Source organism: Miscanthus floridulus, chromosome 16 (assembly GCF_019320115.1).
Source record: "Miscanthus floridulus cultivar M001 chromosome 16, ASM1932011v1, whole genome shotgun sequence".
NCBI lineage: Eukaryota > Viridiplantae > Streptophyta > Magnoliopsida > Poales > Poaceae > Miscanthus > Miscanthus floridulus.
Window position 1 is genome coordinate 98,835,654 of NC_089595.1, and position 72,089 is coordinate 98,907,742.

The following is a 72,089-nucleotide window of genomic DNA, read 5'->3' on the forward strand; positions in this document are numbered from 1 at the left end:
TAGAACCACTCCCCGTGCCACCCCCGGTTGGAACTACAAGGGGTGTATGTGGGGTACGAACCTCCTGCGCTCGGCTTCTTCTAAAGGGCGAAATCCCCCATCGGCGTGACCTCAACCGAGCTTCCTGTCGTTAAGGTCCTCCTAGAGAAGAACCATCGGAAGAGACCCACGTGCAGCTCCATCCTGAGGAAGGCCTCGCAGACGATAACGAAACCAGTGATATGCAGCACCCTAGTCGAATTGTGGTGTTGCAGCTCCAAATCCCACTCATTGAGGAGCCCGCGTAGGAACCAGTGCGTGGGGTATCCTAGCCCATGCTCATGAAAGGTAAGGAAGGACACCACCTCGTCGGGACGAGGTTGCGGGAACTCCTCTCCCTTAGGGACCCTCCAGTGCGTCACCTCTTGCGGTGGCAGAAAACCCTTCTTGATGAAAAACTCCAGCACTGACTTCCTCACGGTGGACGACCTCCAGTCTGACATCTTGCTCCGGCCTGCAAAAAGGACCAGTGAGTTCTCCTCTTCTCCTTTGCTCTCTCCCCCTTCCTTTCCTAGAAACCTCCACGGCTCTTAGGAACACTCTCAATGAGGAGGAAAAAGAAAGGCGACGGCGGCAGACGACGAACAGGCAAAAGAACGAGGCGAACACCCTCTCTCTTCTCCTACTTAAAGGAAGGGGAGCAGCGGTTAGGAAAGGACATGCCGATCAGGAAGGCAAAGCGGCGGGGCAAGAAACCCTCTCTCTCTTTTTCCATTTAATGTAGATGGGACGCCCCCTGATCGACGAGACATGCCTAGCACGATGAAATGGCTCCTAATCAGACGAGACACAACCGGGACATGGCCCACCACTACCGCATGACCAGCCACTACCGCACGTTGGGCATGAAGATCAAAGCGTCACCACACGCATATGGCTCCCCGTCTCCCTAGGCCAGATCTGGAGAGATCCAACAATGAAATCTCCGCCGGGAGAGATCAACTGGCCTCCTGAGTCGATCGATTCACTCCGGATAGGCACCTGAGATACAGGTAGGAAGCGAAGGGGCGCCCCATGCGGGCCATGCCGACTTCGTCTCGAATGACGAGCATGGGTCCCGGTCGGATATTTTCGACTAAAGCTCTCCAAACCCTGTCTCTCAGGATATCAAGGTGAGCATGTGTTCTTTAAAATACAAAATTGTTCACACAAGGGCTAACCCACGATTGACGAGCGCAGGTCCCGGACGGACGTTTTCGCCTAGAGCCCTTCGAACCCCATCTCTCCAGTCTTCAAGGTAAAACACTATCAAAGCCCCTCTATTTCTTTACAAATCATTCATACATCCATACGCGCATTCATCTCATACGCCTGAACCCCCTGGACGGTTAGGGCATGAATCGCCCGGGGGCTCGGGAACTAAGCATCGCACGTGCAGCGAAATGCACCAAAACGCTCCGTGTTGCGCCACGAAGTGGCGGCTTGCCTCATTCGACATGAGCAACCAAACAGAGCTAGGGAGAAAACCATAGATGAGCACCGTGCGGCCTTCGCCCGGTCTGGCAAACTAGGTCATCTCAACCTTCTCGTTCGATCCTAAACCTCTCGCCAAGCCCACAGAATCTCCATCGAGGGGAGGCCATCAGGCCACCCGGGTCAGTCCATGAAACAACCTAGGCATCTATCGGGCTGTAGGTAAAGGAGTAGTGGAATGCCATAAGAGGGCTATGCCGACCCCGTCACAAACGACGGACCCGGATTCCACTCGATCACACCCGTTAGCGAGCTCACCGAGCTAATCTTCGAGCCCGAGCGATCAGGACAGGCGACGAAACTCAGCCCCTCCGGTTGTGAGGAACCGGATGGGGTAGCGCAAAATGACTCACATCGACCCCACGAAGGCCTGAACAAGGCTCGGGGGCTTAAATGCCATGGGACCGCGACTCCGAACTCACGTCGATGGGATAGGTGACATCCGGCTATGGCTCTTGGAACCGTGACTCGGAACTCGCGTCGATGGGATAGGCGACATCCGGCTATGGCTCTTGGGACCATGACTCCGAACTCGCATCGATGGGATAGGCGACATTCAGCTATGACTCTTGGGACCGTGACTCCGACTTCGCATCGACTGGATCGGCGACATCCGGCTATGCCTCTTGGGACCGTGACTCCAAACTCGTGTAATGGCTTCACTAACTAAAACTAACTCTCTCGATCCACGACGAGCACCGATGCCTAGGACTACTTGCGACTCCACCTTACCCGATCCCACGGCGCGCATCGACGCCAAAGATCAAACTCTGTTGCATCCAAAACTAAGCTATTTCTGTTCACGATGCGCACCGACGCTAGGGCTTATTTCAAAACTAAAAACTTCCTCGCCCGATCCTCGGCGCACACCGACGCCAGGATCAATAAGTTCTGTCTCAATCCAATCCCCACGCTTAAAAACACCTCGGCTACACAACGACGCCATGGTTAAACAAAATTACATCTTAAAACTCAAAACACGTGCACCCATAGATACCACACAAAGAACCCCCTAGCAGGTTTTGCCCAAACCACCTAGGGGCTCGGGGGCTACACCCGTAGGTGCGCTCGCGCACACCCGCCAGCAAAATGAAAAAATCCCCTGGATGATTCGGCTCGAATCGCCTGGGGGCTTGGGGGCTCCTGTCGGGTTCGTAAACCCAGGGTCCCACGAGGACCGGCTTCCACACCTGGGCTTAGCCTAGGAAAACAACACATAGTTCATGGGCCGGCCCAAAGATCTAAAACACAGCGAGCTAGAAGGGCAGTTCGGTCACCGACCAGAAGGTCTACCCTTAAGAACAAATGCCCGTTCTTCAACTTCTTTGATCCACCTCTCCGTCCGGAGCACTCGCTTTAGGCACCAGCCGTCTCCAAGCAGTCTCTCCAATCGGAAGGCCTGGCCAAAAACGCTGCTTCCGACTCCGACCCTACGACCGGGACTCGTGGGAACCCTGCTCACCGCTCTTCTCCGACCAGCACACTGAGAACCAATTGGGGCCATCCGACAGAGGACACCCCACTCAGAAGGAACCAGAAGACATGCGGAGAAAGGCAAGGCATGGCTCACAAGTCAAAACCACTGTACTAGGGGCCATACCCTGCATAAAACAGTGCTCCACAGCCACCCTAACACAAAGTATTGTAGGGGCCGCTAGAAACTCCCATATGGTAAGCCCCCCCACGTGTCTCTAGACATCGATCACAGTATGGGCTCTAGGATTTGCCATACCGGATGAACATAGCACGGCTCCTCACATGCCACTAGGCATCAAGAAGTATTTTGCAGGTACCGATGTCATCCTTCCTGAAGAAGATAGCTCGACCTCCCATGCACATCTGACATCCTACAGCGACATCGACAGTATTGGGGGGCGTCAACCATTATCCAGTTTCCATCACCGTGGGTAGCAAGGCTTAGAAACATCCGTACTCTCTTCCTCTCACCTGTAAAGCCATCTCCTTCATCTATAAAAGGGGATGCGTTCCCTCCAACAAAAGGGACCGACTTCTTCAAGCTCAGACTCACTAGATCGACATCAACACTCCCAACCGTAGAACCACCTAGTTCTGAGCGCAACCCTTCCGGTTGGAGCCAACCGAACCTCTTATACACCCCTCCTTTCTCCTTCTCGTTTGTAACCCCACTACAGACTTCGAGCACCTGTGCTCAGGAATAAAGTCACCGACCGACCCCGACTGGACGTAGGGCACGTTGCCTGAACCAGTATAAATCCTGTGTCATTGAGTGTTAGGCCACCTCCGATCACAACGAGTAGCAAAACTACAAATATTTACTAGTTGGTCACTTTCTGCACCGACAGTTTTCCTAAACGGTAAACGGTCTTTACACGGTCGCCCTTCGTTTAGCGTTTAGGCTGTTTACACAGTGTTTAAACAAAGTTAAACGATCTAAACGGTTTTGTACTTAAAAAAATACATATAATTATATATGTGCATGTAAAAAAATCAAATATTCTAGCATTTATACATATTTATCCGAGTAAAAATCATTTTTTTGGTATGTATATATATTTAGGCAAGTGAAAAGAATCAAATATAGATATTTATGTATGTAACATGTCAAGTGTACACATTTATAAATATAATAAACTTAAGTATACAAATTTATCCATACAAAACTGAACTAGATTTACCTCGTGTTCGTCTAAACGGTCGTTTAAACAGTTGTTTAGCCCATTTAATGTTGTTTATCTCCATTCTGTTTAGGCCGTTTTTTCTCGTTTTTTGACCGTTTAAATGGTCAACCGTTTAATTTCCGTTTACCCCCTAAACAAAATAGTTTACCACTGTTTACCGTTTACTAACCGTTTAAGCGGTCGTTTAATCCGTTTAGGCGAACACTGCTTCTACTAGTACTCTGTACTAATATAGTCGTATTTTTCTTCTAATTTAGATGTTAGAATTTTAAAATGTTACCTAATAAACATTTGTCGGGAGCTAAAAAAAGAAAATGAAAAGACTAGAAGAAGCACATAAAACTTATGTTAAGATTTTATACATGGTTTAGAGGGGTGGTCGCGGTAAGTTCGCTAGAGGCCCTCAAAATGGTAGGATCGGCATTATTCATTTGGGCTGGTTTAGCTTATAAGCCATGGCTAAAAGTAGTGTTGGCTGGTTTGGTGTGAGAGAAAAATATTGTTCGTTGGCTGATAAGCGAGCAAGCGAATAGGGTCGCCCTAGTGCATGGGAGCTCACCACGTGATTGGTTGTGGGGTAGGAATGAACACACCAGAGTCCAGTAATGGCGGCGGCGGTGGCAGACGGAGCTCACAGGAACAGCCATCATAGTTCGTTGGGAGCTTAAGAAGGGCCGTGGGGAGGCACATGAGCTACCATGGACACGACGTGCGCATAGCTCGAGCTTGCTACGGGAACATGTAGGCTCGGTCGCCCGTTTTGTGACGGTTGGCTTGGGCACCGCGTGCTCCATGGACGCACGCAGGGGCAGCCACATGGGGCGGGTGTAGGAGCGGTGACCTCCATGGCCGCCGCCTCACACTGCCGCTTGAGCGCCCATTCCTGCCCCACGCGTAGGCGCTTGTACCCTACCCGTCCACCTCTATGCCTGCTGGCACTACTCCGCCGCCACCAGCACGTGAACCATCAATAACAGGCGCTAGCTTTTGCGCCACCTCCAGGGTCAGGAGCAGCGTGCCCGACAAGGATGGCATGTGGTACTACTCGAGGTCGCACGCGGGCACATGAAGGCAGCCATGGTGGCCCGGGTCTGACTGTGGACTAAGGAGATGGGAGCCGGCGGGAGGTAGATGATGACTAGTGGGGTCCACATGGAAGTGAGACAGTGAGAGGGAGAAGATGGGCTGAAAGAGATCAATCAGGGGGTGCAAAGGACATTTCCCACGGTCTGTACACGTTGGCAGAGTGAGTTGGCTTGCCACGTCGCCTAAAGTGACAAATATATAGCGTCGTCTACTATTCCTGTGACAAATTTGTATATTGCCAAAACAAAGTTGGCAACAAAAAGTGTCACTGGGAAGGATGGCAATTTTTTAAATTCCTCGTGCCCCTGTCTCTCTCCCTCCCACCGCGTTTTTACCCTAGGTCAGAACTCCTCCACCGCCTCTTTGTCCTGACCACCATGCCTCCTCTCTCTTTTTGGAGACCACGCTGTCCGACGATTACTCCTTCACGCTGTTGGAGGACAGGCTTCTTCCTTGGTCGGAAGATCATTGGTGAGCCCCACCTGCTGCCGCCGCAGCACATTTCCACGATGCCGACTATCAAAACTGTAGATCGTACTAGGGATAGATCTGAGGGGGTTCTTGCTATTGAATAGCATCATGAAACCTAGAACGTCTACTAGAGCATGTAGAATGAGAGAAAGAGAGGGAAGGAAGAAGGTGTTGAACCTGACACCACAGAGGGAGAGGGTTTAGTGGACGCCATGGAGTCAATGTCTATGCTAGGGCAGCGATGGTCGGTGAAGACAGCTTCGGAGATGCGCGGTGGCGATCGGTGGTGAAGACAGTGTCGATGGAGCGAGCGGTGCGGCTAGTGGCTTCCTGTCACTAGCTGCGCCCCTCTCTGATCGGATTAGGGTTTAGGTGTCGGTGGGGAGCTTGGCTTAGGTCAACCTCATGATTAGAGCCGCCGGCCCTCACCTCTTTTTATAGCATAGTGTGACAGGGGCCCCCCAGCCTTGGTGGGCTGGGCGCCCCCGATCAGGGCATGAATCAAAGGTCCAACTAGGCCGTTGGGTCCAGTTAGGATTAGAGATCAATCTAACAATCTCCTCCTTGATCTCTTTCTATCTTTTACTTTCATATCATTTACTTTTGTTCATTCCATTACAGATTAGCGCATAGAGCATGTCTCATCATCACGGTCCATTGCCGATAGATTTAACAGCTACAACACACCACTCTGTTCTAAAATAGATATTTATCTTTAGGCCTTCTTTTATCCAGGAATTATAGGTTTTTCCTTAAACCCATGCTGACTACATGTTCTCTGAACACGTTGGGTGGTAAGCCTTTTGTAAGCGGATCCACAAGCATCATTTCGGTACTTATATGCTCAAGACTTATGACTTGATCCTAGACTTTATCTTTCACAACATAATACTTTATGTCAATGTGTTTGGCAGCACCACTTGACTTATTATTGTGAGCATACTGTACTGCCAGATTATTATCGTAGTATAGCTTAAGTGGTCTATAGATGTCGTCAACCACCTTCATATCGGGTATGAACTTCTTTAGCTAGTTCACCTACCCCGTTGCCTCATAACACGCTACAAACTCGGCATACATTGTGGACGATGTAGTGACGGTTTGCTTTGAGCTTTTCCATGAAATATCTCCCCCTATGAGAGTGAATACATATCCAGACGTGGATTTTCTATCACCTCCCGCATAATCAAAATCTGAATATCCCACTATATGGAGTGAATCAGATCTTCTATACGTCATCACGAGGCCTTTCATTCCTTGCAAATAACACAAGAGTTTCTTTACCAATTTCTAGTGTTCTATTCCAGGATTGCTCTGGAATCTACCAAGTAACCCGGTAACAAATGCCAAGTCAGGGCGCGTACATACTTGAGCATATTGCAAGCTTTCGACAGCTAAAGCATATAGAACCACTTTCATTTAATCGATCTCATATTAGTTCCTGGGGCATTGAAAATCCCCATATCTATCGCCCTTGACTATAGGAGTAGGTGAGGGACTACATTTGTGCATACTGAAAATTTTAAGATCTTTTCTATGTATGCCTTTTGTGATAGTCCTAATGTCCCTTTACTTCTATCTCGGTGAATCTCGATCCCTAGAATGAATAAAGCTTCACCAAGATCTTTCATATCAAATTTTGAGGACAAAAACTTCTTTGTCTCCAGTAGTAGACTGACATCACTACTAGCAAGTAAGATATCATCCACATACGGAGGAAGATGAACTTCCCATTCTTAAACTTTATATAGACATAATTGTCCTCAACATTCTCTTTAAACCCAAAATTCTTTATTGTCTGATCAAACTTCAAGTACCACTGTCTTGAAGCTTGTTTTAATCCATAAATGGATTTCTTTAGGCGGCATCCCATTCGGTCTTTTCCTTCCATGACAAAACATTTCGGTTGTGCCATGTAAATATTTTCCTCCAAGTTCTCATTGAGAAATGCCGTCTTTACATCCATCTGATGTAATTCTAAATCGTAATGTGCCACTAATGCCATTATAATTCTGAAGGAATCCTTACATGAGACTGGAGAAAAGGTCTTGTTGTAATCAATACCTTCTCTTTGTGTAAAGCCTTTTGCCACAAGTCGTGCTTTATATCTCTCTATATTCCCTTGAGAGTCAAGTTTTGTTTTGTAGACCCATTTACAACCTACTGTTTTGGCTCCTTTAGGAATTAACTCCAAATCCCAAACTTTGTTGGCATTCATAGATTTCATTTCATCTTCTATGGCCTCAAGCCACTTTGATGAATGATTACTTCTCATGTCTTCTTCAAATGAGGTGGGATCATCCTCTATTTGAAATTCCTCAGTGTTGTACACTTCATAATCAGCAGGAATAGCTGATTTTCTAACTCTTTGAGACCTTCTAGGGGCCTCCACATTTGGCACATCTTCTGTTTGAGGCTGTTGTTGCTCCCCCTCATGTGTGGCAATAGGTTCTAAAGGATCCTGAAGAACAGGTTCCTTATCATCATTGATTGTTGCCATAGGCGAATAACAACAGGTGCTGGCACCACAGTATCTGACACTATCGGTGCAGCGACAGCAAGTAGTGAGAAAAATAGCTCATGAATCATTGGAGTGGGCGCATACACCCGTTTCTATTCAAGGTCAATTTCTCGAGCTACCATGCTCCCCTTCATCAATTCATCCTCTGGGAAGACAACGTGTCTCGTTTCGAAAAACTTTGTATGTCTCTTTGGATAGTAGAAACGAAAAACTTTTGACTTTTCTGGGTAGCCAATGAAATAGCAACTTACTGTTTTGGAATCTCGCTTCCCAATGTTTGGGTTAAATACTTTAGCCTCAATAGGGCTCCCCACACACTTAAGTATTTTAGTGAGGGTACTCTTCCTATCCACAACTCATACGGTGTTTTCGGCACCGACTTACTTGGTACTCTATTGAGAATATGAATGGCGGTTTTTAACGCCTCCATCCACAGGCTCATCTGTAAGGTGGAGTAACTTATCATACTGCGCACCATATCTATCAGAGTACGATTGCGTCTTTCAGCTACTCCATTCTGCTGAGGTTCGCCCAGTGTAGAATACTGGGCTACTTTGCCATTCTCCTGTAAGAACCTTGCAAAAGGTCTAGGAATTTGGCCATATGGGGTATGCCAACCATAGTACTCCCCCACGGTCGGACCTGACTATCTTAATCTTTAAATTGCGTTGGATTTCAACTTTTGCCTTAAATATCTACATTTATCCAATACTTCTGTTCTTTCTTTGATTGGATAAATGTAGACATAACAGGAGTAATCATCTGTGAATGTTATGAATGAATCATTACCATCCACACTCTTTACAGGAAACTAACCATAGATGTCTGTGTGAATGATCTATAAAATTCCCGCGCTTCGTTTGGCATCTTTCTTAATTTTCTTTACATACTTTCCTTTTATGCATTCCGAGAGCTCTAATGGAGGAAGAATATTATTCTTAACTAGACTTTCTATTCTCCCCCTCGAAATATGGCCTAAACGATAGTGCCATAATTTCAACGATGCATTGTGAGCTCTCTTATGCCACCATTATCAGAGTAACTCTCTGTCACCAGCTGCTTTATCAGCTGGGTAGCATATTGCTTTGAAGAGCCAGTGAACTGACTCTTTATTCTATCGAGGTACTCATTGACCATGTCATACTCTGGGATTGAGCCCACAATTGCAGACTCAATCATGTTCTTTATCATAGCTAAATACTTCTTGTTGGCAGTGACCCACTTCCTATGCATAAGGGCGTAGGACATCTTTCGGGATTTCAAAATCCCTCTCTTTAGTTGCCCAAACGGCATCATCCTCGTTTGTCTCCCTCACCGATGCCACAGGCTCTGTGGAACATGGCGAGGTGACTACCCAGTCCACCTTAGACAAGATGAAAACTAGGTCAAAACTTTTCTTAACATAAAAATAACACCATTTGCATGCCTTGATTCCAACATTGGTCAAAATCAAAACATGCAACTGTTTGTATACACTAATTCTACATCACCGTTGGGCAGAAATAGAATTAATGTATAAAATCATTAAAATTCACAATTTTTCTTACACATGAATTCTACATCACCATTGGGCAAAAATAGAATTAATGCATAAATCATTAAAATTACGATATTGTTATTGAAAACGTTGGTCAGAAAATAACAACATCATAATCATATCAAAGTCTCTTTTTCTCCAATTAAAATAACATGTTGGTTCAAAATAGCTGGAGAATAAACAATTTCTTTAGCAACAGAAAAACTCTCTTTTTCTCCAATTAAATATCATGTTGGTTCAAAATAGCTGGAGAATAAACAATTTCTTTAGCAGCGGAAAAATAATTCAATTTAATGAATTTTGCCCACAGGGAAAAATCCCTTTTCTAATTTCTTTTGAGCTATTTTTCATTTTCCAGAAATAAGCAATTACTAGAAAATAAAAAAGAAAACTTGATCTTGGGCCGGAACTGGCATAGTTGCCCGGCCCATCACTGGCCTTTTACTCTCGCGCGAGTGCGCTGCGCTAACCCAAGCCGCAACCTAGGCCTAGGTCGGCAAAGCAGCCCGGTGTGCCCTCGTCCGCCTGGGCTGAGAGCGGCCCGTGCTTCCATCGCTGTCAGATCTCATCCGATGGCCATCCGATCGTTTCGGCCGAACAAAAACCTTCTCCGGTCGTGGTCCCCGAACCCTAGAGGCCATTCGGCTCTTTCCTTCCTCTCTCTTCGCCGTCTCTCCTCTTCCTTTCTCTCTCAGCCGCAACCAGCAACAACCGAGAGCGAGCGACGGCGGTGGAGCGAGGCAGCTATGGCACCATCATAGGCCCCCTCGCCGGCACACGTGCTCCTCAACAGGTGAGCACGCCGCTATCGAGCGGCCTGGCCACGGCGCCCCCTTAGCCGAGCCCGATGAGCAGCTACCCCCGGCTCGGCCCTTCTTCTCCCACGCCAGCGAAGGGTCAACCCGACGCACGGCGAGGTAGGTCCGTTCCCCCTTTCCCCTTCTCCAATTTGGTTTTCTTTTCTCTTATCCGAAACGGTGATAGGGATTAGGGTTTGGACTGTTCTTCTTCTTTCTTGGGTTTTCTTCTCTAGTTCTCTTTTGGTGCTCGGATTGAACCGATTTGGGATGGGGATTCATTCTAGGGTTAGGGTTTCGCTTTTCTTTTGATTTCTTTTCTTTTCGGAGTTCATCCGAATCGAGATCTAGGGTTAGGGTTTTGCTTTTCTTTTGATTTCTTTTCTTTTCTATTTATACCGAATCATTCTCTTCCCTTCCTGCTCGCGAGTTAGGGTTAGGGTTCTTTTCTCTGTTCCTTTCTCTTTTCCCCTTCTTTTCTTTTGGATCCTTTTCTGGATTTTCTTCTCAGATCTGAACGGAGGACTGTTCTTTTCATGCCGTACGCCAGCAAAGATGGCGGTGTGGCAACTTTCCCCGTGTGGTGGCAGTGGTGACTAAGAGTTTAGTGACGTCCGCCACCCCCCAGTCTTTCTTCTCTTTTCTTTTACCCAGTTAGGGTTAGGGTTTCAATCCGAAATGGATTTAACCCTTGTTCTTTATTTTCTATGCTCTACCCCATACTGTAAACTGGCTCCGATACCATTGTAGTATACATAGAGTACCTCTAGGAGTAGATTAGAGGTAAAGCCTCTTACTTAGATGGGGAAACAGTTGTTGTACCTTGGGATGGGTCACCCTTTCGGTACATGGCCACCGGTGTCGTGGTAGCTCCGGCGTAAACGCCGGTACCACGGCGTTGTAGTGGCGATGCAGTGGATGTCTAGTGGTGACGGTGGTGACCCTGTAGGGGCGACGACGGAGTCGGTGGGCTTCCCGTTGCTGGCAGCACTCCTTTGATCGGATTAGGTTTACTGTGGTGGTTCACGGCGGCTCAGACCAACTACGTAGTTAGAGCCATGATCTCCACCTCTCTTTTATGTGCTGTGCGACAGGGGCCCATCAACCGTATTAGGGTTGGGCGCCCCCGATCAGGGCGCAGAGACAAGGACCTAATAGGCCGTTGGGCCTATTGGTGGAGATCAACTAACAAGGGCTTCATAGCCATTACGGTTGATGTTCGATGTTGGTCCACGACGTTGTGGACACGGGTCTACGTAGCTCCTCCAACACAGACTCACCTACCAGGCCACCGCGAAGCTCAACTATCTGGAAGATCTCTAGGAGGTGAGTTTTGAGGACACCCCTGACCAACGCTCTAGCTTCTTCGTGGACAGCAGCCATCGCCTCATGATCGGTGTCATCTACCATTCTTCAACGCGCAGTCACCATGCCTGCTCGTCATACTCCTTCATGTGGAAAAACTTCACCCTGCCCAGAGTGAAATTCTTTGGCTGGCTGCTGACTGAGAATAGGATGCAGTGTAGGATAGCATTGGTGTGCAAAAACATCCTGGACGATGCTCAGTGTGAAGTGTCTGGCCAAGAAGACGAGACCGCAGACCACATCATCTCAGGCTGCTGCTTCATTCGTAGCTTCTGGGTGCGTATTGGCTGGGCACCGGAAGGGATAGCCTCAACGTTAGAACTCTGGCTGACTAGAGTGCCACCATGGGTGCTTGAAAGCATCGCCCACCCGCTCATACTCCTCAACTACTAGGAGATTTGGAAGTAGCAAAATGAATTTGTGTTCAGGCACATGGCCCAATGTAGAACGGCTTGTCGCCGCTTGCAAGGAGGTCAGGCGATCATGGAGCTGTCGGCTGCTAAGGAGGAATGTAAGCATAGCTAGTAGGTGGAGTGCTGCCCTTTCTATGTAGAACACTCCTCTCCTCACTTGATTTGTTTCTAGAACATTGTATGGCGGGCCTTGTCCCCCCCTTTCACCCACCAGCATCGCCAGAATCAGTGAAATGAAAATCAAGTGGGGAGCGGTTTGATCCCCCGTCGTTGACCTCAAAAAACATGTTTGTGGGCTTGTGAACCTAGTGTTTGATCTAGAAAATGAGCTATAAGTGTTTAACTCAACATGGTACAAAATAACCCTTGAAATGAGGTGTGAAGAAGCTTGTCCTTAGATCAAACCGAGTTAAATATCTTTGGCAAGTGTTCTAGATTGAACCAAATTTGAGAAAATGATCCTCACCCCATTGATTGACATTGATAATTTTAACCTATCTAAAATTGAACCTTTGTGGTCATTGATGACAAAGGGAGAGAAATTGCACAAAGATAAGGTTAAATGACAAAGGGGGAGAACTTTGACATAGGGGGAGAAATATGAAAGTAAGGTGATCAATTAAAATTTTGAGCACACAAGTAGGGGGAGCAAGCTCATAAACTTGTATGTTGCATTAAAATTTGCATTTCATATGTCGCTTGCTTGACACTTGTTTTAAATTAAAATTTCATGCTTGTGTGGTGTATGCTAGTTGTAGGTTTGATTGATGAAATGGAAAACTAGCATGTATAGGTTTAGTAACTAGACTTGTGTTTATTTTGTGAAAACTAGACCCTTGCTTCTAATGTTGATCTCATGGGGTATTCTAGTTTTTGTGTATGTCTAGTTACTAATGGTGCTAAGGATGTTATAATGGTGCACTCCGATTGGTATCATGCTTCAAAGGATCATCTCTTATACCTTAGCATCATTTGGTAGACATTGCCCTCCCACATTTCCAATCCATGCATATGTGCAAGCTTCAATCCAATCTCTTAGCACATATGTAGGGGGAACTAATGCTACCAATTGGGGTTCATGAAACTTGTCCATATCCTTTTACACATGGTAAAAATGCTTGGGCAAGCAACATGGATCCAAATGAATTTCAATTCATATCTTTATGAAAGGGTTGTCATCAATTACCAAAAAGGGGGAGATTGAATGCTATAGTTTGGTTTTGGTGAATTGATGAAACCCTATGTGCTAACCTATTTACTCTAGTGATCATGAGATAGGTAGCACATTCCAAGTGAAGGAGCAATTAGTGAAGATCATGATGATGGTGTGATGGCCATGGTGATCTAGCGCTCGGCTTAGAAAAGAAGAAAGAGAAAAACAAAATGGGCTCAAGGCAAAGGTGAATTTGATAGGGCCATTTTATTTTGGTGATCAAAACACCTAGTGGGTGTGATCACATTTAGGATCAATAGTCGTACTATTAAAAGGGGTGAAACTTTATTGAAATACAGTTATCAAAGTACCACTAGATGCTCTAACTCATTGCATATGTATTTAGATCTAGTGGAGTGCTAACACCCTTAAAAATGTTTATGAAAATATGCTAACACATGTGCACAAGGTGATACACTTGGTTTCGAAGTGACCAGACTCACTGGTTGAGTGTCCGGTCAATTATAGTGAAGATGGCGTGCTCGGGCTTGGTCTGTTGGATGACCGGACGCTGTACAGTCATTGTGACCAGACGCGCAGGGCCTACGTCCGGTCATAGTTGATGTATGGTGACGTGGCGGTGCGTTGCGAGGCTTGAGAAGAGCGGACACTAGGGCGTATTCGGTCATCATCAATTTGATGCGTCTGATCATGAAAAAATGGCTCTAAAACCTTACTGGAACCGACTTGATGCCGGGAAGCCAAGGGGAACAGCGCGTCCGGTCATGACTTGGCCGTGGCACGCGTGCATGTGCTCTGCTGCTGATCGACTCGTTCGGTCGTGCGATGGACGTGTCCAGTCCTAACTTAACGCGTGAGGGTTTGAATTTGTCTGTTGGAATCATACGCGCAAGGTTGAACGGGAGTGACATGTGTATGGAGTTAGTTGACCAAACGCTGAGGTGTGTGTCTAATCATACCTGATCGGCGTGTCCGGTCAGCACGAGGTAGGCTGTAGTGTGAGCCCAACGGCTCTATTTCATGGGGGCTCCTATTTAAGCCACATGACCGGCTCAAGCTCACTCTCTTGGTCATTTGCATTGATATAGCAACCTTATGAGCTTAGCCAAAGCTCTCCCACTCATCTCCATTATTGATTCATCATCTTTGTGAGATTGGAAGTGAATCCAAGTGCATTGCTTGAGTGATTGCTTCTAGAGGCACACGGTGTTCATGTTTTGCTGCGGGTTTCACTTGTTACTCTTGGTGGTTGCCGCCACCTAGACGGCTTGATGCAGCGAGGATCATCGAGCGGAGAAAGGTGCTTGTCTCCGGCTCTGATCATGGTAATTGTGAGGGGTTCTTGACCTTTTCCTGACGAAGAGCCAAAAAGGTACTCTAGTGGATTGCTTATGGCTTGTGTGATCCTCATCTTGTGTTGGTTATGCGGCACCCGATTGCGGGTTAGGCGTGTGATGCCTATGAGCGTGTGAACCTCCAAGTGAGTGAATCACCACAACAAAGATTAGCTTGCCAGCAAGCAAGTGAACCTCGGTAAAAAATCATTGTGTCATCTTGTTCCGAGGATTTTCTGGTATTCATTGTGATTTATTGATTCCATCTTGTGATTGGCTCATTCCTCGACACGGCGGTATAAATATCACATCCCCTCTCTTGTATTTACATTTCTTAGTGTAGCTAAGCTCTTTAGTATAATTAGTTTTGAGATCTAGCTTGTGTCGGGTCTACTGGTTAATCAAGCTCCTTAGTCTTTGAGAGCTTACTAACTTAGTGGTTGTGAGGAACCGGATGGGGTAGCGCAAAATGACTCACATCGACCCCCACGAAGGCCTGAACAAGGCTCGGGGGCTTAAATGCCATGGGACCGCGACTCCGAACTCGCATCGACGGGATAGGCGACATCCGGCTATGGCGCTTGGAACCGTGACACGGAACTCGCGTCGATGGGATAGGCGACATCCGGCTATGGGTCTTGGGACCGTGACTCCGAACTCGCGTCGACGGGATAGGCGACATTCGGCTATGACTCTGGGGACCGTGACTCCGACTTCACATCGACTGGATCGGCGACATCTAGCTATGCCTCTTGGGACCGTGACTCCAAACTCGCGTAACGGCTTCACTAACTAAAACTAACTCTCTCGATCCACGATGAGCACCGACGCCTAGGACTACTTGCGACTCCACCTTACCCGATCCCACGGCGTGCACCGACGCCAAAGATCAAACTCTATTGCATCCAAAACTAAGCTATTTCCGTTCACGACGCGCACCGACGCCAGGGCTTATTTCAAAACTAAAAACTTCCTCGCCCGATCCTCGGCGCACACCGACGCCAGGATCAATAAGTTCTGTCTTAATCCAATCCCCGCGCTTAAAAACACCTCGGCTACACAACAACGCCATGGTTAAACAAAATTACATCTTAAAACTCAAAACACGCGCACCCATAGACACCACACAAAGAACCCCCCAGCAGGTTTCGCCCAAACCACCCAGGGGCTCGGGGGCTACACCCACAGGTGCGCTCACGCGCACCTGCCAGCAAAATGAAAAAAATCCCCTGGATGATTTGGCTCGAATCGCCCGGGGGCTCGGGGGCTCCTGTTGGGTTCGTAAACCCGGGGTCCCACGAGGACCGGCTTCCATGCCCGGGCTCAGCCTAGGAAAACAACACATAGTTCATGGGCTGGCCCAAAGATCTAAAACATAGCGGGCCGAAAGGGTAGTCCGGTCACCGACCAGAAGGTCTACCCTTAAGAACAAATGCCCGTTCTTCAACTTCTTCGATCCACCTCTCCGTCCGGAGCACTCGCTTTAGGCACCAGCCGTCTCCAAGCAGTCTCTCCAATCGGAAGGCCTGGCCCAAAACACTGCTTCTGACTCCGACCCCACGACCGGGACTCGTGGGAACCCTGCTCACCGCTCTTCTCCGACCAGCACACTGAGAACCGACTAGGGCCATCCGACCAAGGACACCCCACTCAGAAGGAACCAGAAGACATGCGGAGAAAGGCAAGGCATAGCTCACAAGTCAAAACCACTGTACTAGGGGCCATACCCTGCACAAAACAGTGCTCTGCAGCCACCCTAACACAAAGTATTGTAGGGGCCGCTAGAAACTCCCATATGGTAAGCCCCCCATGTGTCTCTGGACATCGATCGCAGTATGGGCTCCAGGATTTGCCATACCGGATGAACATAGCACGGCTCCTCACATGCCACTAGGCATCAAGAAGTATTTTGTAGGTACCGACGTCATCCTTCCTGAAGAAGATAGCTCGACCTCCCATGCGCATCTGACATCCTACAGTGACATCGACAGAATTGGGGGGCGTCAACCATTATCCAGTTTCCATCACCGTGGGTAGCAAGGCTTAGAAACATCCGTACTCTCTCCCTCTCACCTGTAAAGCCATCTCCTTCATCTATAAAAGGGGATGCGCTCCCTCCAACAAAAGGGATCGACTTCTTCAAGCTCAGACTCACTAGATCGACATCAACACTCCCAACCGTAGAACCACCCAGTTCTGACCGCAACCCTTCTGGTCGGAGCCAACCAAACCTCTTGTACACCCCTCCTTTCTCCTTCTCGTTTGTAACCCCACTACACACTTCGAGCACCTGGGCTCAGGAATAAAGTCACCGACCGACCTCGATTGGACGTAGGGCACGTTGCCTGAACCAGTATAAATCCTGTGTCATTGAGTGTTAGGCCACCTCCGATCGCAACGTGTAGCAAAACTACAAATATTTACTAGTTAGTCACTTTCTGCACCGACAGTTTTCCTAAACGGTAAACGGTCTTTACACGGTCGCCCTTCATTTAGCGTTTAGGCTGTTTACATAGTGTTTAAACAAAGTTAAATGATCTAAACGGTTTGTACTTACAAAAATATATATAATTATATATGTGCATGTAAAAAAATCAAATATTCTAGCATTTATACATATTTATCCGAGTAAAAATCATTTTTTTGGTATGTATATATATTTAGGCAAGTGAAAAGAATCAAATATAGATATTTATATATGTAACATGTCAAGTGTACACATTTATAAATATAATAAACTTAAGTATACAAATTTATCCATACAAAACTGAACTAGATTTACCTCGTGTTCGTCTAAACGGTCGTTTAAACAGTTGTTTAGCCCATTTAATGTTGTTTATCTCTATTCTGTTTAGGCCGTTTTTTCTCGTTTTTTGACCGTTTAAACGGTCAACCGTTTAATTTCCATTTACCCCCTAAACAAAATAGTTTACCACCGTTTACCATTTACTGACCGTTTAAGTGGCCGTTTAATCCGTTTAGGCGAACACTGCTTCTACTAGTACTCTGTACTAATATAGTCATGTTTTTCTTCTAATTTAGATGTTAGAATTTTAAAATGTTACCTAATAAACATTTGTCGGGAGCTAAAAAAAGAAAATGAAAAGACTAGAAGAAGCACTTAAAACTTATGTTAAGATTTTATACATGGTTTAGAGGGGTGGTCGCGGTAAGTTCGCTAGAGGCCCTCAAAATGGTAGGACCGGCATTATTCATTTGGGCTGGTTTAGCTTATAAGCCATGGCTAAAAGTAGTGTTGGCTGGTTTGGTGTGAGAGAAAAATATTGTTCGTTGGCTGATAAGCGAGCAAGCAAATAGGGTCGCCCTAGTGCGTGGGAGCTCACCATGTGATTGGTTGTGGGGTAGGAATGAACACACCAGAGTCCAGTAATGGCGGCGGCAGCGGCGAACGGAGCTCACAGGAACGGCCATCATAGTTCGTTGGGAGCTTAAGAAGGGCCGCGGGGAGGCACACGAGCTACCATGGACACGACGTGCACACAGCTCGAGCTTGCTACGAGAACATGTAGGCTCGGTCGCCCGTTTTGTGCCGGTTGGCTTGGGCACCGCGTGCTCCATGGATGCACGCAGGGGCAGCCACAGGGGGTGGGTGCAGGAGCGGTGACCTCCATGGCCGCCGCCTCACACTGTTGCTTGAGCGCCTATTCCTGCCTCACGCGTAGGCGCTTGTACCCTGCCCGTCCACCTCTGTGCCTGCTGGCACTACTCCGCCGCCACCAGCACGTGCACCATCAATAACAGGCGCTAGCTTCTACGCCACCTCCAGGGTCAGGAGCAGCGTGCCCGACAAGGATGGCACGTGGTACTACTCGAGGTCGCACATGGGCACGTGAAGGCAGCCATGGTGGCCCGGGTCCGATTGTGGACTAAGGAGATGGGAGCCAGCGGGAGGTAGATGATGACTAGTGGGGTCCACATGGAAGTGAGACAGTGAGAGAGAGAAGATGGGTTGAAAGAGATCAATCAGGGGGTGCAAAGGACATTTCCCATGGTCTGTACATGTTGGTAGAGTGAGTTGGCTTGCCACGTCGCCTAAAGTGACAAATATATAGCGTCGTCTATTGTTCCTGTGACAAATTTGTATATTGCCAAAACAAAGTTGGCAACAAAAAGTGCCACTGGGAAGGATGGCAATCTTTTAAATTCCTCGTGCCCCTGTCTCTCTCCCTCCCACGGCGTTTTTACCCTAGGTCGGAACTCCTCCACCACCTCTTTGTCCTAACCACCATGCCTCCTCTCTCTTTTTGGAGACCACGTTGTCCGACGATTACTCCTTCACGCCGTTGGAGGACAGGCTTCTTCCTTGGCCGAAAGATCATCGGTGAGCCCCACCTGCTGCCGCCGTAGCACATTTCCACGATGCCTACTATCAAAACTATAGATCGTACTAGGGATAGATCTGAGGGGGTTCTTGCTGTTGAATAGCATCATGAAACCTAGAACGTCTACTAGAGCATGTAGAACGAGAGAAAGAGAGGGAAGGAATAAGGTGTTGAACCTGACACCGCAGAGGGGGAGGGTTCAGTGGATGCCATGGAGTCAATGTCTATGCTAGGGCAGCGACGGTCGGTGAAGACAACTTCGGAGATGCGTGGTGGCGACCGGTGGTGAAGATAGTGTCGATGGAGCGAGCGGTGCGGCTGGTGGCTTCCCGTCACTAGCTGCGCCCCTCTCTGATCAGATTAGGGTTTAGGTGTCGGTGGGGAGCTTGGCTTAGGTCAACCTCGTGATTAGAGCCATCGGCCCCCACCTCTTTTTATAGCATAGTGTGACAGGGGCCCTCCAGCCATGGTGGGCTAAGCGCCCCCGATCAGGGCATGAATCAAAGGTCCAACTGGGCCGTTGGGTCCAGTTAGGATTAGAGATCAATCTAACAATCTCCTCCTTGATCTCTTTCTATCTTTTACTTTCATATCATTTACTTTTGTTCATTCCATTACAGATTAGCGCATAGAGCATGTCTCATCATCATGGTCCATTGCCAATAGATTTAACAGCTACAACACACCACTCTGTTCTGAAATAGATATTTATCTTTGGTCCTTCTTTTGTCCAGGAATTATAGGTTTTTCCTTAAACCCATGCTGACTACATGTTCTCTGAACACGTTGGGTGGTAAGCCTTTTGTAAGCGGATCCACGAGCTTCTTTTCGGTACTTATATGCTCAAGACTTATGACTTGATCCTAGACTTTATCTTTCACAACATAATACTTTATGTCAATGTGTTTGGCAGCACCACTTGACTTATTGTTGTGAGCATACTGTACTGCCGGATTATTATCGCAGTATAGCTTAAGTGGTCTATAGATGTCGTCAACCACCTTCATATCGGGTATGAACTTCTTTAGCCAGTTCACCTACCCTGTTGCCTCATAACACGCTACAAACTCGGCATACATTGTGGACGATGTAGTGACGGTTTGCTTTGAGCTTTTCCATGAAATATCTCCCCCTGTGAGAGTGAATACATATCCAGACGTGGATTTTCTATCACCTCCCGCATAATCAGAATCTGAATATTCCACTATATGGAGTGAATCAGATCTTCTATACGTCATCATGAGGCCTTTCATTCCTTGCAAATAACACAAGATTTTCTTTACCAATTTCCAGTGTTCCATTCCAGGATTGCTCTGGAATCTACCAAGTAACCCGGTAACAAATGCCAAGTCAGGGTGCGTACATACTTGAGCATATTGCAAGCTTTCGACAGCTGAAGCATATAGAACCACTTTCATTTAATCGATCTCATATTAGTTCCTGGGGCATTGAAAATCCCCATATCTGTCGCCCTTGACTATAGGAGCAGGTGAGGGACTACATTTGTGCATACTGAAATTTTTAAGATCTTTTCTATGTATGCCTTTTGTGACAGTCCTAATATCCCTTTACTTCTATCTCGGTGAATCTCGATCCCTAGAATGAATAAAGCTTCACCAAGATCTTTCATATCAAATTTTGAGGACAAAAACTTCTTTGTCTCCAGTAGTAGATTGACATCACTACTAGCAAGTAAGATATCATCCACATACAGAGGAAGATGAACTTCCCATTCTTAAACTTTATATAGACACAATTGTCCTCAACATTCTCTTTAAACCCAAAATTCTTTATTATCTTATCAAACTTCAAGTACCACTGTCTTGAAGCTTGTTTTAATCCATAAATGGATTTCTTTAGGTGGCATCCCATTCATTCTTTTCCTTCCATGACAAAACATTTCGGTTGTGCCATGTAAACATTTTCCTCCAAGTTCTCATTGAGAAATGCCGTCATTACATCCATCTGATGTAATTCTAAATCGTAATGTGCCACTAATGCCATTATGATTCTGAAGGAATCCTTACATGAGACTGGAGAAAAGGTCTTATTGTAATCAATCCCTTCTCTTTGCGTAAAGCCTTTTGCCACAAGTCATGCTTTATATCTCTCTATATTCCCTTAAGAGTCAAGTTTTGTTTTGTAGACCCATTTACAGCCTACTGTTTTGGCTCCTTTAGGAATTAACTCCAAATCCCAAACTTTGTTGGCATTCATAGATTTCATTTCATCTTCTATGGCCTCAAGCCACTTTGATGAAAGATTACTTCTCATGGCTTCTTCAAATGAGGTGGGATCATCCTCTATTTGAAATTCCTCAGTGTTGTACACTTCATAATCAGCAGGAATAGCTGATTTTCTAACTCTTTGAGACCTTCTAGGGGCCTCCACATTTGGCACATCTTCTGTTTGAGGCTATTGTTGCTCCCCCTCATTTGTGGCAATAGGTTCTATAGGGTCCTGAAGAACAGGTTCCTCATCATCATTCATTATTGCCACAGGCGGAATAACAATAGGTGCTGCCACCATAGTATCTTGCACTGTTGGTGCAGCGACAGCAGGTAGTGAGAAAAATGGCTCATGAATCATCGGAGTGGGCGCATACACCCGCTTCTCTTCAAGGTCAATTTCTCGAGCTACCATGCTCCCCTTCATCATTTCATCCTCTAGGAAGACTGCATGTCTCATTTCCACAAACTTTGTATGTCTGTCTGGACAGTAGAAATGAAAACCTTTTGATTTTTTTGGGTAACCAATGAAATGACAACGCACTATTTTGGGATCTAGCTTTCTAATGTTTGGGTTAAATACTTTAGTCTCAGCAGGACTCCCCCCACACATGTAAGTGGTTTACTGAGGGTACTCTTTCTGTCCACAACTCATACGGTGTTTTGGGCACCGACTTACTTGGTACTCTATTGAGAATATGAATGGCAGTTTTTAACGCCTCCATCCACGGGCTCATCGGTAAGGTGGAGTAACTTATCATACTACGCACCATATCCATCAGGGTACGATTGCACCTTTTAGCTACTCCATTCTGCTGAGGTTTGCCCGGTGTAGAATACTAGGCTACTATGCCATTCTCCTATAAGAACCTTGCAAAAGGTCCAGGAACTTGGCCATATGGGGTATGCCGACCATAGTACTCCCCCCATGGTCGGACCTGACTATCTTAATCTTTAAATTATGTTAGTTTTCAACTTCTGCCTTAAATATCTTAAATTTATCCAATGCTTCTGTTCTTTCTTTGATTGGATAAATGTAGCCATAACGGGAGTAATCATCTGTGAATGTTATGAATGAATCATAAACATCCACACTCTTTACAGGAAATGAACCATAGATGTCTGTGTGAATAATCTGTAGAATTCCTGTGCTTCATTTGGCATCTTTCTTAATTTTCTTTACATACTTTCCTTTAATGCATTCTCTGCATTGTTCTAAATCTGAGAGCTCTAATGGAGGAAGAATATCATTCTTAACTAGTCTTTCTATTCTCCCCCTCAAAATATGGCCTAAACGACAGTGCCATAATTTCAACGATGCATCGTGAGCTCTCTTTCATTTTCTGTTTACATCTGTAGACGAGGATACTTTCACATTGTCGCACGCAACGTTCCCATCATCGCATACAACATTCACATCATCACGTAGTGATAATAAATAAAACTCATTTTATAAGATAGCAAGACCAACACATGCATTATTAAATGTTATCTTACATTTGCCATTTCCAAAATGGCAATCATATCCATCATTGTCCAAACATGAAACACTAATCAAGTTCCTCTGTAATGAGGGAACATAAAGAACATCTCTAAGTATAAGTTTGAAACCATCAGCAAGCTCTAGAGAAAGGTCGCCAACGGCTTTAACTTCTGCTCGGACTCCATTTGTAACTTTAACGTGTCTTTCGCTTATTTGCATAGTCCTCGTCGAATGGATTCCCTGTAAAGAATTAGCAATATGAACAGTTGCACCTGAGTCAATCCACCAAGTCGATTTTGAATACTGTACATACAGTATTCATTTATGAATGTAATAATGTTCTCACCTTTCTTTGTCATGATCATCTTTAAGTAATTGGGACAATCTTTCTTATAATGTCCCATCTTCTTGCAATAGAGACATTGATCTTTTTGTACTGTGAACTTGTTTTGCTGAGGCTGATGCAGCATGGGACCCTTTCTCTTTGACTTTGAGGAGTCAGAATTATTATTCTTTTTCTTATTGTCTTTCAAATAATTGATAGAGACACCATTGATAGCTTTCATTCCCTCCTCCTCTTGCACACACATAGCCATGAGCCTCTCCATATCCCATTTTTCGGGTTGTATGTTGTAGTTGACAACAAAAGTGTCAAACTCTTTTAGCAAGGAAGCAAAAATTAGATGAATAAGGAACTCTTCCTTGAGAGCTAGATCCATTGGTTTTAGCTTGGATGCCAAATTGCTCATCCTTAGTATGTGCTCTCTTATGCCACCATTACCTGAGTACCTCTCTATCACCAGCTACTTTATCAGTTGGGTAGCATGTCTTTGAAGAGCCAGTGAACAGACTCTTTATTCTTTTGAGGTACTCAGTGATAGTGTCACACTCTGGATTGAGCCCACAATTGCAGGCTCAATCGTGTTCTTTATCACAAGAAAGTATTTCTTGTTGGCAGTGACCCACTTCCTATGCTCAAGGTCATAGGGCATTCTTTGGGATGCAAAATCCCTCTCTTTTGTTGCCCAAGCGGTATTAGCCTCATTTGTCTCCCTCACCGGTGCCACAGGCTCTATGGGACACGGTGTGGTGACTACCCAGTCCACCTCAGCCAAGATGAAAGCCAGGTCTATCTTTTTCTTCCACTCCGTATAGTTATCACCTTTGAGAGTGGGGATCTCTTTGATACAACCAATTAAGTTGTACCCGCCTAAAAACACAATTCAAATAGAGTGAGAACACAAATAATAACAATAATAATTGCATGCCTTAGTTCCAACGTTGGTCAAAATTAAAACATATAATTGTTCTCTACATTAATTCTAAATCACCGTTGGACAGAAATAGAATTAATGCATGACAAAACATCATAATATTGCCATTAATCAACGTTGGTCAGAATAATAACAATATTATAATCAATTAAAACATATCTATTTTTAAAATTAAATTCTCCCTTTGGTTCGAATTTAATAATAAAAATTACATCTTTAAATACGCAGCGGAAAAAATAATTCAATTTAATGAACTTTGCCCATAGGACAAATCTCTTTTCTATTTTCTTTAAGCCATTTATCCATTTTCCAGGAGATAAAACTTTTACTGGAAAAAGAAAAAACAAAAAACTAATTCAAGTTCGTACCGTTCCTTCGGCCTAGCAACCAAAATTGCTCGGCCCGCTTCCTTTGTGCGACGCCCAGCCGCACCAAGGCCACAACGTGGGCCTGGAACGGCAAAGCCGCACGACCACGCGCGCCCGCCTAGGCCGCAAGTCAGCCCTATCAATCTCGACCGCCGTTCAGATCCAATGGCCGCCCGCGTGAGTCGCTGGATCAAAATGCCGACCGCAGCGGCCCCTTGAGACCCTAGTGATCATTCTGCACTTTGCTCTCTCTCTCTTCGTCGTTCTCTCTTCTCTCCTCAGCACAGCAGCACTGAGCGAGCAACCGAGAGCGACGACGGTGGAGCGGGCAGCCATGGCGCCGTCGCTAGCCCCCTCGCCGGCGTGCGCGCTCCCTAGCGGGTGAGCGCGCCGCCGTCGAGCGGCCTGGCCGTGGCGCCTCTTTGGTCGGAGCCCAACGAGCAATGCCCCTGGCTCGGTCTTCTTCTCCCTGCGCGCTAGCGAGGCAGCAGCTCTACGCAGCGGCGAGGTAGGTCTCCTCTTCCCCAACATCGATCTCTTTGATTTGCTTCTCTATTTCTATTCTCGGATTCAACCGATTGGGGATGGGGATCGAAGTTAGGGTTAGGGTTCCACTATTCATCTTCCCCATGAAATCTTCACGGGCGGTTCAGCTCTTACCTTCTTAAGGCCGAAACCCTCTTTTTTTCTCCTTTCCTTAACCCAGTTAGGGTTAGGATTCAACCGAACCCTCTGTTCTTATTAGACCCGCACTGGATCTAACCTTCTACTTCCTTTTCTAATCGGTTTACCCGTTCTAGTTCTAAAAACCCTAGAAACTGATGGCTCTGGTACCATTGTCAAAACTGTAGATCGTACTAGGGATAGATCCGAGGGGGTTCTTGCTGTTGAATAGTATCACGAAACCTAGAACGTCTACTAGAGCATGAGAACGAGAGAAAGAGAGGGAAGGAAGAAGGTGTTGAACCTGACACTGTAGAGGGGAGGGTTCAGTGGACGTCATGGAGTCGATGTCTGCGCTAGGGCAGCGACGGTCGGTGAAGACGGCTTTAGAGATGCGCGGTGGCGACCGACGGTGAAGACAGTGTCGATGGAGCGGGCAGTGTGGCTGGTGGCTTCCCATCACTGGCTGCGCCCCTCTCTGATCGGATTAGGGTTTAGGTGTTAGTGGGGAGCTCGGCTTAGGTCAACCTCGTGATTAGAGCCGCCGTCCCCCACCTCTTTTTATAGCGCAGGGTGATAGGATTCCTCCAGCCATGGTGGGCTAGGCACCCTCCATCAGAACGTGAATCAAAGACACATTGGGGCTGGTTAGGATTAGAGATCAATGTAGCACCGACATCTATACCGCCGACCCAGTCCTGATCACGATGCTCTTCGAGCCGGCTCCGGCGAAGAAAGGAGAGCATGGCTCATGGTTCTCAGAGCGTGTGAGGCCCAAGAGCAGCACCGATAGTCACAAAGTCATGACAGGTTGCCGATGGAGTGTGGCCATGTGGCACTCGGAGCGTGCTCCCCACCGCGTGTTCAATGACAAGGGCAATTGCGACGGCCACAGCCAGTATTTCTCCTACAAGCTCAAGAGAGAAGAACTGTAGTACATGGAGTTCAGCCATGATCAAGAAGCCAACAATGAGTGCATCCATGGTGGTGAGCCCCAGCTGGTTCTTTGCAAGATCTACAAGGCGCACACCCATTCATGCAGAAGCAATAGATTCGCGTCGAGGCTATCATGCTCTGCCTCAACACGGAAGAGGAAGGCTATCGATGAGACCTCTACTCCCATCACGGCTTTTCGATTCTCCTGCCCCAGCTTCGGCGGTTAGTTTGCAAGAATAGGTCAACTCATAAGATCAAATTGTGTGTGAGACAGCAACGTCGTAGGACAAGATCAGTGACACACCAGATTGGATCGCGTCAATGTCCAAGGCAGACGGCGAGGCAGCCACATCACAGGGGAAGATGAGTGACATATCAGATTTGTTTCCCTTGATGTCCAAGTCATCACATGGTGAGGTAGCAACATCGCAGGGAAAGATAGTTGACACATCAGACTGTTAGGATCGTTGAGTGTACCTTTGTGTAACCGTAGATCAGAGTAGACCTCTTTAGGGTTCATCTATTTCACCCTGGTTGCGCTGCAACCTCACAGACGCCGGTGTCGAGGTGTAGTAGGCGTCCTGCGCGATGAAGATGAAGTCCAGTGGTGCTGTAGTGGCGACGGTGAGGTTGATGGGCTTCCTGTCGCTGGTAGCACTACTTTGATCAGTTTAGGTTTGCTGTGGGTGGGATGACAGTGGCTCCGTTTAACCTCGTAGCCCGAGCCCTGATCCCCACCTTACCTTTTATATGTGCTATGCGATAGGGGCCCACCAACCATATTAGGGTTGGGCTCCCCCGATCAGGGAGCAAAGACAAGGGCCCATTAGGCCGTTGGGCCTATTGGTGGAGATCAACTAACATTCTCCCCCTTGATCTCATTCCATCTTTCAATTTTATATCATTTACTTTTGTTCATTCTATTACAGATTAGCGCATAGAGCATGTCTCATCGTCACGGTCCATTGCCGATAGATTTAACAGCTACAACACACTACTCTGTTCTGAAATAGATACTTATCTTTGGGTCTTCTTTTGTCCAGGAATTTTAGGCTTTCCCTTAAACCCATGCTAGCTACATGTTCTCTGAACACCATGTTCTCTGAACATGTTGGGTGGTAAGCCTTTTGTAAGCGGATCCGCGAGCATCTTTTCTGTACTTATATGCTCAAGACTTATGACTTGATCTCGGACTTTATCTTTCACAACATAATACTCTATGTCAATGTGTTTGGCAGCACCACTTGACTTATGTTGTGAGCATACTGTACTGCCAGATTATAATCGCAGTATAACTTAAGTGGTCTATAGATGTCGTCAACCACCTTCAAACCGGGTATGAACTTCTTTAGCCAGTTCACCTGCCCGTTGCCTCATAACACGTTACAAACTGTCATACATTGTGGACGATGTAATGATGGTTTGCTTTGAGCTTTTCCATAAAATAGCTCCCCTTGCGAGAGTGAATACATATCCAGACGTGGATTTTCTATCATCTCCCGTATAATCAGAATCTGAATATCCCACTATATGGAGTGAATCAGATCTTCTATACGTCATCATGAGGCCTTTCGTTCCTTGCAAATAATGCAAGACTTTCTTTACTAATTTCCATTGTTCTGTTTCAGAATTGCTCTGGAATCTGCCAAGTAACCCGGTAACAAATGCCAAGTCAGGGCGCGTACATACTTGAACATGTTGCAAGCTTCCGACAACTAAAGCATATGGAACCACTTTCATTTGATTGAGCTCATATAGGTTCCTGGGGCATTGAAAATCCCCATATCTATCGCCCTTGACTATAGGAGCAGGTGAGGGACTACATTTGTGCATACTGAATTTCTTTAAGATTCTTTCTATGTATGCCTTTTGTGACAGTTCTAATACCCCTTTTCTTCTATCTCGGTGAATCTCGATCTCTAGAACGAACGAGACTTCACCAAGATCTTTCATATCAAGTTTTGAGGACAAAAACTTCTTTGTCTCCTATAGTAGACTGACATCACTACTAGCAGGTAAGATATAATCCACATACAGGACAAGGAAGATAAACTTCCCATTCTTAAACTTTACATAGACACAATTGTCCTCTACATTCTCTTTAAAATATAAAATTCTTTATTGTCTGATCAAACATCAAGTACCACTGTCTTGAAGCTTGTTTTAATCCATAAATGGATTTTTTAGGTGACATCCCATTCGTTCTTTTCCTTCCATGACAAAATCTTTCGGTTGTGCCACGTAAACATTTTCCTCCAAGTTTCCGTTGAGAAATGCCATCTTTACATCCATCTGATGTAATTCTAAATCGTAACATGCCATTAATGCCATTATGATTCTAAAGGAAACTTTACATGAGACTAGAGAAAAGGTCTCATTGTAATCAATTCCTTCTCTTTGTATAAAGCCTTTTGCCACAAGTCACGCTTTATATATCTCTATATTCCCTTGAGAGTCAAGTTTTGTTTTGTAGACCCATTTACAGTCTACTATTTTGGCTCCTTTAGGAATTATATCCAAATCCCAAACTTTATTGATATTTATTGATTTCATTTCATCTTCCATGGCCTCAAGCCACTTTGATGAATGATCACTACTCATGGCTTCTTCAAACGAGGTGGGATCAACCACCATTTGAAATTCCTTAGTGTTGTATACTTCATAATCAGCATGAATAGCTGATTTTCTAACTCTTTGAGACTTTCTAGGGGCCTTCACATTTGGCACATCTTCTGTTTGAGGCTGCTGTTGCTCCCCCTCATGTGTGGCAATAGGTTCTATATGATCCTGAAGAACAGGTTCCTCATTGTCATTCATTGTTGCCACGAGTGGGATAACAACAGGTGCTGGCACTATAGTATCTAGCACTGTCGGTGCAGCTACAGCAGGTAGTGAGAAAAATGGCTCATGAATCATTGGAGTGGGCGCTTACACCCACTTCACTTCAAGGTCAATTTCTCGAGCTACCATGCTCCCCCTCATCAATTCATCCTCTAGGAAGACAGCATGTCTCATTTCCACAAACTTTGTATGTCTCTCTGGACAATAGAAAATAAAAACCTTTTGACTTTTCTAGGTAGCCAAACAAATGGCAACTTATTGTTTTGGGATCTAACTTCCCAATATTTGGGTTAAATACTTTAGCCTCAGCAGGGCTCCCCCCACACACGCAAGTGGTTTAGTGAGGGTACTCTTTCTGTCCACAACTCATATGGTGTTTTGGGCACCGACTTTCTTGATACTCTATTGAGAATATGAATGACGGTTTTAACGCCTCCATTCATAGGCTCAACTATAAGGTGGAGTAACTTATCATACTACGCACCATATCCATTTATTGTACGATTGCGTCTTTCAGCTACTCCATTCTGCTAAGGTTCACCCGGTATAGAATACTGGGCTACTTTGCCATTCTCCTATAAGTACCCTGCATAAGGTCCAGGAACTTGGCCATATGGGGTATGCCGACCGTAGTACTCCCCCACGGTTAGACCTGACTATCTTTATCTTTAAATTACGCTGGATTTCAACTTTTGCCTTAAATATCTATATTTATCCAATGCTTCTGTTCTTTCTTTGATTGGATAAATGTAGACATAACAGTAGTAATCATCTGTGAATGTTATGAACGAATTATTACCATCCACACTCTTTACAGGAAACTGACCACATATGTCTGTGTGAATAATCTATAAAATTCCTACGCTTCGTTTGTCATCTTTCTTTACATACTTTTCTTTTATGTATTCTGAGAGCTCTAATAGAGAAAGAATATTATTCTTAACTAGTCTTTCTATTCTCCCCCTCGAAATATGGCCTAAACAACAATGCCATAATTTCGACGATGCATCGTGAGCTCTCTTATGCCATCATTATCAGAGTAACACTCTGTCACCAGCTGCTTTATCAGTTGGGTAGCATATGTCTTTGAAGAGCCAGTGAACTGACTCTTTATTCTATCGAGGTACTCGGTGACCGTGTCACACTCTAGGATTAAGCCCACAATTTTAGGCTCAATCGTGTTCTTTATCACAGCCAAACATTTCTTGTTGGCAGTGACCCACTTCCTATGTACAAGGGCATATGATATCTTTTGGGATTCAAAAACCCTCTCTTTAGTTACCCAAGTGGCATCATGTTCATTTGTCTCCCTCACCGGTACCACACACTTAGTGGAATACGGTGAGGTGACTACCCAGTCCACCTCAGCCAAGATGAAAACCAGGTCAAACCTTTTCTTAACATAAAAATAACACCATTTGCATGCCTTGATTCCAACGTTGGTCACAATCAAAACATACAATTATTCTTATACACTAATTCTACATCACCGTTGGGCAGAGATAGAATTAATGTATAAAATCATTAAAATTCACAACTGTTCTTACACACTAATTTTATATCACCGTTGGGCAGAAGTAGAATTAATGCATAAATCATTAAAATTTACAACTGTTCTTATACAATAATTCTACATCACCGTTGGGCAGAAATAGAATTAATGCATAAATCATTAAAATTACGATATTGTTATTACCAACGTTGGTCAGAAAATAACAACATCATAATCATGTCAAAATCTTTTTTCTCCAATTAAATACCACATTGGTTTAAAATAACTGGAGAATCAACAATTTCTTTAGCAGCGGAATAACTTTCTTTTTCTTCAATTAAATATCACGTTGGTATAAATTAACTGAAGAATAAACAATTTCTCTTTAGCAGCGGAAAAATAATTCAATTTCTTGAATTTTACCCACTGGGAAAAAATACTTTTTCTATTTTCTTTAAGCCAATAATCAATTTCCAGGAAATAAACATTTACTGGAAAAAGAAAAAACAGAAACTGCTTCAATTCAGTATTGTACATTCAGTCCAGCCGGCAAAACGGCCCAGCCCATCTCCCTTGACGCGCGCCCGGCCGCACCCAGGCCACAACCTGGGCCTGGGCTGGCAAAGCCGCTCGGCCGCGCGCGCCCACCTGGGCCGCATCGCTGGCCCGTTCAATCTCGGTCATCCGTTCCGATCAGACGGTGGCGCGCGCGGATAGGGAGAACAAAAGCCCCGCTCGCGGCCGGCCTGTCTCCCAAAACCCTAGCGGCCTCATTCGCTTCCTGTTCTTTCTCTCTCTTCGCTCTCTCTCTTCTCTCCTCACACAGTAGCGAGGCGAGCGCAACTGAGCGAGCAACGAGCGAGGACCGGTAGAGCCATGGCGCCGCCGCCGGCCCCCTCGCTGGTGCGCGTGCTCCCCAATGGGTGAGCACGCTGCCGTCGAGCGGCCTGGCCGCGGCGCCCCCTTGGCCGAGCCCGGCGAGGGGCTGCCCCCGGCTCGGCCCTTCTTCTCCCGCGCCGGCGAAGGGTTTTCCCGACGCACGGCGAAGTTGGTCCATTCCCCCTTCCCTTTCTCCTTTCCCATCCCCTTCTTCTTTTCGATTTGGATTGTGTTCTTCTTTTTTCTGAACCGAGGTGGGGATTAGAGTTAGGGTTAGGGTTTCTTTTCTGATTCGATTCGACCGATTCGAATTTTCTCTTCTTTTGATTTCTTTTCTTTTTGGAGTTCATCTGAATCGGGATCTAGGGTTAGGGTTCGAGTTCTGACCCCTGTTCTTCTTCTTTCTTTGGATTTTCTTTCTTTTCTTTGATTTCTTTTTCTTTTCGGAGTTCATCCGAATGGTTTTCCCCTTTTCCCTTTCTCCATGCGAGTTAGGGTTTGGGTTCGGTTGAACCCGATTTGTTTTGATTCGAGATCGAGATGCTAGGGTTCACTGTTCTTCCCCGAGACTGATTCCTTCCCCTTCTCCCCCCTTCCCCTTCTTCTTTTGGGATCAACCCGATTTGGGATGGGGTTAAAATTAGGGTTAGGTCTTAGGGTTCGGTCAAATCCGAACCCACTCCTTCTTTCTACTGTTTCTCTTCCCGTTGAAGGCTTTTACGGGTTTAGGGTTCGTGAACCCCTTCTCTGTTCAGATCCGTAAGAAACTATTTTTTTTTCTTGCCGCACCGGCACTTTTCCCCGCGCGGTGGCGGTGGTGACCGGGGTTACAGTGACGTCCGCCACCCCCGGTCCATTTTTCGTTTCTTTTACCCGATTAGGGTTAGGGTTACACAAGGCAATCTGGCTCTGGTACCATTGTTAGCATCGTATGAGTGTACCTTTGTGTAACCGTAGATCGGAGTAGACTCTTTAGAGTTCATCTATTTCGCACTGGTTGCGCTGCAACCTCGTGGACGCCGGTGTCGAGGTGTAGTAGGCATCCTGCGCGATGAAGATGAAGTCTAGTGGCGCTGCAGTGGCGACGATGAGGTTGATGGGCTTTCCGTCGCTGGCTACTTTGATCGGTTTAGGTTTACTGTGGGTGGAATGACAGCGGCTCCGTTGAACCTCGTAGCCCGAGCTCTGATCCCCACCATACCTTTTATATGTGCTTTGCGACAGGGACCCACCAACCGTATTAGAGTTGGACTTCTCCGATCAGGAAGCAAAGATAAAAATCCAATAGACCGTTGAGCCTATCCGTGAAGATCACAAACGGCATTGCGGTGATGTCCGAGGCAGACGGCGAGGCAGCAACGTCGCAATTGAAGGTCGGCGACACATCATATTTTTCCAGATTTTGGCCTGAACCAGAGGCGGCGTTCGACTGTGGCTACTCGATGACTGGCGGCGCTCTTCCTACACTCGAGAACAGCTCCAGGGAAATTGTCAGGGACGTCGGCGACTTGTTCTGCGGGCGGGATGCTTGGTCCTCTACTTTTCGTACCAACCATGAAACCATGGCGTTCGAGTGCGGCATGCCCTCTGCTCCCGTCCTGCCGCCGAGGGAGGCGTCTTGGTGGTCCGGCACCGGCAGCCACGACCTTTGGAGTTAATCATGTGACTAGTGGTTGCTGCTGTCCACTGAGAAGTGACTGACAAAGATTTTGGGCAAAGTTCTTCGAGTTCCATTTTAGTTGCTGTAAGGACATGTTCTTTAATTACCTATTGTATTGACTATTCAGACCTTGATATATGTGTGTTGACGGGTATTAAATTGATTGATCTATAGATTATTACAATAGTAATGTTACTGTAACAGCCCAGAGCTGACAAGTTTGTTGAATCTGAAACTTTGAGTGCTTATTCAGTTATAATTTCTGTACGATCTTTCTTGTGTAAATGTGCCGAAAGCCTTAGTTTGGTGTACATGCTGAGGGCGGAAGCCGATACCAGCCGTCACTGTCAGCAAGTTAAAACTTTTATGTATTTTGATCACGTTTGCATCAAAGAATTGTCGAGTCTAAACTCAAATTCTGTCTTGACTTCTTTAAGCTATATGGGAGTGCTGAAACAGTAAAAGGACATGTGATTTGCCGCTCGACATGTTCAATCTGGCTATCGCTCGACATGTTCAGAAAAAAGTAAGAGAGAAACGATGTGATCCAGTCATCCAACGCCATTGTGTTCTTCCTTGTCCTGATAAAGCTGGGCAGCAAGGCAAGCATGTGATTTGCCGCGCATAATAAAATGATAAAGGCCATGTTCGCTTCTCTTATAATCCGTACTTTTCAGCTTGTTTTTTTAATCAGAACAATGTTTTTCTCTCGCAACAAATCAGTCGGAAACAGTGTTTCGGCTTTTTTCAGCGAAACGAACGGGGCCAAAAAGCGAGGTCTCAGATAGCTTCTTCAAGCAGTTGAAAGGGCATAAACACCCCGCTGACGCTTGCTAAACGTTGTTCACATGTTCAGTTTGGTTCCATTTCTAGTTTTCTAAGCTCGTTTCCAGCGGCTGCACTACACATCGACCATCTCACTGTAAGCAGCAATCATAGATGGGAATATAGCTAGGGATCAGAAGAGCAAGCACAGGAATTGGGGAGTTCGGAGGAATATAGTTTAGAACAGATGAGTGCTTGAGAAGTGGATTACAATTTTGATTCAATGTTGTTTTCCCCTTTCCTTCAGCTAACGCTCAAATTCTAATCGCCTACGTCTCCTCTGCGTAGCTGGCGTCGACTCACACCCAGTCTAGGCCTTGGACCCGAGAGCTGGGCCGGCGCTCACGTGCACTCCTCCTTGGCCCATCTTCCTTGCTGTTGCCGAGCACGGTGTTGTCGTCGTCAGTACTCGGTACAGCAGTGTGTGAAGCCATGTTGCTGACATCCCCCCCTTGTTGTGAACCAGCTTGCCCCCAAGCTGGCGCTCGAGGGAAGCGTTGCCGGAGAGCTTCCATGTCCTCCCAGGTCGCCAAGGATGCAGGGATGCAGACCATTGGATCAGGCCTTGAAGGCGAACGTCAGTTCCTGATGCTGCCACTCTTTTCTGAAGAATACGCTCAGGTACCTGCAAGCCATCAACAATATGTGGTAATGGTTGAGCGGTATGAGACACTGGGATAGCACCTTTGAGCTGTGAGCCTGTGACACATGGAAAACGGGGTGCACAGATGAAGATTCCGGCAGCTTCAGTTTATAGGCAACTGTCCCAATCTTCTCAGTGATGAGGTAGGGTCCGAAGAAACGGAAGGACAGCTTCTGACTGGCACGATTTGGAACCGAAGTCTGCACATAAGGCTGCAGTTTCACGTACACCCAACTGCCAACTGAGAATGAACGCTCAGTTCGGTTTTTATCGGCCTGCATCTTCATGCGATTCTTTGCCCCAGCAAGATGTTGCTGTATAAGGGTTTGTATCATTGAGGGCTTGTTTAGTTGGGTGAAATTTAGGAATTTGGCTACCGTAGCATTTTCGTTTTTATTTGGCAATTAGTATTTAATCATGGACTAATTAGGCTTAAAACGTTCGTCTCGCGATTTCCAACCAAGCTGTGCAATTAGTTTTTTTTCGTCTATATTTAATGCCCCATGCACGTATCGCAAGATTCGATGTGATAGCTACTGTAACACTTTTTGGAAAAACTTTTTGGAACTAAGGCCCTGTTTAGATTCCAAAAATTTTCAACCCAAAGTGTCACATCGAATCTTGCGGCACATGCATGGAGTACTAAATATAGACGAAAAACAAAACTAATTACACAGTTAGGTGAGAAATTGCGAGACGAAACTTTCGAACCTAATTAGTCCATAATTAGATATTAATTACCAAATACAAACGAAAGTGCTACAGTAGCCCCACAGTAGCCAAACCCAAAAAATTTTGGGAACTAAACACGCCCTAAATAAGGCCTGATTTCTGCTGGAGCCAATCATCCAGAGTAGCCACAGGACAAGCAGCCGAAGGATCCAGCCCCAACTGCCATGGAGTCTGACCATAGAGCACAAAGAATGGTGATTGATTCAGTGCCGAGTGCCATGACGCATTGTACCAAAACTCTGCTAGATGAGTCTGACCAAATGCGACAGAGAGGAGGGGGAGGCGAGGAGTGGAGGTGGCGGCGGCCGCCGGCGAGCTCCCCCTCGGGTCGCTTGATGCTGGATCCGGCGAAATAGCTGGCGGAGGAGGCGAGTCCGGCGAAGTAGCAGCCGGATCAAGCCATGTAAGCCCGAGCCCGTCCAGCATGCTGGGCTAGCCCGGGGCCCACAGAGAGAGGGAAGGCAGAAGGGGAAGCAGGGGCAGCCGTGGGAGGTGGCGGCGGTCGTCGGCGTGCTCGTCCCCGAGGCGGATCCGACTGGAGGTGGCGGCCGCGCACCCACGCGTGGCAGGAGGAGGCAGGGGCAGCCCGCGGGAGGTGACTGTGGACGCCACCAAGGAGGATCCAACCGCGTGCAGCAAGAGGAGGTAGGGCCGTAGGGGCACTCCACAGAGGGGGCGGGCGGCACGCCGGTCGTCGGATCTGGATCCCGACCGGCGAGAGGAGGTGAGGAGCCTCGAGCCCACAGCGGCGCACCCCACCGACGGAGTGGAGAAAGAAGGACGGAGGAGCGAGCCAGGCGAGGGTGAGTTGGGCGGGACACGGGGAGGAGCGAGAGTGCGACGCACGGTGGGGAGCCTACGGTGCCGCACCTGGCCGTCGAACGAAGAGAGGGAGTGAGGGAGAGAAGAGATGCGAGTCGAAGGCGAGAGTAGCGATGCTGCTCGCGACGCAAATGGGAAAGGGATACGAGGAAATGAGATAGGGTTAGGGGGAGCCAGGGAGGTGAGCTGGGGGGGGGGGGGGGGCGGCCACGCGGGGTTGGTAGGCCAGGCTGCCACCGGGCCGTACGCTTTGGAGCGGGCCGTGCCGTGCCGGCCCACGTGCCTAGGGTAAGGCCCAGACATGGCCTGCTTCTCCGGACCATGCTTGGAGCGGACAAAAAAACGGGCCTCATGTCCGGCCGATGGACTCGGCCTATATGGCCATATATAGCCGTGCGCCGAACAAGAGCGCGCGAATTTCCCAGGCAAATCATCGAGCGCTGCTGGCTTGTACGGCTGCTGTTGCCGCTGCAGGGAGGCCTACGCGTGGCCCATGTGCACGAGCGGACGCAGCATCGGCGCGGGATTTATGACTACGACGTCCAGGTAGGTACGTGTATTTTCTTACGTTGTATGTTTTCTTCTCTTTTTTTTTCTTTTTTTTTCCTTTCCTTTTCTTTTCTTTTCTTTTTCTCTGTTTTTCCTTTACGTGCTTCATTTTTATTTACATTTTTCTTTTTTGCTCTAGGTGATTTTTATTATTCTTTTTATTTTTTATGTTTCTTTTATTTCTTTTTTCTTTCCTTTTCTTTCCTCTTTTTATTATTTTTCTATTTCAAACTTTCTTTTTTGTTTTATGTGCTTTTTTATTATTTTATTTTTTCTATTTTATGTTTATAATATTTTTTATTTATTTTTCCGTTTTCTTTTTTCTTTTCTATATTATTTTTTTATGTTCGCGTGTTCTAACCGTCTGTTTGGTTGTGGAATCAGTGGGTTGGAGTGGCTCCAACCCACGTTTTGGGGACGGCTCCAACCCTTGATTTGTTTGGTTGCGAGAATGAGTTCGATCCGTCTTCTGTTTGGTTGGAGAACTGAGATGGGGTCGGATCCATCCCATTTTCTGTTTGGTTGGATGGATTCAAACAGAACCTGCATATGGTCACCTTTGCACTGAAATGGTGAGGTTACCCTCCTCAATTTATGCAACACATAGCAATATTTGTGCTCAACACATAGCAATATTTCATATGCTTGCACCATGCATCAAAGATCAGCACACAAAATAATATAACAGGCACATATAAAAGTCTTGGCCATATTACAAATAAAAGTCTTAGGCCATATCCATAGGCACATTACACACTAATATCAAGTCTGATGCTTGCACGATGCATCAAGTTCAAGCCTTACACAATATATAGCAAGTTCAAGGCTTCCACATAGCAAGACACAAGCTTGCTTAGACCACAAATATAAAGTTCTATGTGGTACTAACAAAAGAACCATCACATGACTACAACTTACCCTTACTGCCCAGGGTAGTTGTCAGCAATGTGCTTTGCAACCCAATTGAATTTATGTTCAAAAGGCAAGGAGTTGAAAGCTCTAGCTATGTGAAGATGTTGGACCAAGTAGGAATGGTAGAAGGATAAGTGAGTCGAATTGAAACTACCACTCATAGCCATCAAGTTGTCATACAAATCATCCGGCACATCATTGTCAGGTTTCTCCGCTTCCTTTATCGCCTTGGCTAACTTGGTACTTTCCCATTTAATTGCAGCAACCAATGGATCTTGGTCAGTCATGGCCCTCTTCTTGCCCTTGTCCCTCTTCTTAGGATTGGTGGCCTTGGTAGCCGATGAAGTTGCCGCATTGTTGTCTTCATTTGCATTCCTATCACTCTGTACCTCCATCCTCTACACCTCATTGTCTCAGTCATCTGTACTGTCTTCCTGTGTACCTAGAGGCACACCCGAGTCCTTTGCAAACTTGCCTGTAGCCATGGTACTTCCAAATATTGTGTGCATCTCCTCAAAGTGTTGAATAGGCTTGTTTAGAAAATCAGCATCAGACTTGTGATCCTGCAATATATGTACAATTTTAGCAACTACTATTATGTGACAACTAATAATTCAGCAACTATTATTAGATTATTATATGTGAGAACTAATAATTCAGCAAATACCTTAATATGATTGTTGTAGTGCTCATCATCAAGAGTTATAGTGAAGGTATCTTCATCCCAACCAGCAGCACTCAAACCACGAAGGTCACATATTTTATGAAACTTCTTTTGCCATGTCTTAAGATGATTCTTAACCTGCTCACCACTGTGCACAATGCCAAATTTCTCTTGAAGAGCCTTTGCACACCCATTGTAGCGAACCATCTTGAAGATGGATGAAGTCTTGGTGCCATTAACCACTAAATTGGCAAGGTATTCGAGCATGTAGGCTGACCAAGTTGAAGTCCAAGTAGCATGTCCACCAGTCCCTGCACTACCCTCTACTTCCATTCCCCTACAAAATAAATAATGCAATATATGTCCTCAAATAATAATGCCAACAAAGTAGCAAACAACGTGGCAATCAAATATCTGTAGAAATATGTCCTCAAATACAATTTCAGCCCTCAAATACAATTATTACATTGTCCAAGAAAAAAATACAACACATATTACATTGACCGATACTAGTTTCCATGGCTTTGACGATCTGCCCACATTTGGGTAGCCAGGCCTTCCCTAAAAGCTAGCATAATGGCATTCTCACTTGCTGTCCCAGCATATGTGGTGTGCTGGGTGTCCTCATCGTTGTCACTTGGTATATTGAATTCATCACTCCCATCTTCAATCACCCAATTATAAATGATGCAGCAAGCAACAACAATATCAACTTGAGTTTCATAAGGAAAAAAAGGAGAGGCATCATCAAGTACTTTGAATCTCCTTTTTAGTGCTCCAAATGCTTGCTCTACTATGATTCTCAATGAGCAGTGCCTACGGTTGAACAATTCCGTCTCATTTTGCACCGGATTCCTCCCCCATTCATTCAAGTGGTATCGTACACCCCAAAAAGGGGGTAAAAATTCTGGTTTTGCTCCATATCCAGCATCAACTAGGTGATATTTACCTAACATATGATGCATAGTTAGGTTACATCTCAATGATCCATTAATTTTGATGAACAAATTTATGGACAAGACATAGGTTCTTGTATTACCTTGTGGCACACGAAGGCCACCCTCACGTGTTAAAGCATCACGTAAAACTAGTGCGTCATGTGCTGTCCCCTCCCATCCGGCCAACACATAGGTGAACTTTTGGTCAAAATCTACGGCTGCCAGTACATTTTGAGTACAATGCTTGTATCTACCACGAAAAGCATGCTGCATTTCCTTTGGAATAGTGGCTCTTATATGTGTACCATCAAGTGCTCCTATACAATCCTACGTGATGTTCAAAGAAGTCAAGATTAGGTCAATTAGGTTTGGCAAAAAATAAACTTAGAATATGACATAAGGTTGAGCTTCACACCTTAAAGTATGGATACCACCTTGGGTCTCCTTCAATTTTAGCTGGAGTGTCCAATGAAGGAGGCCTAATATAATCATCTCATAGCTCACCAATAGCATGAAGTACTTTGTTAAAATAACGACTGACCGTTTCTCTGGATCTACCAAAATTGGTTGCAATTACTCTATTCCTAACATTGTGCCCCCACAGTATGCAAAAACATTGCCACTTGCTCCTCAACACACATATGAACGGTATCTTCAAGTAAACCACGATCTCTAAACAACTTACAAAACCTAAAGAAACGTGCTTTGTTCATTCTCAGCATGTTTACACAAGTTGTGTCATCCTTCTAGATTTTGTCATTGAGGTATTCCATTCTCTTCCTATCCCTTTCATATATTGGTGCATAAGTAATCTCTTCCCTTCTTGCAACTCATTTTCTTTTTCTAGACCGAACAACAATTGCCATGACACACAACAACCAATGTGCAGCAGCAGCAAAAACAAATGCCTTGAGCCTGTTATTCATCTACATACAGCAGCACAATCAAGCACACCAGCACAATCAATATAGATCAGGTAGGTAAAAAGCAAATATTCAGAAGCAGACCCCATCCAATTCCATATAAGAGGTAACATGGTCTTAAAATTCATGTAGTTTGGTTCAAAGTTACTTACAATTTAAGTCTAAGCACAATATACTACTGAAAGACCATCCATAGTTTGTTTCTATTCATAGGAAAAGGGTGCTCCTAACCATCTAGGCGTTGTACAATAGAACAAGACTAAACCAGTACTCACCTGCAGGGATCCGGGGCAGAGGGCCGACCTGGCGCCGGTCCAGGGCATATGGCGGGGCGACGCAGAGGGCGGCGCGACCCTGGCGGAGATGCGGCGCCGGTCCGGGGCAGAGGCCGGTGGGCGGGCGGCTCCTCGGGCGGACCTGGAGGCGGGCGGGGCGGCTCCTCGGGCGCGGTGGGGCGGCTCCTCGGGCGTGGCGGACCAGGCGGGGCCGGCACGATGGCCAGGCCGGCGCTGCGCGCCCCTGGCGTAGATGCGGGGCTCGGCGCTGGGCGGTGGCGGTCTGATGGGGCGGTCGAGTGGAGGGGAGGTGAAGGGATAAGGTTTGGGGTTACTGCAGCGCACGTGAATTTCTTAACCCGAGCGGAGCGGCTCCGTCCGCCAGATTTCGACGGAGCAACCGAACCCGCATATTGGAGGAATATTCTCCTGGGGTCGAACCCAACCCATCCCAAACCTCCATCCAAATAACCAGAAAATGGGTCGAACCCATTCGGGTTGGCTCCTGCACTCCAACCAAACAGACGGTAAATGTGATGTTCTAATTTTATCTTTTCTTTTCCTTTTTCATTTTGATTTATTTTTATTTGTTTCTTTTTCTAATTATGTTTTTATTTGATTCATGTTTTTTTATTTTTTAATCTTTCTTTATTATTTTTTTTCTTTTTATTTTATTTTATTTTATTTTATTTTATTTTATTTTTATTTTTTTCCTTTTTCTTTTTTCTTTTTGTGAATCATTCATTTTTTATTATCTTTTTAAGTTTTATGTGTTTATTATTATTTTTGTTTTATTATATTTTTAACTTTCTTTTTTTTCTTATTATTTTTTATAATGCTCTATGTTGTTTTTGTGATGTTTATGTGTATACATGTGATGTTTTATGTTTTTTTATGTTCACGTGTTATACATGTGATGTTCTATAATGTTTTTATTATGTTCATGTGGTATGCATGTAATGTTCTATGATGTATTTTTACGATGTTGGCGGAACATACATGCGATGTTCTCGTAGTATACATGTGATTCTATCGTGGTTTTTTTATGTTCATACAACATACATGTGATGTTCTATGATGTATTTAGTTATGTTCACATAATATATATGCGATGTTTTATAATGTATTCAGTGATGTTTTATGGTGTATTTAGTGATGTTCACTTAGTAGACATGTGTTCTATAATGTATTTAGTGATGTTCACGTAATATATATGCGATGTTCTATAATGTATTCAATGATGTTCTATGGTGTATTAGTGATGTTCACTTAGTACACATGTGATGTTCTATAATATATTTTAGGATGTTTTAAAAAGTATCTATATGATGTTCTTTTATTTTTTTCTATTACATGTTTTTATTTTTTTCCTTATAATTTGCTCTAGATTTTATTATTATTTATTTATGTTATGTATTTACTTGTATGTATATTATAATACCAATTTTATGAACCTAAAACTAGAATATTGTTCTTCTAAAAAGATAACATTTTTCTTACGAAGACGAAACATCGTTCTCTAAACCAAGAACATCATCTTTGCTCAATAAAAAGTGTTCTATCTTTATAAAATTAATGTTTGTTAATGAATTTTATCTAAATATATCGATGTGGGGTCTTATTCTGAAGCATTTATTATAAGAAACAAAGTGGCGTAATCGAAATTTAATTTGGATACTCGATTTAGTAGTTATGACTTTTTTTGTTTGTATCGCACGCAAATCAATGAAATGGATTTTAGTTTGTATCGCACGCAAATCAATGAAATGGAAAAAATAATCTGTCCTCCCTCACTTCCTGCGTGCCTGCTTCCCGCGCAGCGCGCGTTGCAACCTTGCCGGCGTGAGGTTCGGTAGGAATATTGGGCGGGAAAGCGGCTGGATGGCTATTACCGTCCGATTGATTGGATTTTAACACGCCCCACTCTGTCGGCCTATACAGGATAGCTTCACGCGTAGCTATGGCCTGCCGTGTCAAACTGTTCAAACACAATGGTTCAAATTTCTATATTCTACTGCTAGCTGCAGAGAACCATCAGAAAGGTAAGGCCCTGTTTAGTTGCCAAAAAATTTTGCATAGTAACCGTCACATCGAATCTTGCGGCACATGCATGGAGTACTAAATGTAGATGAAAAAAAAAACTAATTACACAGTTGGTCGAGAAATCGCGAGACGAAACTTTTGAACCTAATTAATCCATAATTAGATACTAATTACCAAATACAAACGAAATGCTACAGTGAGCCAAAATCCAAAAATTTTTGGATCTAAACGCACCCTAAATTGCAAAAGAAAAAGCAAGAAAAAAAAGGAAAAAACTTCGGGCTTTGCACTGCTGACCTGTCGATGAATTTCATATTTCAAAACAAAGGTAGCAACAAATGAACCAACTTTATCAAAGATAAGGCAGATTTTTTACTTTAAATTCAAGAATTCTATGATTTGGAACGTGATCTAAATAAAATTTACCCTTGGAGAGGGTTGCCATCTATTTGTCCATGAACTTCAGGCTCGACAACTGTGTTACAACAGGCTAGCCCTGGAACTAAAGAAGAGAGCAGCGTATTAGAAGCAGCAAGGGAAATTCAAGGCAATCCACGAAGGAGACAGAAACACTAAATTTTTCACGCACACGCGACTGCTCGTCTACGGAGAAACACCCTAAGAAACATCGTGGTGGATGGTGTGCAGGTCACTAACCATGTTGTCAAAGTGCAAGCGCTCAGTACATACTTCAAATCAATCATTGGAGTACTTGGAAACTCTGTATGGCACTTCAGCTGTGAAGCACTGTACCGAGAATTCCCCAAAGCAACGGAAGCACTTACGCTCGAAATCCTTATTTTGGTTTTGGATAATTGATGAAACCTAAGACTGAACTTGGATATAAGTGTATGAATTAGGTGAGGTAGTCCAATCTAAGTGGTGAAGCTAGATGATGGTCATGGTGAAGGTGATGGCCACAAAAGAGATGATCAAGTGCTTCATATTGGAAAAGAAGAAAAAGAAAAACAAAAATAGGCTAAGGCAAAGGTATATTGATATGAGCCATTTTTGGTTTGCACTCAAGATACCATAGAGGGTGTGAGTCATTTAGTATTGATAGCCGTACTATAAAGAGAAGAATTCTTTGGCTAAACGGTTTATCGAGTGCCACTAGGTGACATTGTTCTTGCATATGCATTTAGGAGCCTAGTGTGCTAACTTTGACCCTTGCAAAATGCTTTGAAAATACTAACACACGTGCACACAAGTTCTACACTTTGTGGTTAGCAAGTTGGAAGCAAGGACGAAGTGGTTGAGGACTTAGAAAAAGAAAAGGAGGTGAAAGTCCTCGACCGGACGCTGGCCGCGGGGTGACCAGACTCACCCCGGTGCGTCCGGTCATTTATAGGCGGCGACGCAGTGACTGGCCGAGAGCTGTCACACCCTAAAATTTCTGATTTTGGGTTGTGCATAGAAAACACTAAATAAAATGAATGGTTTTAATATTTGGATACAATTTATCAAGTTTAGTTTAAGCTAGCGCATATTTAGTTATAGGAAACATGTGAATTTTAAACTTTTTCTAATTTTGACGAGCGTTTGGATGATGTGATGTTTGCTTATTGCATGACTTTGTGTTATGAGTGAGTAAAATTTTCAAAACGCGTTTAGTTAGTCATTTGTTTTTCTTAAAGGCATATTTGTCTTACTCTAAAATTAAGTCCCTTCTTTTTATAGCTTAGTCTTTTCGGTTGGAGCTTCCCAAATCCTCTTCCTATGCTCCAGATGATTTTGTTGAGTTTATCAACCATCAATCTATCTATGTCATATTCGGGAATTTTCTGGCTTTTCCTAGAATTTTTTCCATTTTTTACGAGCATAATCTATTTTTTATATCTTTCAATGGACTCAAATACTTTATTTGGGTTCGGTTCATTGTGTTCCAAACTATCATATTCCCTTTGCAGTTTTCTTGCTGGCTGGTTTGGGCCATCTTGCTGCATTGGTACAGCATGGCGGCCACATACCCTGGTCGAAGGAGACGCAAAAATGAAATCACCACCAGAATTCACCACCAGGCTGCTGGGCCCTCGTGTCTTGCCTTGTTGGTACGTCGATCACGATGTGTCAGCCTCTCCTCTCTCATGGATTAGGCTTACAAGTCGAAACCAAATCTTCTATTGTGCGATGGACTCCCGTGCTAGCATATAAGTCCTATAATGACATGTTAGATTGATCTCCTCGGGCCCTTGGATCTACGCTGAAGGTCTTTATGTGGTTTTGGTAATTGAGTGACAACTTAGGTGAAAGGTTCTAATGGCTAGAGGGAGGGTGAATAGCTTATTTCAAAATTTCTACAACAACACTTAACAAACCGGTTAGACAATTATAAGGCGAAGCAAGTGTTACGTTAACCTACTAAAAATGCAAGCCACCTACCACAATTCTAGTTTATATAGATTCTATCTACACAATAGCTATGACACTACACTAAGTTAGCGTGCTCTCAAAAGCTAACTAAAGAGCCACGCTAACCAAACTAACAAGCTCTCACAACTAGCTACACTAAAGAGCTTGACAACTAGTTTGCGGTAATATAGAGAGTAAGCAAGATAGTTATACCGTCATGTCGATGAGTGAACCAATCAATCACAAGGATGAATACCAATGAAAATCAATCACCTCGGAATCAAATGATGAACACAATGATTTTTAATCGAGGTTCACCTGCTTGCCGACTAGCTACTCCTCGTTGTGGCGATTCACTCACTTGGAGGTTCACGAGCTAATTGACATCACACGCCAAACCCTCAATAGGGTGCTGCACAACCAGCACAAGATAAGGATGACACAAGCCACGAGCAATCCACTAGAGTACCTTTTGGCTCTCCGCCAGAGAAAGGTCAAGAACCCCTCACAATCACCACGATCGGAACCGGAGGCAATCATCAACCTCCGCTCGATGTTCCTCGCTGCTCCAAGCCATCTAGGTGGCGGCAACCACCAAGAGTAACAAGCGAATCCCACAGTGAAACATGAATACCAAGTGCCTCTAGATGCAAACACTCAAGCAATGCTCTTGGATTCTCTCCCAATCTCACAAAGATGACGAATCAATGATGGAGATGAGTGGAAGGGCTTTGACTAAGCTCACAAGGTTGCTATGTCAATGAAAATGGCCAAGAGAGCGAGCTTGAGCCGGCCATGTGGCTTAAATAGAAGCCCCTACGAAATGGAGCCGTTGTACCCCTTCACTGGGCACAACATGGGGTGACCGGACGCTGGACCTCAGTGTCCGGTCACGCAATGCGTGCCATGTGTCCCCTCTCTTCAAATGATGTTCGTCGGATTTCAACGGTCATCTGCTGACCGGACGCAGCGCACAAACTGACCGGACGCTCAGCCTTTAGCGTCCGGTCGTTTTCAGTAAGGTTCTAGAAACGAATTTCTTCGACCGGACACGTCCGGTCATGCTTGACCGGACCCTGCCAGCGTCCGGTCTCACAGTGACTTTCTTCCGCGTTGCCCGACAATAGGACTGGACGTTGGACCTCAGTGTCCGGTCAGTCCAAGACCCAGCGTCCGGTCGATGATCGACGCTGGCGTCTACGCTGCCACACTTGATCGGACGCACCGGTCCCTCTGAGACCAGCGTCTAGTCACTCAGTGACCAGCGAGACTAACTCTTTTTCACCTTTAACTTCTTCACCCTTGCTCAAATATGCCAACCACCAAGTGTATCACTTTGTGCATATGTGTTAGCATATTTTCACAAACATTTTCAAGGGTGTTAGCATTCCACTAGATCCTAAATGCATATGCAATGAGTTAGAGCATCTAGTGGCACTTTGATAACCGTATTTCGATATGAGTTTCACCCCTCTTAATAGTATGGCTATCAAACCTAAATGTGATCACACTCTCTAAGTGTCTTGATCATCAAAACAAAAATAGCTCCTACAATTTATACATTTGCCTTGAGCCTTTTGTTTTTCTCTTTCTTCTTTTCAAGTCCAAGCACTTGATCATCACCATGGCATCACCATCATTATGTCATGATCTTCATTTGCTTCACCACTTGGAATGTGCTACCTATCTCATGATCACTTGATAAACTAGGTTAGCACTTAGGGTTTCATCAATTTACCAAAACCAGACTAGAGCTTTCACTAGGAGGACTAATTGTGTTTATGTAAGATACACAAGTGATTAGTCCATAGGTACATGTATGTGAGCAACATATGCCATGAAGGTGAAAATGGCTCGAAGATATTGCAAAGCTCACACATATGATGATGAAGGAGCTCATTGCACATGAGACATGACATTGGGTCATGAGATCAAGGCGGAGAAGATCAAGACAAGACTTGGCTTGATGGATCGGTTCCAAGCATGAAGGGCAAGTCAGAGGCTTTGGAGCAATGGACCGCATGGCGGTGAAGCTTAAAGAAAGACTTGGCGCCGATGGACAAAGGCAACGGTGAAAAGTAAGTAAAGTCAAGATCGATGAACCAATACGGTCACGTGATGATATAAAGTGGATCATATCATTTGATGATTGGTTGGTGCATATGTTGCATCAACATTGAAGGAGAAGGAATGGAATGCGCAAGACAAAGGTATAACCTAGGGCATTTCATTTCACCAGTCATAGGTGTGTAGAGAAGTTTATGACCAGATTTAGGATAGATGGTCGTACTATCAAGAGGAGCAAACTTGTTTGCATATCAGTCATCTAGTGCCACTCGAGTGATCTAACTTTGCATCGTCGCTGAGATCAAGTGGCGTGGCAAGTTGAGTGGCTAATCCTTTATAAAGTGTTTGTGAAAAGCTAACACACATACACATGGTGGTGTACACTTGGTGGTGTTGGCACATTTATAAAGGAGAAGAAGTTGGAGTTGATGTGGATCAACTCGGTAAGAAAAAGGTTTTGAAAATTCACCGGTGGAGTGTCACAGAGTGCACCAAACGCTGGCAATGCAGTGACCGAACGCTAGGGTTCTGCGTCCAATCAGTGGTAGCAGTGAAGGCGTAGGCGTCGGTCTTCGACCGGACACTAAGTCACTTCATGACCGGATGCTGGGTGGGTGCATCCGGTCCCACTAATCTGGTGGCACAGAGAAAAGGAGAAAGGACCGGGCGCTGATGCTGCGTCTAATCGTGACCGATCGGACACGTTCGGTCATGGTTGAGCATCTCTTGGAGCTTACTTGAAGTGACCGAACGCTGGAGTCCTGCGTCCGGTCGTGATCAAACTGACGCATCCGGTCGTGAATGGAACCTCTCTGGAAATGACCGGACTCAATAGAGGTGCGTCCGGTCTTTGCACTGTGCTGCGTCCGGTCATCACTTGACCATTGAGATCAAGCAACTGAGGTTGAACAAAGGTGACATGTGGCGTGCATCTGTTGACTGGAAGCTGGCAGGGTGCGTCTGGTCGATCTGATCGGAGCGTCCGGTCACCCTGAGTTGTGCCTAGTGAAGGGGTACAACGGCTCTATTTTTATGGGGGCTATAAATAAAAGGGAGTCTCAGCCTTGGGCTGTTTACTGAGCATACTAGAGCTTTGGTGGCTTATGTGGTAGTGCTTGGGAGCCCTCTAACTCACTTAAGCTTGATAGTGTTCATCTGATCGAGTGAGTGAGCGATTCTAGTGCGATTGCATCATGAGGTTGCATCGAGTGACACTAGGTGATAAAGTTGCAAGCCAATGGTGCTTGTTACTCTTAGAGGTTGCCACCTCCTAGATGGCTTGGTGGTGGTCTCTGTCGAAGCCCGCAAGAAGCTTGTGCGGTGCTCCGGAGAAGAGCTTTATGAGGGGCACTGTGCTCGCCCCGCGGGAGCCACGAAGAGCAACTCTAGTTGAGTGTGCCATTGAGCTACCATCACTTTCAGGGTAGGTTCTTATGGTGTCCGACGTGTGGGCTTAGCGGGTGATGCTAATTAGTCGCCGAACCACCAAGTGAGCGGTCGACACAATGTGGACGTAGCGTGTTGGCAAGCACGTGAACCTCGGGAGAAAATCACCGTGTCAACATTATTCTTCCCGTTGGTTTGCAATCCCCTTACACAAGCTTGTAGTTACTTTCATATACATTATGCTTGTATAGTTGCTCTTGTAATTAGTTAGCTTGTGTAGCTCACTAGTTACCTTCTTGCTTGTGTAGCATAGAAGTAGCTCCCGTGCTTGGCTAATTTGGTTTGTGTAACCTTGTTAGTCATATTGCTTAGTTTATGTAGCTAAGTAATTTATGCTCTATAATTTGGCTTGTATAGCCTTGTTATTGAGCATTGCTAGTAAGCTTAGGTAGCTTTGTGCTTTTGCTTACTAGCATGTGTAGGAGCTCCCTCGTTGCTTAAAGTACTAGTGGCATAGGTTTATATGATATTGCTTCTAGAATTGGATAGGTGAGCTCTAGTTAGCCCGACACCTTTGTTGCCTAATTAGGATCTTTATAAGGTGCTTGTATACTTTGATAGAGGGGTGAAGTCTTGGCTAGACTGATTGTTTTAAATTCTGCATTTATTTTGGTTAGCCGGCGCGATTAAATTTAGTAACGACTATTCACCCCCCTCTAGTCACCATCTTGACCCTACACGCGCCCTGATCGGGGGTGCCCAACCGCTCCATGGTTGGTGGGGCCCCGTCGCACAGCGTCATAAAAAAGGGAGGTGGGGGCCGAGGCACAAGGCACGAGAATCACCTGAGCCGCCAGACGCCCCACCTACAGTCCCTAAACCCTAAGCCAATCTAGTGAGGGGGCGTTGCTAGCTACAGGAAGACCATCACCAGCCACCACCACCTCTACACCGCCACCACTGCATCTGCAACTTCGCCATCAGACCTCACCGCACCACCGACAAGCACCCATGGTAAGCTCATCTTCTACGAAGGCGGCCGATGGTTTGCACCTCCGCAACCCCCCTCTCTCTCTTTCTCTCTGTTTCTCGCACAAGCATGTTCTAGGGTTTGCTATTCAATTATATATCAGTATATATGCTAGATCTATGGCTAGTGATCCTATTATGCAACACTAATAATGGTATCAGAGCGCCTAACTAGGCGTAGATCTAGCTCTTGGAATAGATCAGAACAAGAAAGAGAAAGGGGATTTGATTTGAAGAAAAGGATCAGACCCCAACCCCTAACCCTAGCCCTAGAGTAAGGATGGAGGGAAGGACCTACCCGGACTGTCCACCGCGTGTCACCGCCGTTGTCGCACGGGTAGAATCCCGCAGTAGCACTAGAAGGAACTCCGCCGCCACCTCACTGATGCGCGGGGAGAAGCTGAGCCATGCTCGCCACCATGCAAGCGAGCCTGACCAAGGGCACCATCATAGGACCGCTCGACGGTGGCACACTCACCCACTAGGAAGCGCACGCTCTAGTGAGGGGACATGCGATGGCGCTAGTAAAATCTAGGGTTTGGGGTGGTGCTCCACCGCAGTGGTGTGGGGGCGCAAAGTGCACCACCGTGGTACCGCTTGATGGCGCCGCACACGGATCAAGCCACACGCGTGCACCGGCAAAGGGCGCCACGGCGGCGCCACCACGCTTCTCTCTCGGGCCGTCATGGTTTGAAGTGAGAGTGGGAGAGAGAGCCGGCGCCACAGCGAAGAGAGAGAAGAGAAAGTGAAGAATGAGCTAGGGTTCGGGCGCGTGGCTGCAGTCGGCGTTTTTATGTGAGAGATAATGACGGGTGACCGTCTGATCTGGTCGAACGGCTCTGAGCGCTCAGGCCAAAAGTGTCCCAGGCGGGTTCAGAGATTCCTGGCCTGGGCCTAGGTTGCGGCCTGGGCGCGGGGGAGCAGGCACGCGCACTATGTTGGGCTGCTGCTGGGCCGTGAGCACAGGCACGTGGGCAGCATTTTGCTGCTGGGCCGAGTGCTGTTTCAACGGGCCGGGCTAAATGAATAGTAGAAACTATGTTATTGTTTTATTCATTTTCAGAAGCAAATTTTGATGATTTTTTATCTAGTTTAAATCTCTGTCAAAATTTGAACCAACAGGATAATTTTTCAGAGTAGATGAGTACAATAAAATACTTCTGAAAAGTAGATAAAGATTTTTTTTTCATTTTTCCGCTGCAAAGGTTATAGTTTATTATCTTCTAATTAAATTAGAACCAATGGGAGAATTTAATTTAAAGAGCAGTTTAATTTTATTCAATAAATTATAATATTGTTGATAATAGCAATATTATAATGTTTATTCATAAGTTTTTTCATGCATTTATTCTATTTCTGCCCAACGGTGATGTAGAATTAGTGTATAAGAATGTTGTATGTTTTAATTTTGACTAACGTTAAATTAAGGCATGCAATTATTATGTCAGCTTTTCTCACTATCTCGATGGTGTTTTTCAGGACTCAACCTAATGACTTTTATCTCGCACATACCGCCTCTTGAAAAGGGCAACTATAGGGTATGACGAGAGAAGTATGAACTAGCACTTGTGCTGTCTGAAAATGACCTAGCGCTTACCTCTCCGTGTCCTACTGAGCCAGTGGACCCAGTGAGGGAAGAAAATGAGTCAGATACTGATTTCACTGCTCAGCAACGAGATCATGCGAAAGTACGGATGAAATATGATCTCGAACACAACAAATAGGACATTTCAATCCGCAAGTGCTTGATGGTGGCTAAGTCCATAATTTCAGATGCTATAAGGGGGTCCATACTAGATTGTGATACCACCATAGAGTATCTTAAGAAAGTGGAGAGTCAGTTCACTGGCTCTTCAAAGATTTATGCCAGTACTTTGATCAAGAAATTGTTTAATGAGAAATACATTGGTGACGGTATCAGGGAGCACATACCGAAGATGAGCAACATCGCTTTGAAGCTGAAGCCAATGGATTTGGGGCTCAAGGATGAGTTCCTTATTCATTTGGTTTTTGCTTCCTTGCCCAAAGAATATGAAACTTTTATTGTGAACTACAACATGTAGCCCAATAAGTGGGATATAGAGAAGCTCATTGCAATGTGTGTTCAAGAAGAGGAGAGGCTGAAAAGCTCATAGGGTGACTCTGCTAACCTTGTGAAGGACAACAACAAAAAGAACTTCAATAAGAATGCTAAACCTCAAGGGAAACTCCCTCAGACTGAGTACCATCAGAAGAACAGCAATGCCCAAGTTAAAAAAGATTAGTGCAAATGGTGCAAGCAGCATGGACATTACTAGATGGACTATCCAGACTTCCTGATAAATTTATGGATGGAGGCATTAAAAACCGCCAATCATATTCTTAATTGAGTGCCAAGCAAGTCGGTGTCCAAAACACCGTATAATTTGTGGACAGGAAATGAATCCTTAATTAACTATTTACGTGTGTGGGGTTGTCTAGCTAAGTCAAAAGTCTTTAACCTAAATATAGGGAAGCTAGACTCAAAGACAGTCAGTTGCCATTTCATTGGCTATCCAAAAAAGTTAAAAGGTTACCACTTCTATTGTCCTGATAGATAAACGAAGCTTGTAGAAATAACACATGCAGTGTTCTTAGAGGATGATATGATCAGGGGGAGCATGGTAGCATGAGAAATTAATTTTGACGAGAAACAGGTATACGTGCCCACTCCGATGGTTCAGGAACCATTCTTCACGCTACCTGTTATTGTTGTACCAACAGTGCAAGACACTATAGTAACAACACCTGTTGTTAGTTCTCCTATGGTAACAATGAATGAACATGAGGAACATGTCTTTTAGGAACCCTTAGAACCCGTTGTCACACATGTGAAAGAGCAACAACAGCCTCATATAGAACAAGCGTCATCTAACGAGACCTTTGGAAGGTCTCAAAGAGTCAGGAGATCAACTAATCCTGAAGACTACGAAGTTTATGAATATGAGGAATTTTAAATGGAGGGTGATCCCACATCATTTGAAGAAGCCATGAGAAGCGCTCACTCATCAAAGTGGCTTGAAGCCATGGAAGATGAAATGAAATCAATGAAAACCAATGTTGTTTGGGACTTAGAAACAATTCCTAAAGAAGCCAAGACAGTAGGCTGTAAATGGGTCTACAAAACCAAACATGACTCCAAAGAGAATATAGAAAGATTCAAAGCGTGACTTGTGGCAAAAGGCTTCACACAAAGGGAAGGTATAGATTATAATGAGATATTTTCTCCAGTCTCATGTAAGGATTCTTTTAGAATCATAATGACGCTTGTAGCACATTACGATTTCAAATTACATCAGATGGATGTAAAGATAGCATTTCTAAACAGGGATCTAGAGGAAAATGTTTACATGGCACAACCAAAAGGTTTTGTTGTGGAAGGAAAAGAACATATGGGATGTCGCATGAAGAAATCCATTTACGGATTAAAACACGCTTCAAGTCAGTGGTATTTGAAGTTTGATAGTACAATAAAAAAGTTTGGGTTTCATAAAAATGTAGAGGACAATGGCGTTTATGCAAAGTTCAAGAATGGAAAATACATTTTCTTAGTCTTGTATGTGGATGACATCTTGCTCGCTAGCAGTGACGTTAATCTACTACTAGAAACAAAGAAGTTCTTGTCCTTGAAGTTTGATATGAAGGATCTTGGTGAAACTTCATTCGTCCTAAGAATAGAGATTCACCAAGATAGAGAAAATGAGGTTTTAGGATTATCATAAAAGGCATACTTAGAAAAAGTTCTAAAGAAATACAGTATGCAAAATTGTAAGTCTTCACCTGCTCCCATAGTCAAGGGTGATAGATATGGGGAATTTCAATGTCCCAGGAACCAATATGAGATCGATCAAATAAAAGTGGTTCCATATAGTTCAGCTGTCGGAAGTTTACAGTATGCTCAAGTGTGTACTCGCCCTGACTTAGCATTTGTTATCGGGTTACTTGGCAGATATCAGAGTAATCCAGGAATAGAATATTGGAAATTAGTAAAGAAAGTTTTGTGTTACCTGCAAGGTGCAAAGGGTCTCATGCTAACATACAGAAGATCTAATTCCTTGCACATAGAGGGATATACAGATTCTGATTATGCGGGAGATGACAGAAAGTCCACGTCAAGATACATATTCACTCTCGCAGGAGGAGTTATAACATGGAAAAACTCAAAGCAAACCATCATTACATCGTCCACAATATATGCCGAGTTTGTAGCATATTCTGAGGCCACAGGGCAGATGAATTGGCTGAAGAAATTCATGCCCGGGTTGAAATTGGTAAACGATATACATAAGTCACTCAAGTTATACTGTAATAATAATCCAGCATTATGTTATGCTCACAACAATAAGTTAAGTGGTGCTGCCAAACACATTGACATAAAGTATTATATTGTGAAAGATAAAGTCAGGGATCATATAATTAGTCTTGAGCATATAAGAACCGAAAAATGCTCGTGGATCCGCTTACAAAAGGCTTACCACCCAGCGTGTTCAGAGAACACTTAGCCGGCATGGGTTTTAGGAAAAGCCTATGATTCCTAGACAATGAAGGCCTAGTTGAGAATCTGTTTCAACATAGAGAGGTGCATTGTAGCTGTTTAATCTAATGACAACTGACCGTGATAATGATGCACGCTCTATGCACTGATATGTGATGGAATGGAAACATGATAAAGTAAGTAAGCTAAGTTTAAGTCATAAGGTGAGATCAAGGGGGAGAATATAATATTGATATCCTCCAATTATCCCAGCTCTTGGATCTGCGCCCTGATTAGGTGTGCCCAACCGCTCTATGGTTGGTGGGTCCTCGTCGCACAGCGCCATAAAAAAGAGAGATGGGAGCCAGGGCACAAGGCACGAGAATCATCTGAGCAACCAGACGCCCCACCTATAGTCCCTAAATCCTAAGCTGATCTAGTGAGGGGGCGTTGCCAGCGACGGGAAGACCGCCACCGGCCACCGCCGCCACTGCGTCCGTGACTTCACCGTCGGACCTCACCGCGCCACCGACAAGCACCCTATGACAAGCTCGTCTTCTACGAAGGCGGCCGATGGTTTGCACCTCCGCAATTTCTTAGTCTTGTATGTGGATGACATCTTGCTCGCTAGCAGTGATGTTAATCTACTACTAGAAATAAAGAAGTTCTTGTCCTCGAAGTTTGATATGAAGGATCTCGGTGAAACTTCATTCGTCCTAGGAATAGAGATTCCCCAAGATAGAGAAAATGAGGTTTTAGGATTATCATAAAAGACATATTTAGAAAAAGTTCTAAAGAAATACAGTATGCAAAATTGTAAGTCTTCACATGCTCCCATAGTCAAGGGTGATAGATATGGGGAATTTCAATGTCCCAGGAACCAATATGAGATCAATCAAATGAAAGCAGTTCCATATCGTTCAGCTGTCGGAAGTTTACAGTATGCTCAAGTGTGTACTCGCCCTGACTTAGCATTTGTTATCGGGTTACTTGGCAGATATCAGAGTAATCCAGGAATAGAATATTGTAAATTAGTAAAGAAAGTTTTGTGTTACCTGCAAGGTGCGAAGGGTCTCATGCTAACATACAGAAGATCTAATTCCTTGCACATAGAGGGATATACAGATTCTGATTATGCGGGAGATGATAGAAAGTCCACGTCAAGATACATATTCACTCTCGTAGGAGGAGTTATACCATGGAAAAACTCAAAGCAAACCATCATTACATCGTCCACAATATATGCCGAGTTTATAGCATGTTCTGAGGCCACTGGGCAGATGAATTGGCTAAAAAAATTCATGCCTAGGTTGAAATTGGTAAACGATATACATAAGTCACTCAAGTTATACTGTAATAATAATCCAGCATTATGTTATGCTCACAACAATAAGTCAAGTGGTGCTGCCAAACACATTGACATAAAGTATTATATTGTGAAAGATAAAGTCTGGAATCATATAATTAGTCTTGAGCATATAAGAACCGAAAAATGCTCGTGGATCCGCTTACAAAAGGCTTACCACCCAGTGTGTTCAGAGAACACTTAGCCGGCATGGGTTTTAGGGAAAGCCTATGATTCCTGGACAATGAATGTCTAGTTGAGAATCTGTTTTAACACAGAGAGGTGCATTATAGCTGTTTAATCTAATGGCAACTGACCGTGATAATGATGCACGCTCTATGCACTGATATGTGATGGAATGGAAACATGATAAAGTAAGTAAGCTAAGTTTAAGTCATAAGGTGAGATCAAGGGGGAGAATATAATATTGATATCCTCCAATTGGCCCAGCTCTTGGATCTGCGCCCTGATCAGGTGTGCCCAACCGCTCTATGGTTGGTGGGTCCTCGTCGCACAGCACCATAAAAAAGAGAGGTGGGGGCCAGGGCACAAGGCACGAGAATCATCTGAGCAACCAGACGCCCCACCTACAGTCCCTAAATCCTAAGCCGATCTAGTGAGGGGGCGTTGCCAGCGACGGGAAGACCGCCACCGGCCACCGCCGCCACTGCGTTCGCGACTTCACCGTCGGACCTCACCGCGCCACCGACAAGCACCCTATGACAAGCTCGTCTTCTACGAAGGCGGCCGATGGTTTGCACCTCCGCAATTTCTTAGTCTTGTATGTGGATGACATCTTGCTTGCTAGCAGTGATGTTAATCTACTACTAGAAACAAAGAAGTTCTTGTCCTCGAAGTTTGATATGAAGGATCTCGGTGAAACTTCATTCGTCCTAGGAATAGAGATTCATCAAGATAGAGAAAATGAGGTTTTAGGATTATCATAAAAGGCATATTTAGAAAAATTTCTAAAGAAATACAGTATGCAAAATTGTAAGTCTTCACATGCTCCCATAGTCAAGGGTGATAGATACGGGGAATTTCAATGTCCCGGGAACCAATATGAGATCGATCAAATGAAAGCGGTTCCATATCGTTCAGCTGTCGGAAGTTTACAGTATGCTCAAGTGTGTACTCACCCTGACTTAGCATTTGTTATCGGGTTACTTGGCAGATATCAGAGTAATCCAGGAATAGAATATTGGAAATTAGTAAAGAAAGTTTTATGTTACCTGCAATGTGCGAAGGGTCTCATGCTAACATACAGAAGATCTAATTCCTTGCACATAGAGGGATATACAGATTCTGATTATGCGGGAGATGACAGAAAGTCCACGTCAAGATACATATTCACTCTCGCAGAAAGAGTTATACCGTGGAAAAACTCAAAGCAAACCATCATTACATCGTCCACAATATATGCCGAGTTTATAGCATGTTCTGAGGCCACAGGGCAGATGAATTGGCTGAAGAAATTCATGCCCGGGTTGAAATTGGTAAACGATATACATAAGTCACTCAAGTTATACTGTAATAATAATCCAGCATTATGTTATGCTCACAATAATAAGTCAAGTGGTGCTGCCAAACACATTGACATAAAGTATTATATTGTGAAAGATAAAGTCTGGGATCATATAATTAGTCTTGAGCATATAAGAACCGAAAAATGCTCGCGGATCCGCTTACAAAAGGTTTACCACCCAGCGTGTTCAGAGAACACTTAGTCGGCATGGGTTTTAGGGAAAGCCTATGATTCCTGGACAATGAAGGCATAGTTGAGAATCTGTTTCAACACAGAGAGGTGCATTGTAGTTGTTTAATCTAATGACAACTGACCGTGATAAAGATGCACGCTCTATGCACTGATATGTGATGGAATGGAAACATGATAAAGTAAGTAAGCTAAGTTTAAGTCATAAGGTGAGATCAAGGGGAAGAATATAATATTGATATCCTCCAATTGGCCCAGCTCTTGGATCTGCGCCCTGATCAGGTGCGCCCAACCGCTCTATGGTTGGTGGGTCCTCGTCGCACAACGCCATAAAAAAGAGAGGTGGGGGCCGGGGCACAAGGCACGAGAATCATCTGAGCAACCAGGCGCCCCACCTACAGTCCCTAAATCCTAAGCCGATCTAGTGAGGGAGCGTTGCCAGCGACGGGAAGACCGCCACCGGCCACCGCCGCCACTGCGTCCGCGACTTCACCGTCGGACCTCACCGCATCACCGACAAGCACCCTATGACAAGCTCGTCTTCTACGAAGGCGGCCGATGGTTTGCACCTCCACAACACCCCCCCCCTCTCTCTTTGTTTCTCGCACAAGCATGGTCTAGGATATGCTATTCAATCAGATGTCAGTATATATGCTAGATCTATGACTAGTAATCCTGTTATGCAACACTAACATGACAACCCTGTCATGTTCCTTTTCCAAGACCAAAATCGCATCTCTCATGTGCCCTAGCCTGGCATCAGCCGCCGCCGTCGCCTCGCTCTATAGCACCTGCACGGTCTCGACAAAACCTTCCTAGCCGACTTCTCCATCCCCAGAAGTTCTCGGTTCTCCAAGCAATTACTAAAAACAATCCACGCTTAGTCATCATCTAGTCGGCGCATGATGCCGCTGTCTCCTCTTCTTCTGCGGCAGCCGTTGCAAAGCCATGCTCGAGATCGCCGCCCTGGAGCCTAGCTGGAGCAACCCGGAGCATCGTCAAGTTGTACACCGCGCAAGGTTTCCCGTGCTCGCTCACAACGTCGCGGTCCCACGTCTGGAGCTACACCGCCATCACCCTTCGACGCACCACGCGTCGTCGCTGATCGTGTAAGGAGTATTGTCCGAAGCCACCGTCATTGGCGTTGAATTGGAGCACCGCTGTTTCCTGTTGTGCTAACGTACCCCAACCTGCCGGGACGCGACGACGTGATCCAAGCATCATACACTGCTTCAACAATCTCGATTGGTGTCACCTCAAGACCGAGCAAGCAAATCCCTGAGGCCCTGACGTTCTTCTGCAGCAATGCCATGCACGCCTAGGAAGTCAGAGTACGTGCATAATCAATACATCCATCTGCATGTTTGGCCGTTTGCCTATAATCCTTTCCATCTACTGTTTCGTTAATCGTGTCTTATCTTTTTGTTTAATCAATTTCACTCGATCCGTTCCAGTTCATGCAGGCCTAGTTCTTTTTATATCAATTCATGAGTCTATGATACTCAAGTTTCTTGATAGTATATATATAGCTGCTAAGTTAATATTCTTTTGGTATTTAACTGTATATTGTTGCAAAGGATTAGAAATTAATAATAATATAATTTCTAAACCATTGTACTACGATATGAAATTAAATGACCAGTAAAATATTAATTTGCATGGCGTATATATTAATATTTCTTCTACATGAAATCCACCTCCTTGCTACTTTATTCAGATGATCAACACTTTGCTAACGTCACGCTAATACCATGCCTATGCAATTGTGTATCTCTTTTGTATTCCCAAATTCCAGAATGCGTCATTAAACCTAGGCTGTTTGGTCATTCTAGCTCAGCTTTGACCCGTTTTTGATCGAGTCGATGTTCTTCACCAAGTAATTAACTTGTTTATGAATTTATTAATTCAAATGTCAATTTGATTAAGTTTATGCAACTGTTTTATAATTAAAGTTAATATAGGTTTCATACTTTGGTATTTTATACATAAATGTTAACATGATTAATTGCTAACATAAACGTGTTTCTAAATTATAATTTGCTTAGGCTAAACAAGGTCATATAAAACTAGTTTAGATGTTCTCACATGCACCTTTGTTTTGCAACAGTTAAAGTTGAATATGATTAAATATATGATGATATTTATAAATATAAATAAAACATGATTAGTTTTAACTCAGCTTTTGAAATTAAATATGTTTTGATTAATCTGAATTAATATTACTCACCTAGTTTTTCTTAGTTAACATAAATCAAGCTCGTAGTTGTTTCTTTTATAATATAAAACTCTCGATAGTCGTTTCTTGTTAATGATAGTTCCGCTCTCGGCATTTCTTTTGATCTTGTGACTGTAGTAATGAGCTCTCTTTTAGTATGTTGTTTCTCCTATATGGTGTATTGTTCTTAGTTGTTTTTATTTGTTGCTTGTTGTTTGCCTATGCATGATGATTGTTACGAGTAGAATGAAAACCGCCGGTGAGTGTTGGAGATCAGAAGTTGATGACCAAAAGCTAGAGTAATGAGGATGTCAAGTATAGCATGGGATCATCCTTGTTGTCCTATTCACCATTAATTTCATTTAATTCATACTGCGTGTGTCTACCTTAATTACCACTAAGGATTTCCTAGCTTTGAACTCGTACCTTGTCACTTATGGTATTAATGCATTGGGTAGTGATGCTAGAGATCAATTAAAGACCATGATCCAGTAACTTGATTAATGGATTATGCAACAAATAATAAAATATGTTTTTAGCAACAAGAAACAAGGGGGCTAGAGCATAGTGAAAGGATCAAGATGCCCAAGAGGGGGGAGAAGTGGGCTAATTCTATTTTTGCAATAATTAAGCCCTACACTTAGCCCATTTCACCCCTTGTGTCTAAAATGTGTTTCTATTGTTCTTCCGTACAAAAGTTTTGCACCATAGGTTCCAATCCTACTCTAGCATGGCAATTCTAGGAATGTAAAGACATGAAATGAATTACTCAAATGTAAATGTTCAAAGTAAAGAGAAAAAGAAACACGATGGTGTTTTCCTGAGGTATCAGAGAGTCGTCACTCCCCACTAGTCTTCATTGGAGCACCCGCGCAAGGGTGTAGCTTCCCCTTGATCCGCGCAAGGATCAAGTGCTCTTTATAGGCTGATTCTTTGACACTTCGTCGTGGTGAATCACCCACAACCACTCACAAAGTGACTTGGGTCATCCACAAGCTCCGCTGGATGATCACCAAGCTCCCAATCACCACCGAGCCATCTAGGTGATGGCAATCACCAAGAGTAACAAGCACAAACTCTCACTTGACCAAGACAAGCCTAATGAGTAAGGTGGATGCACACTTGCTACTCCCTATGCACTAATAAGGTCCTTAATCTTGGATTATCATATCTCAATCACCCAACTAGGCTCTTGCTCTCCCTTGCACTTCAAAGGTGATTCTCAGCTGAATAAATGGGCAAGAGATCTCAAATGGACGAGTAGGATATGTATTTATACCTCCCATTCAAAACATAACAGTTGAGGTCCAACTCAGCAAGCATCGGGATGACCGGATGCTCCGGTCAAGGTGACCGGATGCACCGGTCAGTGTAATACGTCAGCGTGTCAGAAAGAGCCGTTTGCTCTGATCGGACTCTAGCCTATGTCCAGTCAGCACCCATCGAACGTGTCTGGTTATCAAAAACCCTCTCTAGAACCTTACTGATGTTGACCGGATGCTGACACCTAGAGTCTAGTCACTTCTTTGTTCAGCGTCTGGTCCGTGGTCAATAGCCTATCCACACTGCTACAGATACGGCTAGCGTCGCGTCCGGTGATCACTGGTGTCCAGCGTCCGGTCGCACTCTGATAGCTGCTGCCGATCAAATGAACTGACTGGACTCTCCAAGCTATGTCCGGTCAGTCATTTGACTCCATTCACTTCCAATTCGAAATTATTTGTGAATGAAGTTGACTTCTATCGATCTTAGGACTATTTCTGAGCTACCTAGTGCTAAGTTTAATAAGTGTGCACCACACCTAATCTATTAGACTCACCTAGGTTAAGCTACTAGTCCATACCCCTGTTAATAGTACAACCAAAGGAAAATTAAAGTCCTAAACTACTCTAAGTGTCTCTCCAACACCAAACGACACTTATAACTAGTCCGTCCTTAACCTTGTCGTCCATCTTTTGAAAACCAAAATGATTTCCATCGTCAAGGGCATGACAACCATGATTACCCAATCAATTTCCATTACCATGACCTAACTCAAATTGCCTCTGCAAAACACACGTTAGTCATAGTAATCTCGTGTCGTCATTAATCACCAAAACCCAACTAGGGGCCTAGATGCTTTCACATAATTTTTGTGATGCTCTAGATTCCTCTCCTTAAGGACTTATCTGTAAGCGATCATCCGGGACTTATAGTACAACTGTGAGAGCTACATGGCTCTGACTTTAGTTCAGTATGAAGACCTTTTCTAGCTTGTTAGTGGTTACCCGAAAGGGTGCAAAAGGGGCTTGCTGAGCTGAGTATAGTGCGACCTCTGTCCTTATGTGTATAGCATGCACGGAATGTGCCATTTGAAAGGGGAGCTCTATATTCCCTTGCCAATTGGAAACCTAGCTGCCCTAACTTGTTAGATGAACTTCTGAAAGACATCATAGTGTACCCTGCCCACTCACCTTAGAAGTGTTATGGGAGTCATGACCCCGGGCAAATGGGAATCACGACTCACGGTGAAAGTGTACAACCTCTGCAGAGTGTAAAACTAGTATATCGGCCGTGCTCACGGTCACGAGCGGCCTTGGACCCTTATGGAATAGATGATCACTAATGGTTAATTGTTTATGATACTCATTATTCATGTTTACCTGATCATGTGTTTATGTGGGCTTGTGATAAATTTGTTGCTACTCAATTGCTAAAAGATGACTCAATAAAAGCTAATACAGTTAAACCAGTTGAAAGGATCAAGATGCCCAAGAGGGGGGGTGAATTGGGCTAATTACAAATTTCTTTGCAATAATCAAAACCTATGGTTTGCCCAATTAACCCCTTGTGCCTAGAAAGTGTTTCTACTGATCTAACGCATAAAAGTTTAGCACCCTAAGTTCCAATCCTACTCTAGAATGGTAATTCTAGGAATGTAAATGAAAGTAATGAATTGCTCAAAGTAAATGCTTAAAGTAAAGAGAGGAGAAGGAACGCGGCGATGTTTTACCAAGGTATCGGAGAGTCGCCACCCCCCACTAGTCCTTGTTGGAGCACCCACGCAAGGGTGTAGCTCCCCCTTGATCTGCGCAAGGATCAAGTGCTCTCTACGGGTTGATTCTTTGACACTCTGTCACGGTGAATCACTCACAAACGCTCACAACTTGAGTTGGGTCACCCATAAGCTCCGCCGGACGATCACCAAACTCCCAATCACCACCAAGCCATCTAAGTGATGGCGATCACCAAGAGTAACAAGCACGAACTCTCACTTGACCACGACAAGCCTAATGAGAAGGGTGGATGCACACTTTGCTACTTTTGCTTCACTAATGAGGGCTCTCTTTAGGATTCTCAAATCTCAATCACCTCACTAGGACCTTGCTCTTCTTGGCACTCTCAAACGTGTTTCTCAACTGTTGGAATGAGCAAAAGTACCCCCACACACGAGTGGAGGTAGTATTTATAACACCGGCTAAAAAATTAACCGTTATGTGCCTCTGCGGGGTGATCGGATGCTCTGGTCATGTTGACCGGACGCTCCGCTCAGTACACCCTGAACTCCAGTGGTTAAGTGTTGACCGGACGCTGGCCAGCGTCCGCTCATCACTGACCGGACGTGTCTGATCACGTTTTCCCCTCATTGGAACCTTACTGATGTCGACCGAACTCTGGACCCCCAGTGTCCGGTCACTTGCTGAGCAGCGTCCGGTCAGTAGCCAAAACCTGATCAGCGTCCGGTCAGCATTGACCAGATGCGTCCGATCAGGATTCTCCCTCTCTAGGACCTTACTGATATCGACCGGACACTGGCCCTCAGCGTCCGGTCACTTGACCTCTCAGCGTCCGGTCACTTCCAGATGCTTTCACCTTGGTTAAATGAACTGACCGAACCCTGAGCCAGTGTCCGGCCACACCAGAGCCAATGTCCGGTCAGTATTTGACCCTCCATTCACTTCCAACTCTCGATCATATGTGAATGAAGTTTGCTCCATTGGATCAAAGGGATGTTAAGGAGCTACCTAGTGCTAGATTTAGCAAGTGTGCACCACACCTAACTCACTAGACTCACCTAGGTCAAGCTACCTATTTATAGCCCCCTTAATAGTATGACCAAAGGAAAAATAAAATCCTAAACTACTTTTAGTGTCTCTCTAACTCCAATCGACACTTAGAACTAGTCCATCCTTAACCTTGTCGTCTAACCTTTGAAAACTGAAATAATTTCCATCGTAGGGGCATGACAACCATAATTGCCCAATCAATCTCCATTACCGTGACCTAACTTAATTGCCTGTGCAAAACACATGTTAGTCACAGTAATCACGTATTGTCATTAATCACCGAAACCCAACTAGGGGCCTAGATGCTTTCACTAGTGTCTACCTTTTGAGCCTCATGAACCCCATATTATAATTGTTGAGTACGATATGTACTTACGCTTGCTTTACTTTTCAATTACTTTGGAAAAATCTCGGATGGGTACCAGATGGTGGAGCTAGTGAGTTTTATGAGAATTGCTAGGCGTATGTACTCCGAGTCGACCGTCCCTGTGGTGTTTGGAGGCGTTGAAGATTAGAATTTATGACTCCGCTACTTTGATGCAAGCTTTGTCTCTATGTAAGTGATAATGTTATATTATTATTCATTAAGTAATAAAGCATTGTCTTTTGATACTATTGTAATTTGTCGCTATATGTGCAATTTGACTTTCTGGGCACATATATGGTGTACATCTGGTTTTGTTTTTAAAATCGGGTGTGACAAGAGCGAGGAGATGCGATCGGACGTAGCGACCTGATGCTGGTCGTGCGTCCGGTCATCGCACGCAGAAGAGAAGCAGGGCGGCCTCATGGCCGAACTCTGCACAGTCGTTATGACCGAACGCATAGGGCTTGCGTCAGGTGAGAGCTGACGTATGCTGGCGTCAGCATCACGAGCATGCGGAGAGGAACAGTGCGTGGACCAGACGCTCAGGCGTGTCAGGTCATCATTGACCGGACACGTCCGGTTAGTAAAAATCCTATGTAGTGCCTTACTGGACTCGACCAGACCCTGAGGTAGCCACGTCCGGTCATTTCGTTAGGCGTGTCCGGTGTGACTTTAACCGAGCGAGTGACTGTTTAGTTACCATTTGAGATGAACGGCGTTGGTTCGAAGCAAGGGACATGTGGCTACATCCGAGCGACCGGACGCTGGCGCGGCACGTTCGGTCAGTGCGTAGAGTGCCCTCTCTTGACCCTAACGGCTCTATTTGTTTGAGGGGCTCTATAAATAGTGTTTGGCCGGTTTGGGTATCACTCTCTTGGCACTTTGACATACTAGACATCCTTGTGAGCCTAAGCAAACACCCCCCACTCATCTCCATCATTGATTCATCATCATAATGAGATTGTGAGTGATTCCAAGTGCATTTGCTTGAGTGATTGCATCTAATGGTACTTGGGGATCGTTGTGGCTACAGATTTCTTGTTTCTCTTGGTGGTTGCTGCCACCTAGACAGCTTGAGGCAGCGGAGGAGCTTCGACATGTGTTAGTGATTGTTTGTGTCCAGCTCAAGTGATTATGAGGGGTCTTGCACCTTCCCCGGTGAAGAGCCATAAGGTAGCTCTAGTAAATTGCTCATGTCATTGAGTTACCTCACTTGTGGATAGGTTTTTGCGGTGCACAATTATGTGGATGAGGTTCATGCAACACTTCTTAGCTGTCAAACCACCAAGTGTTGGTTGATACAACAGGGACTAGCGTGCCGGCAAGCACGTGAACCTTGGAAGAAAAAAATCTTATGTCTCTTGTGTGATTGGATTTTTCCCGGTGATTGGATTGACTACATTATGATTGGTTCAATTTCTCGACACAGCGGTATAATCACCCTACTCACTCCTTTACATTCTTGCAAACTAGTTGTCAAGCTCTTTAGTGTAGCTAGTCTTTGAGAACTTGTTAGTTTGGTTAGTGTGGCTCTTTAATTAGTCTTTGAGAGCACACTAGCTTAGTGAGTAGTGACTTAGCTTTTGTGTGTGATAGTGATCATAGCAACTAGAATTGTTTAGATATGTGGCTTGCAACCCTTATAGAGTTAGAACAAAATTGCATTACGCCGTTTGTCATACTAATCATTTGCTCTAGTGCCTTGTAGATTTTTTAAATAGGCTATTCACCCCCCTCTAGCCATATTAGGACATTTCAATGCTGCCATTTTCAGAGCAAGAGGCATTGATGGTAGCAAAGAGTATGAATAGGTGTAGTGCACCGGGACCAGACGGCTTTGGCCCAAGCTTTTACACAGCAACGTGGGGGATAGTCAGCGAAGATGTCATGCAATTCCTGAAAGATTTTCAAGATGATAATGTAGATATGGAAAGTGTTAACAAGTCCTACATGGTACTGCTGCCAAAGAAACCAGATGCCAACACCGTGGAGGCTTTCAGACCCATCTGTCTTCAAAACTGCTGTGTAAATATATTGGCCAAGATTTTGACAACCAGATTGCAGACGCAGATAACAAAGTTACTAGATGTTGACCAAACTGGTTTCATCAAAGGGAGGTCTATAACTAGAAACTTTGTTTATGCCACGGAGCTTGTACAATGCTGCCACAAAAGGAAAGTCCCAACACTGGTGATCAAATTAGACTTCGCTAAAGCTTTTGATATAATCAACTAGGACTCACTGGATGTTGTGATGCATGCTAGAGGTTTTAGCGATACTTGGAGAAGATGGATGCACAACATCTTGCAGTCCTCACGTTCTGCAGTCTTGGTAAACGGATGCCCAGGACCATGGATCAATTGCCACCATGGCCTAAGGCAGGGGATCCCATCTCACCATACTTATTCATCTTGGTTGCTGATGTGCTCCAGATACTCATCAAACAATCAACTCAGATCAGGCACCCCATTGTTGATAATGTGAGCTGCTCGGTGTTGCAATATGCCGATGACACGCTGCTTCTAGTGCGAGGAGAGCTGCTTGATGTCCAGGCACTTAAAACCCTGCTTGATCAGTTTGCCAACGCAACAAGTCTGCAAGTCAACTTTACAAAAAGCACTGTAGTGTCGATCCATATGGATGAGAGGGCTATGGAGTCATGCATTTCAGCCCTTGGCTGTCGCAAGGAAGGCTTCCCTCAAACTTATCTAGGACTGCCCTTATCAAACAACAAGTTGCGCCTCTCTGCGTTTGCGCCACAAATTGCAAAAGGCGATAAATGCCATGCAGGATGGCAGGCCTCTCTTCTGAATCAGATGGGATGTGCATCTCTAGTCAACTAGGTTCTGGACAGCCAACTTATATATGCTTTGTGTGCTCTAGCCATACCTCCTGGTGTCATAGATCAAGTTGGCCACAAGCGACGCTCTTTCCTATGGTCTGGGACAGCAAGCTCGAACAGAGCAGGGAATCTGGTGGCATGGAATCACGTTTGTGATACAAAAGAACAGGGGGCCTTGGATTGAAAGACCTTGGAACCCAGAACATATGCTTGCTGCTCAAACCGATCCATAAGCTACATCTTGATACTAATTCATCGTGGGTTCAGTGGGTGCAGGAAAATGCTAGTGTCGCATCTCTAAGAGGCAACCTACATGGCCAACACTGGGACATGTTGTGCTCCATATTGCCAATTTATCAGGCTATCACCACTGTAACTCTAGCTAATGGAAGTACAACGTCCTTCTGGCATGATGTATGGGAAGGGGAAGACTCTATGTGTCGGTGTTTTATAAACCGGACTAGTAAATTTATACGATTACCGTGCTGCTCTAGAAGATGATGGTAACATCTAAAAGAAATGAGGATTTATACTGGTTTAGGCCAGAGCCCTACATCTAGTCCTCAGAGATGATCGAGTGCGTGTTCCTCGCTGGAATGCTCTGAAGTTCTTACAATGAGGGGTGCAAGAAAGGTGAAAGAGGTAGGAGAGCTAGAGCTAGAAGATGAATTGGCCTGAAGGGAAGCTTCAAGAGTCCAAAGATGTGGAGAATGAGAGAATGTGAGTATGTCTGGAGATGGTGCTCTTGGCTGCCCTTATATAGAGTTTGGGGCTACGGCAGGTACAAAGATGAAGGTTCTCCCGACCGAGGGGTCGTGAGCATGAGGGAGGGGCCTATCTAAGTTGGCTTGCAAGCTACAACCGTCTTGTGGTGCATGTCTGGGCGTGGTTGTCATCATAGTCTTATGCCACGTCATGGTAAGGTGTGGCGTGGTGCCACTATGTTGGCCGTGGCAGCACTGCTGGCACGGTGGTGGTTCGCTAGCCGTCCTATGCGACGTGGTTTCCGTCGTGGCCTTCGTCATCGCCTCCTGGTCTCCTAGGGGCGTCGTACAAGAGTTGGTAGCCGCCCCCAGGTCGTCGATTGCCGGGTTTGCTTGTGGAGTTGGTGGCCACAATCTCGCCTCCGGGGTCGTGGCTCCCGTCGGTTTGGGTGGCCTCTAAGTCAAGGCCTCCGTCATGGATCCCATCTCATGGTGGGTAGGATCGTACATGCGTCTTATTGGTCCATATTTGGATGGTGGGTCGCCGTACTAGCAGTCACTGCTGTGCGGTGTTGTCTTGTTCGTGCTGCGTGGTGCATGGATGGTGTTTGACCAGACCGAGGTGACCGCACGCTTGGCTGGGTCTGACCTCTCCTCGTTACTTCCCAGGGATCGGGACGATGGATAGGTCGTGAGTTTCTTATGCGTCCTGCGGCTAAGTCTGATGAAGGGGTCGGGGTCGACCTTGGCCTTAGCGCTTGGCTTGGTTTTCTTGGATCAGCTGGGCCTCAGTCATTCGGGTTTTTGCTGGCTGATGTATCGTGGACCGCTCGACCTACTAACTAATCATTGCTTTAAGACACTCGGGGATAATAACCCGACACTATGGCTGATAGGTTTCCTCAGTTGTTCAGTCATTGCAAACTCCAAGAGCTTACAGTGGAACAGGCATGCGCCTTCAGCAACAACTAAGGACACGCCTATCAGCTATGGCAACTGAACAATTCAGTCAGGTGACGCAAATCCTAAATCAACTGACGTTGACACAAGGAAGAGACAAACGCCGAAGTGTGCTCTTAAAAAAGAATGGTGATTTGGACATCCCGCTGATCTACAAGGCACTCAAAACAGCTAACCCCCCTGGAATGCTTGGAGCAAGTTCGTATGGCAAAACAAAGCGCCGCCCAGAGTAAAGTTCTTCACATGGCTGCTCTCTCGAGGGAGAATTTAGTGCAAAACATTAAAAGACAGACCCAGTGCCAGAGGCTCCCATATGAGTAGAGTTTAGTGCAAAACATTGCTCCAGAAAAAGGTAGTAGTAAGCACCACCACCTGTGAAGTCTGTCCGACCGTGGATGAAACATCAGAGAACATAATTTTTGGCTGCACAGCAGCTTGTCAATTCTGGAATGCAATTCAAATAACAACTAATCAAAACTGGTCAGTTCAGGCTCTAAGGGAGATACAACCACCAGATCATATACAGGCAAAATACTTCAGTACCTTCTTGATCTTATGATGTTGGAATATCTGGAAAAGGCGGAACAATCCGGTATTCAGAGGTGAGTGAATGAGCTTGAATGTAACTTTGGCGGCCTGTAAATCTAAAGCTTATCTGTGGGGAGCATGACTGCCACAAGAAGATCGAACCATTGCGACGATTTGGTGCTCTGTGTTGTCAAACGAAATGTGATCATATACAGCAGCAAAATGTAAAATGAAATGTTTGTAAACTTATCTGTGGCTTTGAGAGCCAACAATCAATGAAATGCTCAGGTGGGGAATTCTCCCCCTAGACTTATAAAAAAAATTACTACTGCACGCACGTTATCTAAAATTTGTGGAACTTCGTCACTTTGAAGGTTGATGGTTGTTGTGTACCATTGACTTTAGCCTTTTAGCAGCGTCCCATCGCTTAGGCCTTTTATTCAGACTTATGCTAGATTTCTAAGATTTATGCTTAATTTGTAATGGAGTTATGATGATTATTTGGATGCAATTACTAGTTAAATTTGAGGTAACTAAAAATTTGGATATGTCAAAGGAATGTTTTATTCGATTCTTACAACATCCTTAATCTTGGTTTTGAAACTCCCCTCCATACGCCCGACTTTTTCCTTAATTATAGTAACATGCATAGAATATTCTGATGTACTCCTGGCTCAGAAGTTCTTTTTTGCCTAGGTATGGAGTAGACCATTCCAAATTCTCCCTGCTGATTCGGTGTTGGACTTGTGCTGAAATCCTTATTGATAGTGTACATAGTCTTTGATGTATAGGTTTCTGTTGATGTTGAATTGCATATCATCACGACCATGTTTGAGTGTAACCGGTAGTAGGGGCGAAGCCAACTCTAAATTTATGGCGGTGGACTGCTAAGATGACATATATAATTTGGTAGAAAAACAAGGTAAAAGTTTATTTAGTTAGTGGAATTTTTTTTCTTACCGTGGTGCATTGGCACCGGGCAAGCTCAACGTGTAACTTCGCAGCTTAGCTCCTAACTAGTAGGTTTCTCAATGAATTGCAATCACATTAGTTCCCAACACAACTAATCTATTATCTGTCTTGAAATGTAAGGGATATGTACATAGCTAGTGAACAGTACAGAATGTACGTAAACAGTGCACCCGACCCAATAACTTTTTTTGGTTTCTCTTTATATAAAATCTTAGTCGTCTTCAAATTTTGTATGAGCATGTATCCTCGCATCATCTACCCATTTATATTTTCAGTTGATATTTTCATGCATATTTTGATGGTTGGTTTTAAAGTGGGTAACAAAATTTATATTAAGCAAAATCACTTAGGCCTTATTTAGATGTAGTAGGATTGACATCAATCTAGTTTCACTCTAATCATAAAATCCGATAACATCCCAACAAAACCATAGTTTAAAATAAAAACTATCGTGCAGGCTGGTCGGGCCTGTTGCAACGCATTGCGTCCGAGTACGGCCGTCCGACCGGGACGGGCACTAAGAACGGAGCTCACAGACTACAGAGCTATCCGTTCCGTTGCGTGCTCGTCTCCCACTCCACTCTCTACGGTCCACGGCGGCCAGCAGCGCTTGCCACTTTCCCAGCCACCCGCCGCCTCCACGTGGCGACCCATCCAGCCATCAGTTCCACCTGGCCTGCAAATCCGGCGCGCTACTAACCGCCGGGTGGCCCGAAATTTCCCCAGCCGCAAGCCTCGAAACCGGAACAGCAATGGCAGCAGCAGCCGTTGCCTCCAGTTACACCCCGCGGCCGCTCCGCTTGGCGCAGCGCGGGGCGCTCGCGCCCCACCACGTCAGCGCTCCGCCGCCCTCAACCCGTTCCCGCAGGCCGCGGCTCGCCGTCTCGGCCTCGGCCGGGGTGGAGGCGGAGACCAGCGGGTCCGGGCGGTTCTACTTCAACTTCACCGGGTTCCCCTTCCCGCTCGGCCCGTTCCTCAACCGCCGCACCATCCGCACCGAGGTAACCTTCTCGTCCGCCCGCATGCCGTCTCTCCTTTTGCTCGCCGTCGACGACTGGAAGGGAAATTTCCTCACTGTTTCTCGCGTTGGTGTGCGCCGGCCGTTGGGGTGGGACGAATGATTGGACCAGGCGGTGAAGGGCAGCATATGGCTGTTCGAGCAGGAGCAGGCGCTGGGCTTCAGCAGCGTCTCCACCAACATCCGCATGACCGTCATCAAGCTCAAGTCCGGCGGGCTCTGGGTGCACGCGCCCATCGCGCCCACCAAGGAGTGCATCCAGGCACGCACCCTGCCCGGCCCCATATACCACCTCTTGTTTCTTCTTCCAGCGAGTTCTGCTCATGCTGATGCAATTGGTTGCAGCTGCTCAAGGAGCTGGACGCGCCGGTGGAGCACATCGTGCTGCCGACCTTCGCGTACGAGCACAAAATCTTCGTCGGGCCCTTCTCCCGGAAGTTCCCCAAGGCTCAGATATGGGTGGCGCCCAGGCAGTGGAGCTGGCCAATCAACCTGCCGCTCGAGTTCTTCGGGATCTTCCGGGCCAAGCCTCTCAAAGATGAGGATGACGCCACGCCCTGGGCCGCCGAAATCGAGCAGAAGGTGCTCAGCTCACCGGAAGTTGGTATTGTCCCTGCAGATGTTCAGCATTGTTTCGTGCATTGCTGCATAGGAGTCTGAATGTCACTTTGCTTTCAGGGATTGGGCCATATGTGGAGGTGGCGTTCTACCATAAGCCTTCAAGGACACTACTGGTGACCGATGCTGTCATCTTTGTTCCTCAACAGCCACCGGAGTGTATCAGCAAAGAATCTCTGTTGGCATCTGCAAAGAATGGACTGGCAGTGAAGCTATTGAGCAAAGGGAAGGAGGTTCCCGACGAACCAGTTGTTGACAATAAGCTAAACCGTCAGAAAGGTAACTACTAACTACAGTCAAACCTTTTTTTTTGGTACAGTGGTTACCAGTTTGTCACTACATTGCAATACAAGAAGACAAAACAGATGAAGTTTGCTAACTGTAATTCTTACATTTGAACGTACCACGCCCCGTTCGAGAATAGTTTCATTCATTGTCAATGAACTATCATGTGTAGACAGGTCAAATTTGCAATTGATTGTTTCTTTATGAGACTGAATAAGAACTTTACTACAAAATGTTTGTCCTACCTTGGTAATTTTCGTTATCTCTGAAGTCTGAAGTTTCTGTGAAATCATGTCCCAGATGTTTAGACTACTGATTAGCGATTATGCTATGTTTTCTATGTATTGTTCTGAGTTGGTAGACAACGGAAATGAGTATTCTTTAGATATTTAATTTTCAGGTCAAAGGTCAGTTTTGTGGAAAAATTACAGTATGTTGCTATCTTCAATAGTACAAGGTTATGTACCACATGTCCACATCAATACTGACTGATTCCTTGGTTATTTTCAATAGGGTGGGAGAGAATGGTGCTTCAAATACTATTTCTTGGTCCGTCAAATCTGCTTGAGCCAAATGCAAGTTTTGCTCAAATGTCGCAAAAATTGATTGTCTCACCAATTGTCAAGACACTTGTTTTCAGCAAAGTTCCGGAGAAGGTAAGTTCTTGTGACAGTTGGAAAATCTAGCATCACACATCGTTCTATTGATGCCTTACTGGATGTTACTCCTGTCACGATCTCATAGACACATTTTCTTGTTGTTTAGAGAGGTAGTGTAAGGGATCAT

General features: G+C 45.1%; 3 protein-coding genes and 1 pseudogene across 3 annotated transcripts in view; 2 read left to right on the forward strand and 2 right to left on the reverse strand.

Moving 5' to 3' along the window:
- Nucleotides 1–24,900: 24,900 nt before the first annotated feature.
- LOC136511099 (uncharacterized) lies at nucleotides 24,901–26,627 on the forward strand (annotated as a pseudogene).
- Nucleotides 26,628–37,528: 10,901 nt separating this feature from the next.
- LOC136511683 (uncharacterized) lies at nucleotides 37,529–38,517 on the reverse strand. The gene is given in 2 exon segments (XM_066505725.1): nucleotides 37,529–38,083; nucleotides 38,188–38,517. Coding segments are annotated over 2 exon segments (885 nt in total).
- A 176-nt stretch (nucleotides 38,518–38,693) lies between these two features.
- On the reverse strand, nucleotides 38,694–39,521 carry LOC136511419 (protein ALP1-like). The gene is made up of 2 exons (XM_066505483.1): nucleotides 39,224–39,521; nucleotides 38,694–39,133 (listed from the first exon to the last, which is right to left on the reverse strand). The coding sequence occupies exons 1-2, from the start codon at nucleotides 39,393–39,395 to the stop codon at nucleotides 38,694–38,696; spliced, it is 612 nt and encodes a 203-aa protein (XP_066361580.1). The 5' UTR covers nucleotides 39,396–39,521.
- Nucleotides 39,522–70,090: 30,569 nt separating this feature from the next.
- LOC136511964 (uncharacterized) overlaps nucleotides 70,091–72,089 on the forward strand; it is a 3,000-nt gene continuing 1,001 nt past the window's right edge. Inside the window, exons 1-5 of the mRNA XM_066505972.1 lie at nucleotides 70,091–70,383; nucleotides 70,513–70,662; nucleotides 70,746–71,004; nucleotides 71,079–71,297; nucleotides 71,817–71,959. Coding sequence (XP_066362069.1) covers nucleotides 70,135–70,383; nucleotides 70,513–70,662; nucleotides 70,746–71,004; nucleotides 71,079–71,297; nucleotides 71,817–71,959 — 1,020 coding nt within the window. The 5' untranslated portion in view covers nucleotides 70,091–70,134. The remainder of the gene's footprint in view (nucleotides 70,384–70,512; nucleotides 70,663–70,745; nucleotides 71,005–71,078; nucleotides 71,298–71,816; nucleotides 71,960–72,089) is intronic.

Bases quoted from the DNA above. Each gene is read 5' to 3' on its own strand.
- LOC136511419 (XM_066505483.1), bottom strand. From the start codon at position 39,395: ATGCAGCATGCTTTTCGTGGTAGATACAAGCATTGTACTCAAAATGTA. The intron at 39,134-39,223 runs GTAATACAAGAA...ATCATATGTTAG, and splicing joins TGGCCTTCGTGTGCCACAAG to GTAAATATCACCTAGTTGAT.